Genomic DNA, 72,089 nt, shown 5'->3' with positions numbered 1-72,089 from the left:
CAATCACCACCTTCCGGAGACACCTGAAACCCCACCTCTTTAAGGAATACCTAGGATAGGTTAAGTAATCCCTCTCACCCCACCCCCCCTAAGTTTTAGATGCACTATTGTTAAGTGACTGTCCCACTGGATGTCATAAGGTGAATGCACCAATTTGTAAGTCGCTCTGGATAAGAGCGTCTGCTAAATGACTTAAATGTAATGTAAATGTAAATGTAACTACAAAGATACAGGCGTCCTGTCATGTATTGTCATAGATTGTCATGTATTGTCCCTGTGCTTTCTCTTCTATTCGTTTCCCCCTGCTGGTCTTATTAGGTTTCTTTCCCTCTCTCTTTCCCTCTCTCTCTCTATCGTTCCGTTCCTGCTCCCAGCTGTTCCTCATTCTCCTAACGACCTCGTTTACTCTTTCACACCTGTCCCCTATTTTGCCCTCTGATTAAGTCTCTATTTCTCTCTTCGTTTCTGCTTCTGTCCTTGTCGGATCCTTGTTTGCTGTGCTGTGTTCTTGTTCCGTCCTGTCGTGTTTTTGCCTTCATCAGATGCTGCGTGTGAGCAGGTGTCTCTGTCAGCTACGGCCTGCGCCTACCCGAAGCGACCTGCAGTCTGTGGCCGCTTATCCTGTTATTCCCCTCTACAGACTAGAGGATTTCTGTTATTCCCCGTTTGGACATTTCCTGTTCAGGATTCAGGATTTGTTATTTTCTGTTTGGACTTGAATAAACTCTATTTCTGTTAAGTCGCTTTTGGGTCCTCACTCACCTGCATAACACGTCCTTCCTAACTCAGTTTCCAGAAAGGAAGGAAACCACTCAGGGATTGCATGATGAGGCCAATGGTGACTTTAAAACAGTCGGAAAGTTTAATGGCTGTGATAGGAGAAAACTGAGGATGGATAACAACATTGTAATTACTCCACAATACTAACCTAAACGACAGAGTGAAAAGAAGGACGCCTATACAGAATACAAATATTCCACAACATGCATTTTGTTTGCAATAATGCTCTAAAGTAAAACTGCAAAAACTGTGGCAAAGAAATTAACTTTATTTCATGAAGACAAAGCCTTATGTTTGGGGAAAATCCAACACATCACTGAGCACCACTCTTCGTATTTTCAAGCATGGTGGTGGCTGCATCATGTTATCGGTATGTTTGTCATCAGCAAGGATGCATTCCAACAGACACTGGGAGAAGAAAATCCCCTTTCAGCACAAGGCCAAATGTACAGTGGAGTTGCTTACCACGATGACATTAAATGTTCCTGAGTGGCCTAGTTACATTTTTTTACTTAAATCAGCTTGAAGATCTATGGCTTAAAAGAGTTAGAGAATCGCCATAGAGCATGGATAACAACCAAGTTGACGGAGCTTGAATTTTAACAATCCAGGTGTGCAAAGCTCTTAGAGATTTACCCAGAAAGACTTGATTCCAACATGTACTGACTCAGAGGATTGATTTCTTATGTAATCGAGATATACTGTATTAGTGTTTTATTTTTCATAATGTCTATATATATTTTTTTCCAGTTTGACAGAGTATTCTGTGTAGACCGTTGACAAAAAAAAACCACAATTAAATCAATGTTAATCCTTCCTTGTAAACACAACGAAATGTGGAAAAAATGATGGTGTGAAGTGAGAGTGTTTGAAGTGTTTTCATTCTAAAGTGAGAGGATGTGTTTCCTTGGCAGGACACTAATGATGAGAGCCTTTGTAGAGGTAGACTCTGGAGGTCACCTGCCACCATTACTTACTCACAGCGCTTAATCTTCTAAGCCTTCTAAAGGCTGTTGACACACACTAACGGCTTTATAGAGAGGCAAGGATGCAGCAAGGATGCAGCCTCCAGTCGGCAGGCATTTGACCATTGTCTGTTGGTGGAGTGAAGTTCAGAGCTAGTTTAACCAAGTTGGAAACCTTTTAACCCCGCAACTACCCTGGCTGCTGGATGAATAATGGGCTCAGGAAACCACCACATTCCAACCAGACATGATTATATATACATTTTACCTTTATTTAACTCGGCAAGTCAGTTAAGAACAAATTATTATTTACAATGACTGTTCAGGGGCAGAATGACATATATTCTTTTTATACCTTGTCAGCTCCGGGATTCAATCCAGCATCCTTTTAGTTACTGGCCCAAAGCTCTACCACTAGGCTACCTACCGACAGACACACGAACACACCCTCCACCTTTATCCGGCACTTAGCCATCTATTGTGTTCCTTTTCTCATACGAACAAACACACACACAAACACACACAGCTTCAGTGCTCTGTGGCATAATTTATCCCCTCTCTGTTTACCCGCTAAATTACAAAAACGATCAGCCCTGGCAGGAAACCACAGGGCAATTTTGTGTGTGCATGTGTGCGTTTTGTTTGTTTGTTTGTATGTGTGTGTTTGTTTGTATGTGTAATAACAGGGCCTGACAAAGGGTTGACTAACTCTGCCTTTCTCACCAAAACTGATCCTCAGACAGCCAGTCAGTTAGTAGGCTACACTGGGATTTCAGCAGTGCCTTTGCATGACTAAGACATTTTCTGGTAACTCGTTCGAAAAACACATCGATGCAAGCATGCTGACAGGACTGGAATAGCACGATAATAAAGAGGGTGTTCAAAATCAGTGGTTTTAGTAACGTTTTTAAATGTTATCTTATGTTGCTGGCAAACATCTGTGGACTTCATTTAGCATATCGTTTAGAGCTGATAAGTATTTATGGATATTGGTTTCGATGTATTGACAGTAACTTGCACTATGTGACGGCGATTTTTGTTATCAAAATGTTAGAGTCAGCATTACCACATTATAATTTTTTTGTCTACTCAGGTGTCATGTTTGGAACTTAAAAACATGTCTAGTTCACTTCCATTCCATTTGCGATTTCTCCAGGCGAATTAAATCAAAATCAATAGTTGCCCTTACAAAACAATATGGCAGTTTTGAAACTGCAGTAAATGTGCACTAGCGGCAGTCGACTGTGGTACTGCAGTTGAACTGCAATTATACTGCACTTTAACTGCAGTTATACTGCAAAGTTACTTCAGTGAAAACATTGTTATTTGGATGCGGTATTTGCTGCATACTGCAGTTATACTGCACTCAAATGGCAGTTATAATGCAGTGTACTGCAGTTTTACTGCACTCTGACTGCAATATTTTTTTGTAAGGGTGATAGTGCTCTCTGACAGTGATGACATTGCAAAGTAAACGAAGATGCTTTGAAAGTTTGCAGTGGATCAAGTCAAAGGCTTGCATATTCCACACAATGTATGTGACATAAACAAAAATGTCACACGTAAATTCTGTGAAATGGACTCTGGAATCAATGGAACTCAATTGTTTCTTTGAACTCAGAGTTCCACTTTCTGAATTCCATTTTACTTCAGAGGTATATCCTGTGAACTCTACCTGGGAATTGGGCTGAATGCCATTGACTTATGAACACACATGCACACACACATTGACATTTTCAAAAATCTCTTCCCAATATGGCAATACAGACTCCATCATTCACATAATGTTTTCCTCATCATACTTTTTCATCTCTCATTTTGACTCTTTGTTTTCCAAATCAGATTTAGATTTGCTTGTATTGCTTCCTCTTTGTGAATCCTATGTGAGCGTATTAGAGCATAGCAGCATATGTTCATAGGGTCATACAGTGCATATCCCTCAAGGACCATGCTACCTAACCTCTCCTGTGTTGATGACCATGTGTTGGTGGATATACAGTATCATCAATATTTACCATATATCACAGCCTTTCAGGCCTTATTACTTTGCTAAACACCTATCACCAGTCTAAAACTGAACAGTAATTAGCTCTTTCTTACAACGACCTGGTTCTAAGATATTTGGCTGATTTGACTTCCAATTGGTTTAGTATTATAGACAGAGGCCTTGTTTACACACGTCTTCCGGCACTACGGGTGCCTGAGGATATAGTGTCTGATCGAGGTCCCCAGTTCACATCAAGGGTCTAGAAGGCGTTCATGGAACGTCTAGGGGTCTCGGTCAGCTTTACCTTAAGTTTTCACCCCGATAGTAACGGGCAGGTGGAGAGAGTAAACCAGGATGTGGGTAGGTTTCTGAGGTCCTATTGCCAGGACCGGCCGGGGGAGTGGGCAGTGTTCGTGCCCTGGGCAGAGATGGCCCAGAACTCGCTCTGCCCCTCCTCCACATAACCTCACCCCCTTCCAGTGTGTGTTCTGGCTCCTTGGCATCATAGTCAGACTGAGGCTCCTGCGGTGGATGACTGGTTCCAGCGCACGGAGGAAACATGGGGCACTGCCCATGTCCACCTTCAGAACGCTGTGCTGCGCCAGAAAGTGTGTGCAGACCGTCACCGCAGTGAGACCCTAGTGTTCGCACTGGGGGACCAGGTCTGGCTCTCATCCCGAAACCTGCCCCTCTGCCTGCCCTGCCGGAAGCTGGGTCTGCAGTTTGTGGGGCCATTTAAAGTCCTGAGGAGAGTGAACGGGATATGTTATAGGTTACGGCTTCCCCCCTGATTACCACATTAACCCCCCCATGTGTCTCTCCTCAGGCCGGTGGTGGCTGGCCCGCTCCAGGAGTCTGAGGTGTGGGAGGTTCCTCCGCCCCCTCTGGACATCGAGGGGGCCCCGGCGTACTCCGTTCGTTCCATACTCGATTCGAGACGTCAGGCGAGGGGCTTTTTTTTTTTTAAGAATCCTCATCAATATATACACAATACCCCACAACGAGAAAGCGAAAACAGTTTTTATACATTTTTGCACATTTACTAAAAATAAAAAACAGAAATAACTTATTTACATAATACTCAGACACTTTGCTGTTAGACTTGAAATTGAACACAGATGCATCCTGTTTCCATTGATCAGCCTTGAGATGTTTCTACATCTTGTTTTGTGTCCACATGTTGTAAATTAAATTGATTGGACATGATTTGGAAAGGCACACACCTGTCTATTTAAGGTCCCACAGTTGACAAGTGCAAGTCAGAGCAAAAACAAACCTATGAGGTCAAAGGAACTCTACATAGCTCCAGAGTTTCTCTGTGGAGATGGGAGAACCTTCCAAAATGACAACCATCTCTGCAGTGCTCCACCAATCAGGACTTTATGAAAGAGTGGCCAGACGGAGTTTGCCAAAAGGCACCTAAAGGACTCTCAGATTATGAGAAACAAGATTCTCTGGACTGATGAAACCAAGATTGAAATATTTTGGCCTGAATGCCAAGTGTCAAATCTGGAGGAAACTGGACCGTGGTGGTGGCAGCATCATGCTGTGGAAATGTTTTTACGCACCAGGGACTAGTCAGGATGTCGGGAAAGATGAACGGAGCAAAGTACAGAAAGATCCTTGATGAAAACCTGCTCCAGAGTGCTGAGGATATCAGACTGGGGTGAAGGTTCACCTTCCAACAGGACAATGACCTTTTATTTTTTTTATTTCACCTTTATTTAACCAGGTAGGCTAGTTGAGAACAGGTTCTCATTTGCAACTGCGACCTGGCCAAGATAAAGCATAGCAGTGTGAACAGACAACACAGAGTTACACATGGAGTAAACAATTAACAAGTCAATAACACAGAGAAAAAAGGGGAGTCTATATACAATGTGTGCAAAAGGCATGAGGAGGTAGGCGAATAATTACAATATTGCAGATTAACAATGGAGTGATAAATGATCATGTACAGGTAGAGATATTGGTGTGCAAAAGAGCAGAAAAGTAAATAAATAAAAACTGTGGGGATGAGGTAGGTGAAAATGGGTGTGCTATTTGCCAATAGATTATGTACAGCTGCAGCGATCGGTTAGCTGCTCAGCTAGCTGATGTTTGAAGTTGGTGAGGGAGATAAAAGTCTCCAACTTCAGCGATTTTTGCAAGTCGTTCCAGTCACAGGCAGCAGAGTACTGGAACGAAAGGCGGCCGAATGAGGTGTTGGCTTTAGGGATGATCAATGAAATACACCTGCTGGAGCGCGTGCTACGGATGGGTGTTGCCATCGTGACCAGTGAGCTGAGATAAGGCGGAGCTTTGCCTAGCATGGCCTTGTAGATGACCTGAAGCCAGTGGGTCTGGCGACGAATATGTAGCGAGGGCCAGCCGACTAGAGCATACAAGTCGCAGTGGTGGGTAGTATAAGGTGCTTTAGTGACAAAACGGATGGCACTGTGATAAACTGCATCCTTAAACACCCAGCCAAGACAATGAAGGAGTGGCTTCGGGACAAGTCTCTGAATGTCCTTGAGTGGCCCTGCCAGAGCCCGGACGAACCCGATCGAACATCTCTGGAGAGACCTGAACATAGCTTTGCAGCAATGCCCCCCATCCAACCTGACAGAGCTAGAGAGGATCTGCAGGGAAGAATGGGAGGTGTGCCAAGCTTGTGGCGTCTTACCCAAGAAGAGTCGAGGCTGTAATCGCTGCCAAAGATGCTACAAAAAGGACTGAGTAAAGGTTTTGAATACTTATGTAAATGTCATATTTTTGTTGTTTATTTTTAATAGATTTGCAAAAATTGCCCAAAATGTGTCTTTGCTTGTAAGTATGGGGTATTGTGTGTAGACTGATGATGGGAAAAAAATGATCAATTTTAGAATAAGGATGTAACCTAACAAAATGTGGAAAAAGTCAAGGGGTCAACAGAAAGAATTAACATGGTTCTTTTCTGCCAGGTTATGTATCATTACAGCTAGTCACAATTTGGCTAACGATAGCTATTATTTTGGCCTCAATCCCACACACCTGAATCAGCAATGAAACCAGCGATAAAACGATTGAATAGTGGTATTCATTGAATAGTGGTATTTTACAGCGCAATTTGAGTTTTTATTAGTCAGTATAGCAATGTAACGTTATTCATTTGTTCGTGTCCCTAGCTATTTCCATACTTTTCACACTGACACGGTATAAACAGCACTACAGGCTTCACTGTCATGGTGCACAGTCAGTACACAGGATCAGATGGTGACAGGTGTCCCAACAGGATCAGATGATGACAGGGGTCCCAGCAGGATCAGATGGTGACAGGTGTCCCAGCAGGATCAGACAGCCAGGGAAGACCAGTCTGTGACGGCGCTGGGAATAATGGCCATTTTAATTTTTGAACCATTGATTCTATTCTTGGATAATATAACGTATAGATGTACACCAAGGTAATTCTTTGTCATGCCTCATCTGAGCAGGATCAGATGGTGACAGGGGTCTCATCAGGGTCAGGTAACCAGGGAAGACCAGTCTATGACGGCGCTGAGGTGAACTTTTGCAGATGCAACACGTTATTCCCTCTGTGCAGCAAACACTGGACAAGCCAGATGCTTCAAAGATTGAAACTATTTTAAGTCAGTCTGACGAACCTCTAAAGTTGATTTCCAAACTGTAATCAAGGGTTGATAGAGGCTTTACCTGATGACACAAAACATGTACTACAAAAATTTGAGGAAAACCTGGGAGACACTTTAGATGATGATGATAAAGGATGGATACATATATATTAGAATGCCCATTCATGTTCATATAATATCAGGCATAAATTACTGCAGTTTAAGACCATCCGTAGAACCTACTATATGCCAGTGAAACTGAATATCATGCACTATGAATTGTAACACCTCTGCTGGAGGTGTAAAACACAAAAGAGGGCATATTTGCATGTTATGCTCTTGTGAAGGCTGGCCGAATTCTGACAAGAGTAGAATCATTTATCTCAGCATGTTTACAGATTTTCCCTTCTCCCTGTTTTTATTTGCTTGGAAAGGTTATCAGAAGAAACTGTGTAACCTAGCATTCATAGCAGCTAAGGAATGCATTGCCATTCATTGGAAGGTTGGTTATCCTCCCACAATGTTACACTGGATGGCAGAAATGTCAAGTTACAGAATGTATCACTAGATTTGATTTATTACAAGATGAAGGGTATACTGTGCAACTTTCATAAGGTCTGTATGCCTTATATGGAATACTGTTCGACAAAAAGGAATCTATAATGAAAACATGCCCATGTCAGGGGAGAGACCTATTTAGTAAATCCCTAGCTGCTGGGCTGCTCAGTCCTGGCCCTGGGGGTCTGTTGCACTAATGGATGTCACTCTGGCCTTGGTCTAACACACCCAGAACTAATAATGAATATTTCACTAAGATCCTAACGCTGAGTTGTGTGTGTTGGGTTGGTGCGCTGCAGGGCGGTGGACCCCTAGGGGCAGGGCGATCCAGTTGCAGTCGATTGTGTGCAAGTAAAAAGAGCTCTACAGTACTACTAGGCTTATAATATGAATTACAGTGCCCCCATAATTATTGGGACAGTGAAGAATGTTTCATTCTCTTGGCTCTATACTCCAAAAGTTTGGATTTAAAATCAAACAGTGACTATGAAGGTAAAGTGCAGACCATCAGCTTTTGTTTGAGAGTCACAAGAGGCAGTGATGTATTGGTGGATATACAGTATCACTAATATTTACCATATAGTTTAGCCTCTCAGGCCTTATTACTTTGCTAAACACCTATCACCATTCTATAACTTAAAATGAATGAGCTCTTCTCACAACGACCTGGTTCCAAGATATTGGGTTAATTTGAGTTTTATTTTGTTTGGTTTTATAAAGTATTTGCACTTTTCATTCCAGATTTGTATTCAACTTAGATCAATGTTATCTTATCATATGTAAGATACATTTGAATTTGTAGTGTGTGATTCCAAGGTCTAGTGTGAACAGCATGGCTTGTATAAGGAACACGTTACTGTGACCTTGTATTCACTGTACTTAGATATCATGAAATAACAGGCAGCGGTCTACCCTTTGAACTTCTATAAGCTGCTATTTTCAGACCTCCCCTGCCCTGCCTCCCCTGCCTTTCCCTGACACGGCCCTTCCTTTCCCATCTCTCTACCCCTCTCTCCCAAACCCTCCCTAATCTATTCCCCTCGCCCCCCCCCCTCTCTCTCTCTCCAGTACCACCACCCTCCCCTCTCTCTCTCTGCTCCTCTAACAGGCTGTTCATCAGTGAAATCGGTCACACCGCACCACCAGCAGCCTGCCTCAGCATACCAGGGACTGGTACTGGGGCCAAACACACACACTGGGGCCAGTGGTTACCCCATTGCCGATATGGTACAACACAGAGGCAAGGGCCTCAGGCAATCAATGAGCTAAAGAAGGAGTGAGAGAGTGAGTGAGGCGGGGGGAGAGGGAGAGAAGGAGGGAGAGAATCAGGGAGAGAGGGGGAGAGAAATAGAGAAAGGGAGAAAAAGAAAGCAAGAGGGAGGAATAGAGAACGAACCCCTGAAACAAGGAGACTGTGGAACAATGCAGCTCCACTGGATTGCTCTGAGAGCTGCTCTCAGCTTGGCACCAATCATAGTGGAGTCTCTCTGCTCCCGTAGTCTAGGCCTGTAGCTCTGGGGTCGTTCCAGTTCACTGTTTTAATGAGAAATATTCCACCAATATTCCTGGCCTGATCCCCTGTCTGATCCCTACGTGCTCCCTCCCTCACACACAGAAACACACACGAAAACCAGCAAAAAAGGGTTACTCACTTCATGAATATAATACATTAAACCACCTGCGTTAGACCAGCAGTATACAACAATATTTGCGCGCAACAGGAGCTGCTTTCGGATCTGTTACTGCTACCAGGTCAGAGGTGGGACATTTAAATTATTGATTTGAAGCTATGACCTTTCCTATTGCCAGCTAAATGTGCATAAATGGATGGGAAGACACACTAATTTGCTGAGTGGCTCTGTCTGGGTCCATCCAGGTGATTGCAGCAAGCTGTTTTAGGGAGGTGATTGTGGTGTCAAGAGGTCTGTTTAGTCTATTGTCTCTCATGGGCTTCCTTTGTGAGGAACACTGCAAAGGTTGTGATGGGGAATTTACTGAGGGTGGGCTTATAGAGAACGTCAAGACATTATTGAGTAGGGTCTTGCAGGATGTCTGGCTAGAATTGTTACTTTGTTATTTTAGGGTTGAATCCCAAGCCAAAGTCACAAGACTTTCCAGTAATCATGCGTTATGTAATGCATTCCAGATATGCACGTTTTATGTTGATGAATTTGTGTGACCTTATCTGACTAGATGAGTGAGATCTATGTGGCATCTCCCTCCGGTATTACCTCTCCCTTTCTCTCTCCTTCCCCCTCTCTTGCTCACTCTCTCTTTCTCTCACTCCGTGCCCCATATTACCATCAAGCACCATAATACAGACAGTCATCCATTTTTCAGACCCGGCAGAATAATACGACAGTGGCGTGTGCAGACAGAGAGAGAGAGAGAGAGAGAGAGAGAGAGAGAGAGAGAGAGAGAGAGAGAGAGAGAGAGAGAGAGAGAGAGAGAGAGAGAGAGAGAGAGAGAGAGAGAGAGAGAGAGAGAGAGAGAGAGAGAGAGAGAGAGAGAGAGAGAGAGAGAGAGAGAGAGAGAGAGAGAGAGAGAGAGAGAGAGAGAGAGAGAGAGAGAGAGAGAGAGAGAGAGAGAGAGAGAGAGAGAGAGAGAGAGAGAGAGAGAGAGAGAGAGAGAGTCGCCCATTTGTATTTATTCCCTCTCTTTACCCCCGCCGTTTGACATGGCCTGTCAAGGTGTGTATTTAGGTTGCTGCCCGCCAATAGAGAAAGACAAAGAAACCCAGCTCAGGCGCTAATTGACTCAGTGCTACTCATTAGATTACTTAATCCTAGGAAACAAATAGCTTGGAGCCTTATTTAAACACCTCCACAATCATCCATGTTGACTCTGGGAGGGCTGGAGATGCTTGGAGGGCTGTATAGGTACATCCGGGTTAGACCTGAATAAATACACACAGAGAAATGGGAGGAAGGGATTTGAATAAGGAAGGTTAATTTAATGTAATTCCAGTTGACCGTTACGATGATCTGTCTGTTTGCCCATTATCAGCCTCAAAATGTTATCCTGTCAAGTTTTTCAAAAAAGCTTTGAATCAAGCAATTGAAGCTTACAGTGTGTCAACTGGTCGTGCTCCCGGCAGGCTATGCGGTGCCAATGGTGAAAGACGACCATCAACCATTTGATGCTTATGTCAATATGTTACATTCAATGGGAAAATATGATCGTCACAGGGTTGATGCTTATGTCAATAGATTTGCAGTTAATGGGAAAGAGATGAGTGTCAACCTATGGAAGCTTATGTCAATACATCGTGTCACATGGTTGATGCTTTTGTCAGTTCATTGCATTGAATGGGAATAGATGAGGGTCACAATGTTGAGGCTTATGTCAATACATTGCAGTCAATTGGAAAAGAGAAACATCAACCAAATTATGCTTCTGTCATTACATTGCATTCAATGGGAAAAGATGAGGGTCAACCAATTGTTGCGTAGGTCAATGCATTATAATCAATGGGAAAATATTATTTCCCCTCTCCCCATCTCACTTCTCTCTCTCGCTCTCCCTTTCTCTCTGTCTCTCTCTATCCTTCCCTCCCTACTTCTCTCCTCTTTTTCCACCCTCCTCTTCTCTCTCCCTTCTTTCACCCCCACCAGCCCCTCCCTCCATCTCTCACATTCTTGCTCCCTGCTATCTCCCGCCTCCCTATCTCTCTCCACTCCCTCTTCTCTTTGCCCCTCCCTCCTTCACCCTCTCCCTCTCTTTTGGGGTAAGATGTAGGCGCTGAGGAGGGCGCACGTCTTCCCGATTCCTGCTCGACTTTGCTTTTTTACTGCTATTTCTGTGTTAAATATCACTTTGTTTACTCAGAATGTTTGTGCAATAATTTCCTACAACAGACAAGCACTTCTGGATCATGAAGCACAGGGTCCCCTCAGGGCCCCAGCCCCCAGGGGTGTGTCCTCAGCCCTCTGCTGTACTCCCTGTTCACACACGGCTACGTGACTTTGCATGACACTAACTCCATCATAAAGTTTGCTGACGACACCTCGTTTGTAGGCCTGATAACCAACAATGAGGGGAGAGGTAGGTGAACTGGCATTGTCGTGCAAGGACAACAACCTCTCCCTAAACATCGGCAAAACAAAGAAATTGATTGTTGACTTCAGGAACCAGAAGAGGGAACACGTCAATGAACCACATCAACGGGACTGCAGTAGAGAGAGTTGCAGTTTTACATTCCTCGGCATCTACATCACAGAGGATTTGTCATGGACCAACAACACCACCACTCTTGTCAAAAGGGCGCAACAGCACCTCTACTTCATAAGGTCACTGAAGAAATTCGGCAAATGCCACCCCGGGTCCCCTCCAGATACTACCGCTGAATCATCGATAGCGTCATGACCAGTTGTATCATGGCCTGCTAAAGAAATTGCTTTGTCCACGATCACAAGACCATCCAGCGGGTGGTGAAGAAGACCCAATACATCACTAGGGCCATGTTCCCACCCATCCATACTTGAAACGGTGCCTGAAAAAGTTCTGCAGTTTTACCAATGACCCCACACATCCCAGCAACGAGCTGTTTACTCACTTACCATCGGGCAGACAGTATCGGATTATGAGGTCTGATACAGTTTCTATCTACAAGCCATCAGACTGCTGAACACATGAACTGGACCGACCACCTGCACAAGCTCTCCGCACCTTAGCACACATCCACATCCACATCCACACATATACATTAATGCTACACACACATAACAACAGCTGTTACAGATGATTATTTACACAATTTAAACACTTGCCCCCCAACCCCTCCCCCTTCCCTGATACATGTGTAAATACTGTACTATAAATGGTGCCTCCCTGTATTATACTTACGCTAAAATGTTTATTCTATTCTTCTGAGCCATTTACTTTACATTCGTATTCTTATTTTCTATTCTTTCTTATTGTTGTTGCAGTGTCGAGAAGGAACTTGCAAGCAAGCATTTCTTTGGACAGTGTCCGCTCAGCAAGGAAGAAGCCACTGCTCCAAAAACGCCATAAAAAAATGGTTTTCAACTGCACATGGGGACAAAGATCGTACTTTTTGGAGAAATGTCCTCTGGTCTGATGAAACAAAAATAGAACTGTTTGGCCATCATTTTTTTTGTCTTGGTTGTTGTATGTGTCGAACTGCATCACTTTATTTTGGCCAGGTCGCACTTGCAAATGAGAACTTGTTCTCAACTAGCCTACCTGGTTAAATAAAAGGTATAATAAAAAAACTACCTGCCCTCCAAGATACCTACAGCACCCGATGTCACAGGAAGGCCAAAAAGATCATCAAGGACATCAACCTCCCGAGCCACTGCCTGCTCACACCCTTACCATCCAGAAGGTGAGGTCAGTACATGTGCATTAAAGCTGGGACCTTCTATCTCAAAGCCATTAGACTGTTAAACAGTAATCACTAACTCAGAGGCTGCTGCCTACATTGAGTCACAATCACTGGCCCCTTAAATAAATGGATCACTAGTCACTTTATACAATGCAATCGAAATAATGCCACTTTAATAATGTTTACATATCTTACATTACTCATATCACATCTGTTGCACCTTGCCTATGCCGCTCGGCCATCGCTCATTCGTATACTTACATGAACACATTCTCATTCACCCCTTTAGATTTGTGTGTATTAGGTAGTTGTTGGGGAATTGTTAGATTACTTGTTAGATATTACTGCACTGTCAGAACTAGAAGCATTCGCATTTTGCTACACTAGCGTTAACATCTGCAAGCGTTAACATATTTGTCACATACCATGTGTATGTGACAAATACAATTTGATTTGATATTTGTGACCGGGGGACCTGGGGTCATGACCGGACATATGAAATTTGAAGTCAATTGACCCAAAAGCATTTTTGTACTCCGTAGGACACAATGGTCTTGCAGTTTGGTAAGACTTAATTCACTGATTCAGGAGGATATTTGTCTCAATGTTTTTAGATGTTTTTAGACTTGAAACTGTCTGTTTGTCTTTGGTTCTGTCCTTCTGTCTGCCTTTGTGTCTGTTTGCCTGCATGTTTCTGCCTGCCCGCCCGTCTGTCTGCCTGCCTGCCTGCCTGCCTGCCTTTGTGTCAGTCTGTCTACCTGTCTGTCTGCCTGCATCAGTCTGTCTTTCGGCATCTCTCCGTCTGCCCGCCCACCTGCCTTTATGAGTGATAGTGAGAGTGAGATTGAGTGTGAGACAGAGAATATCAACATTGTTCCTAATCAGAATAAATCAGAAGTTGTATTGACATTTTGTAAAAATATGATAACCACTTCAGACAAAAGCTCCCTTTCATGAAGGCATGTATTCATTATTCATAATTTAGGTAATTCTGGCAATATTGACATTGTGATACACACAAGCACAAACATTCAGCCAACTCAGCAGAATAAAATCAAACTAATCACATTTAATGCTTCTTTAACTGCTAAGGTCAGGGAGACGGTGAATTAAGTATCACCTAAAAGGTCTACAACACTCCCCCACTGACTCTTCCAAACTAGTCCAGAGAACCTGACAGGCTTACACTGTAGAATAGGGGAGTAGATAACAAGGCCTTAATTAGCCATGGGGCCGTGGCTAATATACAACTACTCCATGGGTCTGTCCAACAGTAAAACACATTGTAATGGACTGGCCATGGCAATTGTGTTTCAACTACAGTAAAGTAGATATGACTGGACTGGGAATGCCCAGTGGGGGCCTGCGGGACATTACACCAATGCCCAGTGGGGGCTCTCTGGCCTTTAGACCAAAGCCTTGGCTTCCCACAATACAATAGGGCTCATTAGGGATGCTGCAAGGCAAGGTAATATAACATACCAGTCAAAAGTTTGGACACCAACAGTACTCATTCCAGGATTTTTCTTTATTTTTACTATTTTTTCATTGTACAATAATACAGAAGACATCAAAACTATGAAACAACACATATAGAATCATGGAGTAACCAACAAAAGTGTTAAATAAATCACAAGATATTTTATACTTGAGATTCTTCAAAAGTAGCCACCCTTTGCCTTGATGACAGCGTTGCACACTCTTGGCATTCTCTCAACCAGCTTCATAAGGTAGCCACCTGGAATGCATTTCAAGTAACAGGTATGTATGCCTTGCTAAAAGTACATTTGTGTAATTTCTTTCCTTCAGAATGCTTTTGAGCCAAGATAGGGGTAGAAGATAGCCCTATTTGGTAAAAGACCAATTCCACATTATGGCAACAACAGCTCAAATGAGCAAAGATAAATAACAGTCCATCATTACTTTAAGACAGGGGAGGGCAGTCCTCCAGGGCCTGATTGGTGTCACACTTTTTCTCCATCCCTAGCAAACACAGCTGATTAATCAAATTGCATTCTAAACTGAAGATCATGATTAGGTGGTTATTGGAGTCCGATGTGTTAGCTGGGGCTGGGGTAAAACTGTGACACCATATCAGGCCCTAGAGGACTGGAATTGCCCACCCCTGCTTTAAGACATGAAGGTCAGTCAATCCGGGAAAATTGCAGTTGCAAAAAGCGTTATGATAAAACTGGCTCTCAGACAGACGCAAGAAAGGAAGAATCAGAGTCACGTCTGCTGTAGAGGATAAGTTCATTAGAGTTACCAGCTTCAGAATTTGCATCCCAAAATAAATGCTTCACAGAGTTCAAGTAACAGAAACATCTCAACATAAACTGTTCAGAGGAGACAGCAGTGAATCAGGCATTCATGGTCAAATTGCTGCAAAGAAACCACCACTAAAAGACACCAATAATAAGAAGAGACTTGCTTGGGCCAAGAAACACAAGTAATGGAAATTAGACTGGTGGAAATCCGTCCAGGGGTCTGATTGAGATTTTTGGTTCCAACCGCCATGTCTTTGCGAGATGCCATTCCATCATGTTTGCGTGTAGTGGGACTATCATTTGTTTTTCAACAGGACAATGACCCAACACACCTCCAGTCAGTGTAAGGGCTATTTGACCAAGAAGGAGAGTGATGGAGTGCTGTATCAAATGACCTGGCCTCCACAATCACCCAACCTCAACCCAATTGAGATGGTTTAGGCTGAGTTGGACTGCAGAGTGATGGAAAAGCAGCCAACAAGTGCTCTGCATATGTGGGAACTCTTTCAATACTGTTGGAAAAGCTTTCCAGGTGAAGCTGGTTGAGAGAATGCCAAGAGCGTGCATAGCTGTTTCAAGGCAAATGGTGGCTGTTTTGAAGAGTCTAAAATCTAAAATATATTTTGATTTGTTTAAGACTTATTTGTTTACTACATGATTCCATATGTGTTATTTCATAGTTGATGTTTTCACTATTATTCTACACTGTAGAAAATAGCAAAACCCTAGAATGAGTAGGTGTGTCAACTTTTGACTGGTACTTTATAATTAGTCAATAAGGCCAATGGGGTGTGGTATATGTTCAATATACCACGGCTAAAGATTTTTAGTTTTTTCCACGACGCAACACAGAGTGCCTGGCTTCATCCCTTAGCCATGGTATATTGGCCATATAGTACAAACTCCCTAAGTGCCTTATTGCTATTATAAACTGGTTATGAAAGTAAATAGAGCAGTAGAAATATAGCTTTTGTCATGCCAATCAGCATTCAGGGCTCGAACCACCCAGTTTATAATATATAATAATACATGCCATTTAGCAGACGCTTAAAAGAAACTGTCACATGTGCATATATTTTATGCATTGGTGGTTCCGGGAATTCGAACCCACTAACCTGGCATAACAAGCAACATGCTCTACCAATTAACCTACAAAGGATCACCTCATGTCAAAGTCAGGCAAAGAGATCAATATTGCAACACTGAGGAGAATGGCAGTGACTCTGAAAAAGTAGATGTCTTCTGAGGTGATGAACTCAGGGGAGGGGGGGTCAACTCCTGGACACGGGGGAGGACTCTGTTCTTCTGTTTAGTCAATAATTGGTTCTATTTACTCATATTTCATGGTTCTACTTCAGCATTCTAATTCCGAAATATATTAACTACAATTTCTCCTTAACTTAAGGATCATGCGAATTTTCGCAGCTTTTTGTTAAAAATCGCGCAACATTTCAAAGTCCTGCTACTCATGCCAGTAATATAGTATATGCAAATGATAAGTATGTGTGTATAGAAAACACTCTGAAGTCTCTAAAACTGGTTAACCCGTGTCTGTGGCTATATAGGAGTAAAAATCCCTCGAAAAACTGTTCTCCAAAAACACAAAAAATCTATTAATCCGCCAGTCAATATTGTTTAAGGCGACTGCAAATACATGAAGCTGTTCTGTAAATGCCTACAGCTTCCACACGATGTCGCCAGTGCTGGCATTTCGAGCAGACTTAATCCTTGGTTGTATGACGTCTTGCCCTTTCCTGTTTCAGTCTCTCAACAGGATGTTATTAAAATGGAAAAGATGGCTGCTGATTTTAAGACTAGCTGCTATCGAATACAGATCGCCCCGTGATGAATTGTATAGATTATTAACGTTTATTAATACCTAAAGTTGGTTTAGAAAAGTAGTTTGAAGTGTTTTGTAAAAGTATATAGGCAACTTTTGTCATTTTAAAAAGTGACGTTGCGTCTTGTAAAAGGGAATATTCCTGGATCAGACCGGTCTTCAGAAAATGACATTTTGGCTATACAATGACGGATTTAATCGGGAAAAAGACCCAATTGTGATGTTTATGGGATATATAGGAGTGCCAAGAAAGAAGCTCGTCAAAGGTAATGAATGTTTTATATTTTATTTCTGCATTTTGGGTGGCGCCGGCTACCGCAAAATCTGTCGTTTTAGATGACGTTCCAGTACTTTGGGGGTGCATGCTATCAGATAATAGCTTCTCATGCTTTCGCCGAAAAGCATTTTACAAATCTGACTCGGTGGCTAGATTCACAACGAGTGTAGCTTTAATTCAGTACCTTGTATGTGTGTTTTAATGAAAGTTTGATTTTTATCAAAAACTATACGTGGCGCTCTTGAAATTTCCGCTGATTTGATCCCGACAGCGGAACCAACTCCCTAAAAAGTTGTTAAGGGTTTTCCTCTCATCAAGCAATCATGAAAAAAGTCTAAGGCTTATTTCTGTTCTGGTCATCTTACAGGTGGTGACAGCAAGAGAAAAGAAACATTTGACGAGAGAGAGAGGGGGATCGCCTGGAGTCTCTCCCACCAAGCTGAGACATTACAACAAAGGTATTTGATGTTGTTGTTCATGTTCCCTCTTCAGGGGTCGTACAGAGATGTGGCTGGGGATCGGAGTATGGAAATGTTGACATTCTACATTTTCTCTCCAAACGTTTATTGGTAAAACCAAAGGTCTACAGAGAGAGGGGGGGGCATGACTATTTGTCTTTCTTTAATTTCCTTTTCTTCTACCTCCCAGGACTCTGAGTAAAATGTTTAAAGCATTTGGTGTAGAGGAGCCTCTGTGGCAGCACAATGCCATCCTAGAGCGTTGGTCTGCCTGCCTTCCTGCCCGCCTGCCTGCTGTAACCTTTACCGGGGCACGCAGTCAGGGGAACCCCTCTGAAAGCTGAAGGCTAATTTGTCTACGTCACATAAATGATGGTTGTCTGGAGGGTCTGGATGAGCGATCAATGTTCAACAAAAAGGGCAGTCAATTAGATATTGAGTGAGTGAGCTTTTTGTGTTTTGTTTAGTTCTTTTCTGTTTCGGTCTTGTATTTTTATACCTGCTGGGTCTTTGGGTAGATGGAAATTTAAGCTGAAAGTACAAGCACGCACACACACAAATACCGACACACACACACACACACACACACACACACACACAGTCTGTATCGAGAGTTACACTTCCGTCCTTTTTTGTGACCAAAAAAAGTAAATTACAGTAAAAGATGTCTCTCCATGCTCAGGTTCGTCTTGTGGTATATGTGACAATGATCTATTGACGTTTCCCTCTCTGCCAGCTTCGCCTCAGGACAAACACATTAACCTGATTACTATGCCAACTGACAGAGGACAGGCATGAAATCTAAATGAGCCTGTGTGAGGAAAATAAGAGATTTCTGTCGGGAGAAATACATTTCAACACACAAACGCAGGCACGCACACTGGCACACACAGTTAGAGGCGGCAGGTAGTCTCGCAGTTAGAGCATTGGGGTATTAACTGAAAGGTTGCTAGTTTGAATTCCCAGGCCAACTAGGTGAAAAATCTATCAATCCGCCCTTGAGGCTCTTAACCCTATTTGCTCTAGGGTCGCCGTCAATAATGGCTGATCCCTGGCCGTGATCCAACTCTCCGAGGGTGTCTCAAGAGGAGTGGGACATACACATTTCTATTTCACACCACACAGGTTATACACTTGTGTGAAACAGGACAAATATAAGCACACCCTAATTGACCTTTGACACACAAGATCCAGCAGACATTGAGATGTGTCACCAATACTGTCGTCAAGAGAAGACTGAAACACAAACGGAGCTTCTCATATCCCCTCTCTCTCAGCTAGGCATCAGTTAGGTGGGACATTGTTCTCTCCTCTTCGCCTTGGGACATTTCTGCTTGTTATTTTAGCTCGATGACATTCTGTGGGCACAAACAGGGGGAAAAACAAGTTTAGGTTCCTGTAGTACCTCCTCTGTTTCAAATCAGTTTCTTTCTACACACCCTGCAGCGTAACTGTTTATAGCTGCAGTGTTTGTGGTTTGCTTCCTGTCTTTTCCAGCATGGTGCCAAGTCTCGTGTTGTGTGTTGAAGCTGCCAGCTTTAGGACGTGTGCTGTAGTAGCTTCATTTGTTGTGCATATTACGTTAATATGTGCAATGCTGCTTCCCTGTCTCCAGATCCTTGTTATATCTCTGGGCAGAATTCTGCACAGCGGGACTCACCAGCAGTTAATATGCATCATACTGTAACTGTGCACAAACACATACTCACTGTCCCATTATTGTCGCTACGGCTGCCCCAAAATGAGAGGCTACTAATTACCATCACTAATCAAACGCTTCTGGTCTGAAAGCACTTACCGGCATTCCCACCATTTTGCCATTTCCCCATAGTTAAGAGGGCCTTTATGGGTGATGAACTAAGCCATTCACAGTAATGAGAGCCCAAAGAACACAGGTCAAGCTCTTCATATTACAGCAGTGTATTGAGTCACGGGTATTAAGTCAATTGGAGGGTGAAATTTCTCCATGGCAGGCGATGTTAGAATGTTAAAATTGACTGCATGCTTTAGTTACCAGTTATCTTTAGGTTCTAAGTAGCATAGTTGTGTAAATCTATTGTATGTGCCATCTGCTCTGTGTTGAGTGTAAGGTTAAATAACATTGTATACATGTCATATGTAATGGGCTACATTGTGGTTGTAATCTGGTTACTTGATCTATTCAACCAGAATACCATTTGGATCAAAAAAAATATGTCATAATGATATCCCATGCCGAATTCTGCCCACTGGGCATGGGCAATACCGAGTTCAGGTGGGTTAAAGTTTAGCTTGGGTAACAACAAGGCGTGCTTTCCATCAATCACGTTTGGGTTGAGTTCAAGATCACAATGTTTGGCAATCTTTCAGAGCACGTCCGTCATCTAGTCACACGGCACAAAGAAAGTAGTCAGCACTTTTCCACACTGTCGAAACTTTCTTCCGTAACATTGTCACTGGACTAAATTGTTAGAGGCAAATGGACTGTAATTTCTTGGGGGAAATGTGGAGTTCTTTCCTTATAATATACAGTACCAGTCAGAAGTTTGAACAGCTACTAATTCAAGGGTTTTTCATATTGTTTTACTATTTTCTACATTTTAGAAAATAGTGAAGTTATCAAAACAATGAAATAACACATATGGAATAATGTAGTATTCAAAAAAGTATTAAATCAAATTATATTGTACATTTTAGATTCTTCAAAGTAGCCACCCTTTGCCTTGATGACAGCGTTGCACACTCTTGGCTTCTCTCAACCAGTTTCACCTGGAATGCTTTTCCAACAGTCTTGAAGGAGTTCACACATATTTAGAGCACTTGTTAACTGCTTTTCCATCACTCTGCAGTCCAACTCATCCCAAATGAAAATCATGCTGGTTAAGTGTGCCTTGAATTCTAAATAGATCATAGACAGTGTCACCAGAAAAGCACCTACACACCATCACACCTCCTCCTCTATGCTTCATGGTGGGAACCACACATGTGGAGATCTGTAAAACCTATTATGCATCTCACAAAGATTTCCCAACAGTTTTGAAGGAATTCCAACATATGCTGAGCGCTTGTTGGATGCTTTTCCTTCCAAGTGATCCCAAACCATCTCAATTGGATTGAAGTCAGGTGATTGTGGAGGCCAGGTCATCTGATGCAGCACTCCATCACTCTCCTTCTTGGTCAAATAGCCCTTACACAGCCTGGCAGTGTGTTGGGTAATTTTCCTGTTGAAAAACAAATAATAGTCCCACTAAGCGCAAACTAGATGGCATGGTGTATCGCTGCAGAATTCTGTGGCAGCTGTGCTGTTTAAGTGAGCCTTGAATTCTAAGTAAATCACAGACTGTGTCACCAGCAAAGCACCCCAAACCATTTACACCTCCTCCTCCAAGCTTCACAGTCGGAACCACACATGCGGATATCATCCGTTCAGCAATTCTGCGTGTAGCAAAGACACAGAGGTTGGAACCAAAAATGTAAAAAATTGGCTCATCAGACCAAAGGACAGATTTCCACAAGTCTAATGTCCATTGTTCGTGTTTCTTGGCACAAGCATAGCTCGTCTTATTTTTGGTGTCCTTTGGTAGAGGTTTCTTTGCAGCAATTCAACCATGAAGGCCTGATTCACTCAGTTTCCTCTGAACAGTTGATGTTGAGATGTGTCTGTTACTTGAACTCTGTGAAGCATTTATTTGGGCTGCAATTTCTGGGGCTCGTAACTATAATGAACTTATCCTCTATAGCAGAGGTAACTCTGGTTCTTCCTTTCCTGTGGCGGTCCTCATGAGATCCAGTTTCATCATAGCTCGATGGTTTTTGCGACTGCACTTGAAGAAACGTTCAAAGTTCTTGAAATGTTCTGCGTTGACTTACCTTCATTTTAAAAGTAATGAAGGACTGTCATTTGCCTTAGCTTATTTGAGCTGTTCTTGCCATAATATGGACTTGGCCTTTTACCAAATAGTGTTATTGTTATGGTAATGAGTGGAGGTGTGGAGTCAGGCGCAGAGAGCAAAAGATGTGGGAAAAACAACACGCTTTAATGTCCCGGAAATATAACATGTACAAAAGTGGAAACACAAATGAACAGAAATATAAACGGACATCGTGAAACCGAAATGCCAACAAAATACACTCAAACAACAAAACAGACGAACAAGCCCGCACGAAACAGAAGCGGGCTAAACAGACTATATATAACCCTATCCTAACAACCAAACTAGAAACAGGTGCTACCAATTAGACAAAACTAAACGAACACAGAACAACGGATCGGCGATAGCTAGTAGACCGGCGACGACGACCGCCGAGCGCCACCCGAACAAGAAGGGGGAGTCACCTTCGGTAATATTCGTGACAGTACCCCCCTCCTGATGCGCAGCTCCCGCAGCGCGCTGACGCCGGCCTCGGGGACGACCCGGAGGCCAAGGCGCTGGGCGATCCGGACGGAGGCGATGGAATTCACTCAACATGGATGGGTCTAGAATATCCCTCACCGGAACCCAGCACCTCTCCTCTGGACCGTACCCCTCCCAGTCGACGAGGTACTGCAAGCCTCTCACCCGGCGTCTCGAGTCCAGAATAGCTCGTATCTTGTACGACGGGGACCCATCGATGTCCAGATGGGGGGGGGGAGGAACCTCCGGTACCTCATTTTCCTGCATGGGACCAGCTACCACCGGCCTGAGAAGAGACCCATGAAATGAGGGGTTAATACGATAATACGAAGGAAGTAATAATCGATAACAAACCTCATTTATTCTACTCAGGACTTTAATTGGCCCTATACACTGCGGACCCAGCTTCCGGCAGGGCAAGCGGAGAGGCAGGTTTCGGGTCGAGAGCCAGACCCTGTCCCCAGGAGCAAACACGGGGGCCTCACTGCAGTGACGGTCAGCGCTCTTCTTCTGCCTTATACTCGCTTGGCGTAATGACTCTTGGACTGCCCTCCAGGTCTCCTTAGAGCGCTGTACCCACTCCTCCACAGCAGGAGCCTCAGTCTGGCTCTGATGCCACGATGCCAGGACCGGCTGGTACCCCAACACACACTCAAATGGTGACATGTTGGTAGAAGAGTGGCTCAGTGAATTCTGGGCTATTTCTGCCCAGGGAATATATCTCGCCCACTCGCCTGGCCGGTCCTGGCAATACGACCGCAGAAACCTACCCACCTCCTGGTTAACTCTCTCCACCTGACCATTACTCTCCGGGTGATACCCTGAGGTAAGGCTGACCGAGACCCCCAGACGTTCCATAAAAGCCCTCCAAACACGGGAGATAAATTGTGGGCCCCGATCAGAAAGTATATCCTCGGGCACCCCGTAGTGCCGGAAGACATGGGTGAAAAGAGCTTCCGCAGTCTGTAGGGCCGTAGGGAGACCGGGCAATGGGACAAGACGGCAGGACTTCGAGAACCGATCCACAATGACCAGGATAGTAGTGTTACCCTGAGAGGGGGGGAGGTCAGTAAGAAAATCCACCGAAAGATAGGTCCACGGCCGTTGTGGAACGGGAAGAGGTTGTAATTTACCTCTTGGCAGGTGTCTAGGAGCCTTACACTGGGCGCACACTGAACAGGAGGAAACATAGAATCGCACATCCCTCCTCAAAGTGGGCCACCAGTACTTCCTCTCAAGACCTCTCACTGTCCTATAAATACCTGGGTGACCCGACGAGGGTAGACAATGAGCCCATCGAATGAATTGATCACGAACAGCCAGCGGCACGTACCTACGACCCTCCGGACACTGTGGAGGCGTAGGTTCCCCCTTTAGCGCCCGCTCGATGTCCGCGTCCACATCCCATACTACCGGTGCCACCAGCTTAGCTGCCGAAATGATGGGAGTAGGATCGATGGACCTGTCCTCAGTGTCATAGAGTCTTGACAGCGCGTCAGCCTTAGTGTTGAGGGAACCTGGTCTATATGAGATAATGAAACGAAATCTGGTGAAAAACATGGCCCACCTTGCCTGATGAGGATTCAGTCTCCTAGCTGATCGGATATACTCCAGGTTACGATGGTCAGTCCAGATAAGGAAAGGGTGCTTAGCCCCCTCAAGCCAGTGTCTCCACACCTTCAGGGCCTTAACCATAGCCAACAACTCCCTATCCCCCACATCATAATTCCGCTCCGCTGGCCCGAGTTTCTTAGAAAAAAAGGCACAGGGGCGGAGCTTCGGTGGCACACCCGAACGCTGTGAGAGCACCGCTCCAACCCCAGCCTCGGATGCGTCCACCTCTACTATAAACGCCAAAGAAGGGTTCGGATGTGCCAACACCGGCGCCTTAGTAAACATCGCCTTCAACTTATGAAAAGCTCCGTTCGCCTCTGCTGACCACTGTAAACGCACCGGCCCCCCCTTCAGCAGTGAGGTAATAGGGGCAGCTACCTGACCAAAACCCCGGATAAACCTCCGGTAGTAATTGGCAAGTCCCAAGAACCGCTGCACCTCCTTCACCGTGGTCGGAGTCGGCCAATTACGCACGGCCTTAACGCGGTCACCCTCCATTACCAAACCAGAGCTGGAAATGCGATAACCCAGGAAGGAAACTGATTGTTTGGAAAACTCACATTTCTCCGCCTTCGCATACAGGTCATGCTCCAGCAGTCGTCTAAGAACCTTGCGCACAAGAGATACATGCGCAGAGCGTGTAGCGGAGTAGATCAAAATATCGTCAATATAAACCACTACACCCTGTCCGTGCAGGTCTCTGAGTATTTCATCCACGAAGGATTGAAATATAGCTGGAGCATTCTTTAAACCATATGGCATGACGAGGTACTCATAATGTCATGTATTGTCTTATATTGTCTTGTCATTTTGCTTTTCCCTCTGTTCGTTTTCCCCCTGCTGGTCTTTTTAGGTTCGTTCCCCTTTTTCTCTCTCCCTTCCTCTCTCTCTCTTCTCTCTATCGTTCCGTTCCTGCTCCCAGCTGTTCCTATTCCCCTAATCAATCATTTAGTCTTCCCACACCTGTTCCCTATCTTTTTCCCTGATTAGAGTCCCTATTTCTCCCCTTGTTTTCCGTTCCTGCCCTGTCGGATCCTTGTCTATTGTTCACCGTGCTGTGTCTGTGTATCGCCCTGTCGTGTCGTGTTTCCCTCAGATGCTGCGTGGTGAGCAGGTGTCTGAGTCTGCTACGTTCAAGTGTCTTCCCGAGGCAACCTGCAGTTCAAGATCGAGTCTCCAGTCTGTTCTCGTCATTACGAGTGGAAATTGTGCTTTATGATTGTATTTTTACTTTACTGGATTAAAGACTCTGTTTTCGCCAAGTCGCTTTTGGGTCCTCATTCACCTGCATAACAGAAGGATCCGACCAAGAATGGACCCAGCGACTATGGATTCTCTCTACTCTACTCTCGAGTTCCAGGGAGCGATGCTCGGCAGACACGAGCAGGAATTGTCTGCTGCTCGGCATGCCGTTGAGACCCTGGCCGCTCAGGTCTCCGACCTCTCAGGACAGTATCAGAGTCTTCGTCTCGTGCCACCAGCTACTTCCGGGTCTTCCGAGCCTCCGGAACCTAGGGTTAATAACCCACCATGTTATTCTGGGCAGCCCACTGAGTGCCGCTCCTTTCTCACCCAGTGTGATATAGTGTTCTCTCTCCAACCCAACACATACTCAAGAGAGAGAGCTCGGATTGCCTACGTCATATCACTCCTTACTGGTCGGGCTCGGCAGTGGGGCACAGCTATCTGGGAGGCAAGCGCTGAGTGTACTAACAATTATCTGAACTTTAAAGAGGAGATGATAAGGGTTTTGATCGCTCAGTTTTTGGGAAAGAAGCTTCCTGGTCCCTGTCTTCCCTATGTCAAGGTAATCGATCCATAACGGATTACTCTATAGAGTTTCGCACTCTTGCTGCCTCCAGTAACTGGAACGAGCAGGCGTTGCTCGCTCGTTTTCTGGAGGGACTCCACGCTAAGGTTAAGGATGAGATTCTCTCTCGGGAGGTTCCATCCAGCGTGGATTCTTTGATTGAACTCGCTATTCGCATTGAACGACGGGTAGATCTTCGTCACCGAGCTCATAGAAGAGAGCTCGCGTTAACTGTGTCTCCCCTCTCTCCGACACTACCATCTTTCCCCACTGACTCAGGTGTTGAGCCCATGCAGCTGGGGGTATTCGCATTCGACTAAGGAGAGGGAACGGAGAATCACCAACCGCCTCTGTCTCTATTGCGGTTCCGCTGGTCATTTTGTCATTTCATGTCCAGTTAAAGGCCAGAGCTCATCAGTAAGCGGAGGGCGACTGATAAGCGCTACTAGACGGTCCTCTCCGTCAAGTACCTGTACTACCTTACCGGTCCATCTACGCTGGACCGGATCGGCAGCTTCCTGCAGTGCATTAATAGACTCTGGGGCGGAGGGCTGTTTTATGGACGAAGCCTGGGCTCGGGAACATGACATTCCTCTCAGACAGTTAGGGAGCCCACGGTCATGTTTGCCTTGGATGGTAGTCCTCTCCCCAGTATATTATATGAAACACTACCTTTAACCCTCACTGTATCTGGTAACCATAGTGAGACCATTTCTTTTTGATTTTTTGTTCACCTTTTACACCTGTTGTTTTGGGTCATCCCTGGCTAGTGTGTCATAATCCTTCTTTTGATTGGTCTAGTAATTCTATCCTTTCCTGGAACGTTTCTTGTCATGTGAAGTGTTTAATGTCTGCTATTTCTCCTGTTTGTTCTGTCCCCTCTTCTCAGGAGGAACCTGGTGATTTGACAGGAGTGCCGGAGGAGTATCATGGTCTGCGCACGGTCTTCAGTCGGTCCAGAACCAACTCCCTTCCTCCTCACCGGTCGTATGATTGTTGTCCTGATCTCTTCAAGAAGCGTTTTGCATCCGCTCCTATCCTTGTTGCACCTGACGTCACTAAACCATTTATTGTTGAGGTTGACGCGTCGGGGGTGGGCGTGGGAGCCATTCTGTCCCAGCGCTCCGATACTGACGATGGGGTCCACCCTTGTGCGTATTTTTCTCATCGCCTGTCACCGTCGGAACGTAACTATGATGTGGCTAACCGCGAACTGCTCGCCATCCGTTTAGCCCTAGGCAAATGGCGACAGTGGTTGGAGGGCGACCGTTCCTTTTGTCGTTTGGACTGACCAAAAGAACCTTGAGTACATCCGTTCTGCCAAACGACTGAATGCGCGTCATGCTCGTTGGGCGTTGTTTTTCGCTCGTTTCGAATTCGTTATTTCTTATTGCCCGGGTACTAAGAACACCAAGCCTCATGCTTTATCCCGTCTCTTTAGTTCTTCTGTGGCTTCTACCGATCCCGAGGGGATCCTTCCTGTTGGGCGTGTTGTCGGGTTGACTGTCTGGGGAATTGAGAGACAGGTTAAGCAAGCACTCACGCACACTGCGTCGCCGCGCGCTTGCCCTAGTAACCTTCTTTTCGTTCCTGTTTCTACTCGTCTGGCTGTTCTTCAGTGGGCTCACTCTGCCAAGTTAGCTGGCCATCCCGGCGTTCGGGGTACGCTTGCTTCTATTCGCCAGCGGTTTTGGTGGCCTACTCAGGAGCGTGACACGCGCCGTTTCGTGGCTGCGTGTTCGGACTGCGCGCAGAAGAAGTCTGGTAATTTTTTTCTGCTTCTGCTCCTGGTCTTGCTGGGTCTCAGTCTGTTCCCTGCCATCGCATCTCTCCTGTTCTTGTTCCTGCCCTTGCTGTGTCTCAGTCTGTCCCTAGTTGTTACTCTCCTGGCCTGTTTGGTCCTGTTTGCTCTAAAGCTTTCAGTTCTCTACCCGTGTCTCATTTTTTTTTAGAGTAGTACCCTAGTTTCCCTTTTTTCGTTTTTCCGTTACGGTCCTGAGGAGAGGAGTTGGGTTCTTTCTCGGGACGTGCTGGACCGTTGTGATCTATGATTTCCTCCGTTGCCGCCAGTGTTCCTCCTCGAGAGCGCCAGGAGGCGCTCGGTGAGTGGGGGGTACTGTCATGTATTGTCTTATATTGTCTTGTCATTTTGCTTTTCCCTCTGTTCGTTTTCCCCCTGCTGGTCTTTTTAGGTTCGTTCCCCTTTTTCTCTCTCCCTTCCTCTCTCTCTCTTCTCTCTATCGTTCCGTTCCTGCTCCCAGCTGTTCCTATTCCCCTAATCAATCATTTAGTCTTCCCACACCTGTTCCCTATCTTTTTCCCTGATTAGAGTCCCTATTTCTCCCCTTGTTTTCCGTTCCTGCCCTGTCGGATCCTTGTCTATTGTTCAGCGTGCTGTGTCTGTGTATCGCCCTGTCGTGTCGTGTTTCCCTCAGATGCTGCGTGGTGAGCAGGTGTCTGAGTCTGCTACGTTCAAGTGTCTTCCCGAGGCAACCTGCAGTTCAAGATCGAGTCTCCAGTCTGTTCTCGTCATTACGAGTGGAAATTGTGCTTTATGATTGTATTTTTACTTTACTGGATTAAAGACTCTGTTTTCGCCAAGTCGCTTTTGGGTCCTCATTCACCTGCATAACACATAATGGCCCGACGTAGTGCTAAATGCAGTTTTCCACTCATCTCCCTCCCGAATACGCACCAAATTATAAGCACTCCTGAGATCCAGTTTAGTGAAGAACTGCGCTCCGTGAAATGATTCCACTACCGTAGCAATGAGAGGTAGTGGGTAACTAAAACCCACTGTGATGGAATTTAGACCTCTATAATCAATACACGGACGCAAACCACCATATTTTTTCTTCACAAAAAAGAAACTCGAAGAGACAGGTGACATGGAGGGCTGAATGTACCCCTGTCCCAGAGCCTCGGTGATATAATTTTCCATAGACACCTTCTCCTCCTGGGACAAAGTATACACATGACTCCTGGGGAGTGCAGCGTTAACCTGGAGATTTATCACGCAATCCCCCTGCCTATGGGGTGGTAATTGGGTCGCTTTCTTTTTACTGAAAATGATAGCCAAATCGTCATACTCAGCTGGAATGCGCACGGTGGAAACCTGGTCTGGACTCTCCACCGTTGTAGCACCGATGGAAACCCCTACACACCTGCCTGAACACTCATCAGACCACCCCTGTAGAGTTCCCTGTTTCCACGAAATCGTAGGATTATGAATAGCTAGCAGGGAATCCCCAGAACAACTGGAAACGCAGGTGAATCGATAAGGAACAAACTAATTCGCTCCTTGTGATTCCCCTGCGTAATCATCTCCAACGAAATTGTGGCTTTCTTCACCAGCACTGACCCTAATGGTCGACTATCTAAAGAGTGCACGGGAAAAGGGGGTTTACTTTTACTAACGGAATCCTCAACCTCTGAGCGAGTCCGCGATCTATAAAGTTTCCAGCTGCGCCTGAATCTACCAGTGCCTTATGCTGGAGAGAAGGAGAATAATTTAGGAAACCAATTAATAGGAACATGTGATCAACAGGAAACTCTGGGAGAGTGTGGTGCTTACTCACCTGGGGTGACCGATAAGTGTTCTGCCTGCCCTCATGATTCCCAGATGAATTCCTCCAGCACCGACCAGACGTGTGCCCTCTCCGGCCACAACTGGTACAGAAGGAGCTTCCTCCTCCGATTTCCCTTGACTCGGTACCTCCTAGCTCCATCGGGATAGGGGCAGGAGGATCAGGAGGTAGAACTGACAGAACCCTTTCAGAACGTCCACGAGCAGCTAGCAGATGGTCCAACCGGATCGACAGGTCTATCAGTCCATCCAGGCCAAGTGTAGTATCCCGACAGGCCAGCTCCCTACGGACGTCCTCTCTCAGGCTACACCTGTAATGGTCTATCAGGGCCCTGTCGTTCCACCCGGCTCCCGCAGCCAAGGTCCGGAACTCCAGCGCGAAGTCCTGCGCGCTCCTCGTCCCCTGTCTCAGATGGAACAATCTCTCACCCGCCGCACGACCCTCTGGAGGGTGATCGAACACGGCCCTGAAACGGCGGATGAACCCCGTTCTAGACCGCATTCGGGCCCGTTCCAGACCGCATTAGCCCACTCCAGGGCTCTACCGGTCAGGCAGGTGATGAGGACCCCTACTCTCTCCTCCTCCGAGGGGGCCGGTCGAACGGTGGCCAGGTAGAGGTCTAATTGTAGTTGTCTTTCGCCGAGTCGGGCCCGTTCCAGACCGCATTAGCCCACTCCAGGGCTCTACCGGTCAGGCAGGTGATGAGGACCCCTACTCTCTCCTCCTCCGAGGGGGCCGGTCGAACGGTGGCCAGGTAGAGGTCTAATTGCAGCAGGAATCCCTGGCACCCTGTCGCTGCTCCATCGTACTTCCTCGGAGGCGTCATGTGCAGAGCGCTGGAACCGGATCCAGATGGGGGAGATGGTAGAGTTGCTGGTGGGAGGGTCGGTGGGGTAGTAGGGAAACCATTCCTCTCCCAACGATCCATCCTCTCCATCATCTGATCCATCGCTGATCCTAGGCGATGGAGGATGGATGTGTGATGATGGACTCTCTCCTCCATAGTGGGAAGAGGAGTGGTCGCTGCTCCTGCTGACTCCATATCGTGGTGCGGGCTTCTGTTACGGTAATGAGTGAAGAGGTGTGGAGTCAGGCGCAGAGAGCAAAAGATGTGGGAAAAACAACACGCTTTAATGTCCCGGAAACATAACATGTACAAAAGTGGAAACACAAATGAACAGAAATATAAACGGACAGCGTGAAACCCAAATGCCAACAAAATACACTCAAACAACAAAACAGACGAACAAGCCCGCACGAACCAGAAGCGGGCTAAACAGACTATATATAACCCTATCCTAACAACCAAACTAGAAACAGGTGCTACCAATTAGACAAAACTAAACGAACACAGAACAACGGATCGGCGATAGCTAGTAGACCGGCGACGACGACCGCCGAGCGCCACCCGAACAAGAATTACCTTCGGTAATATTCGTGACAGTTATCTTCTGTATACCACCCTTACCTTGTCACAACACAATTGATTGGCTCAAATGCATTAAGAAGGAAAGAAATTCCACAAATTAACTTTTAACAAGGTACACCTGTTAATTGAATGTCACGTTCTGACCTTAGTTCTTTTGTTATGTCTTTGTTTTAGTATGGTCAGGGCGTGAGTTGCGTGGGTTGTCTATGTTAGTTTTTCTATGATTTGCTATTTCTGTGTTTTGCCTGGTATGGTTCTCAATCAGAGGCAGCTGTGAATCGTTGTCCCTGATTGAGAACCATATTTAGGTAGCCGGTTTTCTATTGTGTTTCGTGGGTGATTATTTTCTGTTTTCTGTTGTGTGTCTGCACCAGCCAGAACTGTTTACGGTCATTTCTCTTTGTTATATTGTTATTTCCGTGTTCATTCTAATTAATATGGACACATACCACGCTGCAGCTTGGTCCTCACCTTCTTCCACCATTGACGACCGTTACATTGAAATGCATTCCAGGTGACAACCTCATGAAGCTGGTTAAGAGAATGCTTAGAGTGCGCAAAGCTGTCATCAAGGCAGCTTTCTTCACTATTATTCTATAATGTGGAAAACAGTAAAAATAAAGAAAAACCCTGGAATGAGAAGGTGTGTCTAAACTTTTGACTGCTACTGTGTATTTTCGAAAGAGTCAAAATAGTTAAAAATACAGACGGACAACAACAACAACGTTACCTAACTTAATGGTTACCGTGATGATGTCTGTCTGCCATAATCACCTAATCTGCCTATCTATCACTCTCATGCATCAGGACCTTTTCTGAATCCCCTGATTGCTTCACAAATGGAAAGTACATTGTGTATGGTGCATTATTTACTAGCACAGAATCTGAAACTGAATAGCATTGATGTTGATGTGATGGATGAAGTGGGGAGAGACTGCCAGTGTCACTCCATCAGAGCTAATGGAGCTGAGAGAAAGAGAGTACACAGAGAGTACATAGAGACTGGGGAGACTTGGGTCCAAGGTTGCATACAACCTCATGTATTCCTAATTATTATAGAGAGAGTGTTCTTTGATGTGGTGGGCTCGAGTCATTGACTTTTCTTGTCTGTCTCTCACCTGCAATCAATGAGGCAATGTTTAATACTGTATGTGAAACATGGACAGACTTTAGGCCTACTGAAATTTAATTATGTGTTTTTTTGTAGATAGGAAAGATTATTTGTATGTTTGTATGTCTTACGGTGTCGGAATTATAATCACAGATGGACGCCGATTAAGGGTTTAGCCTCAATAACATGTCCTATTGACTCTTAAAGAGAATCCAGACCTTACGCAATGCAGCGATTCAGAGTGCAACGCAGTACGTGAATTTAGTTTTTCTTCAAATGGGCCAATTTACAGTGCCTTTTTTGTTCCACAAAAATGTTGTAACAGAGCAGATTATTCCTTGCTCTGACAGCTAGAGGTCAGTCATCCAGGTCAGAGTCTGTAAAGTACAGAACGGCAGGCAGGCTCAGGGTCAGGGCAGGCAGGGGTCAGTAATCCAGGGCAGTGTCAAAAGGTATAGAACAGCAGGCAGGCTTAGGGTCAGGGCTAGCAAAATGGTCAAAAACCAGGAGTATTAGAAAACAGATACTACGGGAAAAACCGCTAGTAGGCTTGACAAGACAAGACGAACTGGCAACAGAAACAGAACACACAGATATAGATGCACAGGGGAAAATGGGTGACACCTGGTGGGGGGTGGAGACAAACACAAGACAGGTGAAACAGATCTGGGTGTGACAGTTCCTCTTTCGATTTTGGCACAAAGTTGTTTCACCAGTTAATTAACTCTATGTCTATACATTTAAACTGCTCTAAAAATAAGCACCAATGTCGCTATAAATCTGTTAAGAACTACCCATCCTGGATCCGGGAGAATTGTCATCAACTACACTAATTAGCATAGCGCAACGGTAAAAAAATATTACTAGAAAATATTCATATTCATGAAATCACAAGTGAAATAGTGAAACACAGCTTAGCCCTTTGTTAATCACCCTGTCATCTCAGATTTTGAAATTATGCTTTACAGCCAAAGCAAGACAAGTGTTTGTGTAAGTTTATCGATAGCCTAGCATAGCATTATGTCCAGCTAGCAGCACGAAACTTGATCACGAAAATCAGACCTTAGGATGTTTTCACTGACGAGATTCCCAGTTAGACAGCAAATGTTCCTTTTGTTCCATAAAGATTATTTTTATACCCAAAATTCCTCCGTTTGTTTGACACATTGTGTTGAGAAATCCACCGGAAATAGCAGTCACGGCAACGCCGGGGAAAAAAAAATCTAATTATATCCATAATATCGACAGAAACATGGCAAATGTTTTTGTATAATCAATTCTCAAGATGTTTTTCAAATATCTATTCGATAATATATCAACTGGGACAATTGGCATTTCAGTAGGAGCGAGAGGAAAAATGACTACCTATGTCTTATATTTAAGAATCACTCTGAGATCCATCAGCTGGCCACTTACGCAATGTAGTCGTTTACGCTCATTCTTCAACATAAAGGCGTGAAACTACGTCACAATGCTGTAGACACCTTAGGGAAGCCACAGAAAAAAGAATATGGTTGATATCCCTTTCAGTGGCCAATAAGGGTGCATAGGAAGACAACGGTTTCAAAACATGAGTCAATTTCTGATTGGATTTTTCTTAGACTTTCGCCTGCAATATCAGTTCTGTTATAGTCACAGACAATATTTTGACAGTTCTGGAAACTTTGGAGTGTTTTCTATCCTAACCTGTCAATTATATGCATATTCTAGCATCTGGTCCTGAGAAATAGGCGGTTTACTTTGGGAATGTTATTTTTCCAAAAATGAAAATAGTGCCCCCTAGTTTCAAGAAGTTAACTCAAAAGAGGTCGTATAAATGCTGCTATTGGTCATGAAGCTACGCTTCAAATACTCAGCCTATTTTGCATTGATAACCAAATATAATCTCAACAACTGTTCAAACAATAAACCAAACAACATTGTAGCCTTAGAGTCCCCCTAAACATGTATTTTGTTTAGAAGTAATAACTATGTGATCTAGTCTATTTTGAAATGGTCAAAACAGCTGCTAGCCATGTGCTTTTTCTCCCTGAGCAAGCATTTTGACATTCTATTTTTAGTTGATATGGGAGCGAATAGAGTCAAGCAGCATATCAAACTGGGATAACTTTAGTCACACAAGTACTGTAAATGAATATTTGCCAGGGCATAACATTTCATTATACATCTGATTATTTCACCTGGGGGAGATGTGGGAAGCTAAAAGGCCAGCTAGCTTGCTGTTTTTAGCTATCTAGCGAGGGAGCTGCTAGCGCTGTCGCCTAGAGCCAACTGGCAGGCACAAAACGAGGGAATGTACAAGCAGCGATTATTCAAATATGTAGTTGGTATCTTTGAAATGAGCTAACAGCAGTGATAAGGTCTTCAACGTGATTATTGTTTGCTTTTACCACAAATGGGAAGAGAACCACAAGAAGAATCTCTGCTATCTCCCCCTTGTAAATGTTGCTATTCAAGAGTCTACAAAACATGGACCGGCGAGGGTATTATGTTACCAAAAGGTGCACCTTGCTCCAAAAAACTCCACCCAAGCACACACAGTAAATGACGGAGTTATCTGTGGATCAAACTTTATCTGTCAGTGCGTGTGCGGGCCCGTGCCTGTGTGTGTGTGTCAGCCTGTGGCTTGGTTCGGAGAGGCTCACAGGGGAGATTGACAGAGCTGTGAAAAGGAGGCCTGATGAATGACTACCCCTCTCTTTTTCTCTCCATCCCTATTTCTCCAGGAGGGAGGGAGAAAAGCAGGTCTTTCTGGCTGCCATCCACCTCCATTGTGGAGATGATTCTGCAGACCCTGTAGATGTGAATCTGTACAACAATAGTCAGGTTGATAGCAGTGTCTGGCAGGCAGAGAGAAGGCTTTAGACATTGCCTCAAGAGCATGCCACTCTTATGTACAGTCCAAGGACTGCAGGGAATAGGCCTGGTCATGTCAGACAGTCACAGTAAGTTAGAAAATAGCCTTTTAAAACAATTTCATATGGCTTAGTAGAACCCCCCCCAGCTTAGACATGGCTTTTACATTTTTAAATAGGGCTACCAATCTGTCTTGGAGGGGGTGTAGTCAGTAGCTATGGCAGGGCTTGGTGCTGTATGTAGTCTGTTGATACGTTGCCTTACAATATCTCACAAATAGCCTGTTCATGTGCTTGTTTACATGGCGTGCGGACTACGTAGGTGTATGACAGTCCTAGTAATACCATGACAGGCCTAGTATAAAGTAATTTATTGTGTGTGTATGAAAAGGTTATTTTGTCTGTGACTGCGTGAGCTCCAAGGGAGGGTATTCAACTCCTTTTTCAAAAGCTATTCCCAATTTGTTTCTGAGGATTAAGCAATCTGGACCACTGCTGATTGGAATGCTAATGTATGCGTGTGTGCATGTGTGTTGTGTGTGTGTGTGTGCGCGTACTGTTTACTGAGACGACAGGCGGGTGGCAGGGCAGCTGTCTCTCTCCCGTGTCTCATGTTGTGCCAGTCTCTATCATTACTGGTTTCTATAACAGGTTCAGATTTATGGTTGGTAAGTTGTTACCTAGATCTGTGCCTGGCCTAGGCAACTTCTACTCTACCTAGATCTGTACCTGGTCTAGGTAACTTCTACTCTACCTAGATCTGTGCCTTGTCTAGGCAACTTCTACTCTACCTAGATCTGTGCCTGGTCTAGGCTTCTATTCTACCTAGATCTGTGCCTGATCTAGACAACTTTTACTCTACCTAGATCTTGATTATGCTGTAGCATCCTGATTAGCAGTCGTGTCATGCTCTACACAGTGGGAGACAGAGACGTGGAGGGAGGGAGGGACGGAGAGGGATTGAGTGACAGGGAGGGAGAGACAGGCAGGGAGAGACAGGCAGGGAGATATGGCGAGGGAGGGAGAGAAAGGCCCTTTATACTGATGAAAGGTCCTGACTCCCGACAGAGTGTGAGTGGTTAAGCAAATGGATTGAAGATTGAACTGATTTCTCTATAGCAGCAGCCGAGTAACCCCCGTATCTCCCCCACTTCTCCTCAGCTCTCCAAAAGCTACCCACTTAGAGACGGACGGCGGACTGACTGGCTGGAGAGGAGGGAAGAGGAGGAGAAGACCCCCTGTGACCTGCTTACACACACACACACACACACACACACACACACACACACACACACACACACACACACACACACACACACACACACACACACACACACACACACACACACACACACACTGTAGTCAAACTGACAATATATGACACTTGGTCATACATTTTTTGATCAAGCTGACAGAGGGTTTCAAAATCATACTTCTCCCAACCTATGTTCCACTGTTTCTTCACACACTCTTCGTTAGCCAATGGGAGAGAGTATAATAGGAAGCACATCATACCCACAGGCATCTTAATCAGTGATGAACCAAGCCCTTTTTGTTACATTCTGTACAGGACTCTGTCTACACAGGCAGTATTGTCAGTTTGACAATTAACCACATCCTTTAATTCCACATTTAAAAAAAACTAATGTATACATGCTTTTCGGCTGTGGCATTTCTGAAATCTCTTGTAGGATTGTGTCTTTCCTTACCTTGATTCAAATATTCCCCTGCCTAGATGATATTTATCCTGTCTATAAAATTCTGACGCATACTGTTTTTCTATCGCCTATCTCTTTTGCTCTCTCATGACTGAATTAATTTCTGTCCTAATTTCTGTCCTATTTTCTAGGAGGAACAAGCTTGCCCTCTTGTGGTTCAACAAGTGATACTCATAACTCTAGTCTCTGAATGATGATTGGCCAGAGTCCACTCTCCAGAAGGTCCATCTTCAAGTTAAAAACTCCCAACTACATTGCAACCAATGGTTTTCTGCCACGCCATCAACTGGGCAGCAGTCAAGCAGATTGCTTTATCATATTATGGGGTTATAGCTGATATGTTAAAAACACCTATCCAGGCATTGTAAGATCTAGAAGGCGTCTGCAATTTAGTCCGGCACAACTCCACAATTAGTAATCGAGGTCTAGTTCCTGCCCATCTATGTTGCAGCAAATGTCAGATCTTACAATGTCTGAATAGGTAATAAAATATATTAGCCAACCACATCATAGTATATAGCAATCTGATGACAGAAAAATATTTGTAATTTGCTTTAGATTAGCAAAATTATTGAACCATTTTATTTGATTTACTTCTTAATGTCTTTTGTAATTTATATTTTATAATAATAATTTAATACATAATTTAGTTTAGAATAGATAGATTAAACAGGTAACACACTTAACCAAAATGGAGGTCTGGTGAAGTGACCAAACAATAATATCAAAATGTACTGAGAAATGGTACCAGTGAGGAAACAGAGTCAGCTTGTTCACAATGCTTCCTATATAAAGATGTGTACCATTATTTGTGTGTTTGTGTTCTTTACCGACTCAGCATCTCTCACTGTCCTCCACTAGATGGCGGACACAGCACATGTGAGGAGCTGCATTTCTGACCAGTATGACTGCATACATACACTGATATGCAGGTTTTTTTGTTTTTTTTGTGTGTGTGTGTGTGTGTGTGTGAGAGAGTGCGGGGGAATGTGTTTAACTATACTTCGATCAGAAGTCCCCACAAGAATAGTAAACAAACAAAAATTAGACCAACTGGCGACATTTTGTTAGTCCCCACAAGATAAAATGCTATTTCTAGGTGGTTTAGGGTTAAGGTTAGAAGTCCGTCTAGGGTTAGGGTTAGTTTTAGGGTTACAGTTAGGTTTTTGGGTTAAGGTTTAGGGTTAAGGTTTGGATAAGGGTTAGTGCAATGGTTAGGTTTAAGGATTAGGGAAAATAGCATTTTGAATGCTACTGAACCAAAGTATGTGTCCCCTCAAGGTTGGTTGTGTATGTGTATGTGTTTAATAATGAGGGAAAAACAAACTTAACAATGCAATTAATGACATGTGTGTCTTCTTTCTATGACATCTGTAGAGAGATGTTTCTTCAGTGATTAGAGTCATGGGAGCCTTCTCATTCTGTGGTTCTTCTTGGATGGAGAGGTTAGAATCAGTGAAGTAATCAGTGAAGTCTCCTCATACCTGTTTGTAATGGATCAAGCAAAGCTTTAAACGTGTTGGTTTTGGGGTGTGGTTTGATGTGGGCGTCTCTTGTGTGTGTTCGCAGTTGGGAATTATTTCGCCAATTAGCTTCAGCCGGCTGGTGTGCAACAGTTTCAAAGTTAGCCTCTCTCTGAGGCTATTTAGGGTCAGTCAATAAATTACACATGGTAAATGAGACAATATTTTAATGTTGCACACCTTTTAGTTCTCGTTAAATGCTTTTTAATATTTGTACATGAATTTATACAACGTATAGTTTTATCGAGGTGTTTAAGTCATTGAAATTGAGCTATTGGAATATTAAAATAGTGTAATTTACCAACGCTCCCTAACTAGCCAAATCAAAATCAAATCCCTAACTAGTCCCATAGGGATATCCTAAATCAAGCCAAATTTACCAAATGCATTACAATTGGGTCACAAATTGCTGATTACTTGTGTACTGCCAGTTGCGGACATGTGGGCAGGATTCATACAAACCCAAACTTCATTTACATTATGATGCGATCATGACCACGTCTCAAAAAAGTCTGTTTTGGATGAGGCTGACTTTATGACCAAAATTATTGTATTTAGAGTTAGTAGTCAATTCTGATAGTAGAATAACTGTTTTCTAAATAAGAAGGTTTTTTTTAGGGCTCCAGAGCGGCTCAGGGGTCTAAGGCACTGTATCATTTGGCAGTAGGCTGTCATTGTAAATAATTTGTTCTTAACTGACGTGCCTAGTAAAATAAAGGTGAAAAAAAGACAACTACTTTACTCCTCTTGAGGAAAGAATTCAATTGTTTAAAATAAAAACTAGGTTTTTATTAGCTAAACATGAGCTAAACAACCATTTCAATATCAGAAAGTCTGTCATGCCATTTTTCTTTCCATGCATTCATTCACTAATGTAGCTAAGCTAGGCTGGCTGGCTAACTAACTAGGATCACTTCTGCCAACTCAATCATCACGATTGCAGACGACACAACAGTAGTAGGCCTGATTACCAACCGTGACAGGGAGGAGATGAGACACCTGTCTGAGTGGTGCCAGGAAAATAACCTCTCCCTTAATGTCCACAAAATGAAGGAGCCGATTGTGAACTTCAGGAAACAGCGGAGGGAGTTGGTCCCTATCCACATCCACGGAACCACAGTGGAGAAGATGGAAAGCTTCAAGTTCCTCAGTGTTCATGTCACTCACAATCTGAAATGGTCCACCCACACAGACAGTCAAATTAAATGAAACTTTATTTGCCACTTGCGCCGAATACAACAAGTGTAGACTTTACTGTGAAATGCTTACTTACCCTTAACCAACAGTGCAGTTCAAGAAGAAGAAAATATTTACCAAGTAGGCTAAAATAAAAAGTCATAATAAAAAGTAACACAATAAGAATAACAATAACAAGGCTATATACAGGGGCCATCGGTACCAAGTCAGTGTGCAGGGGTACAGATTAGTTGAGGTAATCTGTACATGTTGGTGGTGGCGAAGTGACTATGCATAGGTAACAAACAAACAGTGAGTAGCAGCAGTGTACAAAGGGGGGGGGGATTTTTATGAAATGTTCAGCAGTCTAATGGCTTGGGGGTAGAAGCTGTTGAGGAGCCTTTTGGTCCTAGACTTGGCGCTCCGGTACCACTTGCCATGCGATAGCAGAGGAAACAGTCTATAACTTGGGTGGCTGGAGTCTCTGACAATTCTATGGAACATTTTATGTGGTGAAGAATGTGCCTATGTATGTTATGTTGTGAATATGAATGGTTTTACAGGCATGTTTAATACGTCTTATTTACACACTTTATTCGCATATTAATGAAATGCATATTATTATATTTGGTAGCACTTATTTGTTTTTCCTTTGCCTCCAACCCCTTTCGATGCGTGGAACGGATGTGGGTGATGCTAGGTCTACATAAGGGTGCAAATTTAAAAAATAACTCAAAAGCTCTGACGAAGGCCGTGAGGCCAGCCGAAACGTAAGCTTATTAAAGATCAGTGATACTATCAAGAGCAGTGTGCGGTTTCCTTTTTCCCTCATCTTGTCCAACTGTACACATCCGGCGCCGACAGAGATGGCCACCTCGCTTGGCGTTCCTAGGAAACTACACAGTATTTAGTTTTTATACGTGATATTTCTTACATTGGTACACCAGGTAATCTTAGGCTTTGTTACATACAGTCGGGAGGAGCTACTGGATATAACTCACCATCATTACGACCAGGAATACGACTTTCCCGAAGCAGATCCTGTGTTTTGCCCACCACGCAGGACAATGGATCGGATCCCAGCCGGCGAACCAAAACAACGACGCCATAAAAGGACCAGACGAAGCGGTCTTCTGGTCAGGCTCCGGAGATGGGCACATCGCGCACCGCTCCCGAGCATACTACTCGCCAATGTCCAGTCTCTTGAGAACAAGGTTGATGAAATCCGAGCAAGGGTAGCATTCCAGAGAGACACAAGAGACTAACGTTATTTGCTTCACGGAAACATGGCTCACTCGAGACACGCTTTCGGAGTCGGTACAGTCAGCTGGTTTCTTCACGCATCGCGCCGACAGAAACAAGCATCTTTCTGGTAAGAAGATGGGAGTGGGGGTATGCCTTATGGTTAACAAGACATGGTGTGATCATAACAACATACAGGAACTCAAGTCTTGACTTAGAATTCCTCACAATCAAATGTCGACCGCATTATCTACCAGGAGAATTCTCTTCGATTATAATCACAGCCGCCCCAAGCAGACACATCGACAGCCCTGAACGAACTTTATTTGACTATGTAAACTGGAAACCACATATTCTGAGGCTGCATTCATTGTACCTGGGGATTTTAACAAGGCTAATCTGAAAACACGACTCCATAAATTCTATCAGCAATTGGATACCACGAAATTGGGGAGAAAAAGAGGTACCAGGGCTAACTAGAGTATTTAACAAAGTATTCCTACGGGTAGTGTATGCCCATGGGCGACTTGTCTTGGTTACCCCTTTTCCCACCAGCAAACAAACACCATAACCAAAAACAATACTCACAGGTGAGGACAAAGTGCTATGGAGGTGCTCAAACAAAAGAGAGGTTAATACACAAAGCGAGTGTGAACCAGAGAGACCTACAGACATGGCATTTACAGAGAGATTGAGCCCTAGAACAAACAACTGACAGGGTTTTTAAACCAAGGGAAAGGAACTGTGATAGGGTAGGAAACAGGAGGAGGTATGTCTTCTGATTGATGATTGGATTGGTGACTGATTGGGGAGTGATGATTTTCACCTGTGAGGGGAGAAGGAGATAAAAGAACACAGGATACACACACACAGGATACACACACAGGATACTGGTATCCATAACAGACATATTCAATCAACCCTTATCCCAGTCTGCTTTTCCCACATGCTTCAAGAGGGCCACCATTGATCCTGTTCCCAAGAAAGATAAGGTAACTGAGCTAAATGACTACTGCCCTGTAGCACTCACTTCCGTCATCATGAAGTGCTTTGAGAGACTAGTCAAGGACCATATCACCTCCACCCTACCGGACACCCTAGACACACTCAAATAGGTCCATGGACGACGCAATCGCACCACACTGCCCTAACCCATCTGGACAAGAGGAATACCTATGTGAGAATGCTGTTCATTGGCCATGCACGCCTCCAACTCAATCATCAAGTTTGCAGACGACACTACATTGGTAGGCTTGATTACCAACAACGACGAGATGGCCTACAGGGAGGAGGTGAGGGCCCTTGGAGTGCCTCACACTTAACGTCAACAAAACAACGGAGATGATCGTGGACTTCAGGAAACAGCAGAGGGAGCACCCCCCTATTCATATCGACGGGACACTAGTGGAGAGGGTAGTAAGTTTTAAGTTCCTCTGCGTACACATCACGGACAAACTGAATTGGTCCACCAACGCAGCAGTGCCTCTTCAACCTCAGGAGGCTGAAGAAATTCGGCGTCACCAACATAACTCACGACAGGATGCACATTCGAGAGCATCCTGTCGGGCTGTATCACCGCCTGGTACGGCAACTGCTCCACCCACAACCGTAAGGCTCTCCAGAGGGTAGTGAGGTCTGCACAACGCATCACCTCCAGGACACCTACACCACCCGATGTCACAGGAAGGCCTTAAAGATCATCAAGGACAACAACCACTCGAGCCACTGCCTGTTCACCCCTTTATCATCCAGAAGGTGAGGTCAGTACAGGGGCATCAAAGCAGGGACCGAGAGACTGAAAAACAGCTTCTATCCCAAGGCAATCAGACTGTTAAACAGCCACCACTAACATTAAGTGGCTGCTGCCAACATACTGACTCAACTCCAGCCACTTTAATAATGGAAATTTATGGAAATGTATGGAAAAAATGTATCACAAGCCACTTTAAACAATGCCAATTAATATAATGTTTAAACTCCCTACATTAGTCATTTCATATGTATATGTACAGTGGGGAGAACAAGTATTTGACACACTGACGATTTTGCCGGTTTTCCTTCTTACAAAGCATGTAGAGGTCTGTAATTTTTTATCTTGAACTTGCTTGCCTATTGTCCTGTAGCCCATCCCAGCCTTGTGCAGGTTTACAATTTAACCCTGATGTCCTTACACAGCTCTCTGGTCTTGGCCATTGTGGAGAGGTTGGAGTCTGTTTGATTGAGTGTGTGGACAGGTGTCTTTTATATAGGTAACGAGTTCAAACAGGTCTAGTTAAAACAGGTAATGAGTGGAGAACAGGAAAAACTAACAGGTCTGTGAGAGACGGAATTCTTACTGGTTGGTGGTGATCAAATACTTATGTCATGCAATAAAATGCAAATTAATTACTTAAAAATCATGCAATGTGATTTCCTGGATTTTTGTTTTAGATTCCGTCTCTCACAGTTGAAGTGTACCTATGATAAAAAAATTACAGACCTCTACATGCTTTGTAAAGTAAGAAAACCTGCAAAATTGGCAGTGTATCAAATACTTGTTCTCCCCACTGTACTAAATAATATACTGTACATGTGAAATTAGTTTACAATCGACCATTTTCATACACCTGTCTCAGAACAGGGGCATGGGGCATGGGGGGAAAAATACATTAGCTATTTATGCACTTAAATAGCATATGGAGGATGCTTTTCCTGTGGTTCATTTTCATTCCAGCCAGATGGGTTACTCCTGTTGTAAAGCGAAGCAATCTGCTTAATAGGAAAGTTAATAAATAGTAGGCCCAGCTTATAGACAGCTGATGGTATCCTCCTCTTTTACATTTACATTTACATTTAAGTCATTTAGCAGACGCTCTTATCCAGAGCGACTTACAAATTAACAGAGTACATCAAAACTCTGCTTTCTCACGCAATTGCGTAGCCTATACAAATGTTGCACAACATGGGCTCTCATGAAGTGTTTGATTAGATTTTCCATCACATTTGCATTGATATCAGAGTGATTAGAGGGACAATAGCGTGCAGAGTACCAGGCAATTAGCAAGTCTGGTAGGCTACTAATGACCTCCAGCAGCATAGGAGCTTGGAGAAGCCTAATTACCGTGACTAAATGGTCACGTGGAATTTGACTGCCATCATGACTCGTGACCGCCTGTGTGGCGATAATACAGTATAGGTAACATCCATAGGTGCAACTGCAACAGCAGAAAGTCGGACACTAATGCGGTTTTCCAACATCAAAGGTCAGATCAATAGGGCAGTGTTGCCATTGTTAATATAAGTTTATTTCTCTCGGTCTCCAACATATTACACACTCACAAGCTGAAATTTGTAACATTGTACAATCATATATATAGAGAGAGACTTAAATATCGCATTAATTTGTATATATCCACTGTTGAGACAAAGTTGGTTCCTGTTTCAGTCATGTCTCGATCACTTTCGTGTGAGTCAAAAAAACAAACACTTAATGGTTGGTTGACAATAGAGCCTACCAAAATGGAGGCCTTGGCTGCAGGATGAAATTGGTGAAGAGCAACTGCAGTCATAACTTCTCACCAACTGCACCATGCAGCCAACGCTTGGCTAGTGAGACGCTCTATTTGACATCCAGTCATTAGGGTGTACTTGGTTGACCCACGCAAACGTGACCAAAGACGTGACTGAAAAAGGAACCAACTTTGCCACGAATCAAAAGCTAGAGTCACAACAAGGTATGGGGTGTCAGCGTAGCCTAGTGGTTAGAGCATTGGGCTAGTAACCGGAAGGTTGCAAGTTCAAATCCCCCGAGGTGACAAATCTGTCGTTCTGCCCCTGAACAGGCAGTTAACCCACTGTTCCTAGGCTGTCATTGAAAATAAGAATTTGTTCTTAACTGACTAGCCTAGTTAAATAAAGGTTAAAAAAATACAAATGAAAGTGATATTTGAGACCTCTAAACCACTGTTACTTACTATTTTGTACTTTGAGTTGAGACAATCATTCAGAGGGCCGCACAGATATTTAATTTGTTGTACCTTTTCATCAATTGAGAGCAAATTCAGAGCAGTACAGCACATCACAAATATATACATACACACATCAAATAGTCTACATCACATGTACAGTGGGGCAAAAAAAAGTATTTACTCAGCCACCAATTGTTCAACTATGACAGACAAAATGAGGAAAACAATCCAGAAAATCACATTGTAGTATTTTTTATGAATTTATTTGCAAATGATGGTGGAAAATAAGTATTTGGTCACCTACAAACAAGTAAGTTTTCTGGCTCTCACAGAGACCTGTAACTTCTTCTTTAAGAGGCTCCTCTGTCCTCCACTCGTTACCTGTATTAATGGCACCTGTTTGAACTTGTTATCAGTATAAAAGACACCTGTCCACAACCTCAAACAGTCACACTCCAAACTCCACTATGGCCAAGACCAAAGATCTGTCAAAGGACACCAGAAACAAAATTGTAGACCTGCACCAGGCTGGGAAGACTGAATCTGCAATAGGTAAGCAGCTTGGTTTGAAGAAATCAACTGTGGGAGCAATTATTAGGAAATGGAAGACATACAAAACCACTGATAATCTCCCTCGCTCTGGGGCGCCACGCAAGATCTCACCCCGTGGGGTCAAAATTATCACAAGAACGGTGAGCAAAAATCCCAGAACCACACAGGGGGACCTAGTGAATGACCTGCAGGGAGCTGGGACCAAAGTAACAAAGCCTACCATCAGTAACACACTACGCCGCCAGAGACTCAAATCCTGCAGTGCCAGACGTGTCCCCCTGCTTAAGCCAGTACATGTCCAGGCCCGTCTGAAGTTTGCTAGAGAGCATTTGGATGATCCAGAAGAAGATTGGGAGAATGTCATATGGTCAGATGAAACCAAAATATAATTTTTTGGTAAAAACTCAACTTGTCGAGTTTGGAGGACAAAGAATGCTGAGTTGCATCCAAAGAACACCATACCTACTGTGAAGCAGTAGTTATGTGATTTTCTGGATTTTTTTTCTCATTTTGTCTGTCATAGTTGAAGTGTACCTATGATGAAAATTACAGGCCTTTCTCATATTTTTAAGTGGGAGAACTTGCACAATTGGTGGCTGACTAAATACTTTTTTGCCCCACTGTATAAGACCCATATTAAGGGTTACATCTGTAGTTGGATGAGCGAAAATGTCCTTTCTGCTCCTTGACTGAATTAATTCTAAATGTATTGTCTGTTGTTGCTATCCTTGTGAGGTAATCCAGGTGCGTATTGGTCAGCCTGTTTCTCTGTTTTTGTTTCACAATCTTCATTGTTGTGTCCCTTCTCCTTCCCTTGCATGTTTGGGGCACTGTCAGTGCACACAGATGCCGGATTTGTCCAGTCAATAGTGTTATCAGCAAAAAATGTAGCAAGGACTTTCAGAATATCTTCTCCTAGTGTTTGTCCCTGAAGGGGCAGTAAAAAAAAGTTAATCTCTTCATGACTCGTTTTGAGGGAAGTGGACCACACACATAATTGGGCAATGTCACTTACATCCGTGCTTCCGTCAATCACAATACTAAATCACGGCGCCATGGATATGTCAGCAATTAGTTGTCTTCTATGCATCTTGTTATGGTAGAGTCTGAGAGTTGCAGTACCTTAATTTGCTTTAAAATAGCTTCCTTGATGGGGAAATCAGCAAAAGAAATCGGCTGAGGCCAAAAAAACATTCTTTGACAATCTACGCATTTGTGAAGGACTTCTTGTTTCTTGCGAGTATCCAAGAAATCTCAAATTTAAACATAAAAAATGTAACCTTCATTTAACTAGGCAAGTGAGTTAAGAAATAATCTTATTTATAATGACAGCTTAAACTGGCCAAACCGAGACAATGCTGGACCAATTGTGCACTGCTCTGTGGGACTACCAATCACGACTGGTTGTGATATAGCCTGGATTCGAACCAGGGTGTCTGTAGTGACGCCTCTAACTCTGAGACACAATGCCTTAGACCGCTGTGCCACTCAGGAGCCCATCTGGCCCCGTGGCCTTGTGAATGTTAACCTGTTTAAAGGTCTGACTCACATAGGCTACGGAGAGTGAGATCACAGTCCTCCAGAACAGCTCGTGCTCTCATGCATGGTTCAGTGTTGCTTGCCTCGAAGCGAGGATAGAAGGCATTTAGCTCGTGTGGTAGGCTTGCGTCTCTGGGCAGCTCACGGCTCAGTTTCCCTGTATAATCTGTCATAGTTGCAAGCCCTGCCACATCCAATGAGCTTCAGAGCCAGGATAGTAGGAGTCGATCTTAGTCCTGTATTGACGATTTGACTGTGTGATGGCTCGTCGGGAGTCATGTCGGGATTTCTTATAAGTGTCCGGATTAGAGTCCCACTCCTTGAAATCAGCCACTCTAGCCTTTAGCTCAGTGTGGATATTGTCCGTAATCCATGGCTTCTGGTTGGGATATGTGCGCATGGTCACTCTGGGGACGACATCTTCGATGCACTTATTAATGAAGCCGTTGACTGATGTGGAAAACTCCTCAATGGCATCCTAGGTTCACCAACTGATAACAGGTATTGTGTAAAGAGGGTCTGTCAGGGCGCTGCTACTGGGAGGCAGAGTGGGGGGGGGAAGATTCAGTTAATATTGGCATGGCCTATAAAGGGATGGAAAGGTAGGGAGCTGGTTTGGATGCTGGCATTGGCTACAATGCCTTGTCCTGGAAGGTGCACTGCATCTTGAACACAGTCACTGTCTGGCATAATAACAAGAGCACTGTAATTCCTGATAAATTCCCATCAAAGAAAGTAGGGGTGTATCTGGACTGGTGGGAAGGCACTCTGTCCTTTTATAATATAGACTCCTCTGACACACTCTTCTCAGTCTTCTCTTTGCGTTCCTTGTGTATCTCTGCACATCCCTGTGGTTATTCTCTGTTGTTTGTTCATGTTTTAATGGGGAAACTTTTCTCATTGGTTTATATTAGCTTTTTCTTTGTGATTGGGTTGGTGTCGAGTCGAGGCTGTGTACTTAAACTGTTATTAAAGGTAACACAAAACAGGCCAAATGATAACACCACAAGTCTGCCCCTCTATCTCCACCCCCATCCTATCTCTGTCTCTCTCTCTCTCTCTCTCTCTCTCTCTCTGTCTGTCTGTCTTTCTCTCCCTCCCGCCATCTCTCTCCCTCATTCCGTCCATCTCACTTTAATTACTTGTCTTGTTGTTTCTGCTCCAGGCTTCCTGAGATCTGGGATCCGTCTGTTAATCTCCACCAGCCTTATTACAGTCAGAGCTGCTTTAATATTTAATGGGATGAATTGAGGCCCATGGAATTAGACACAAGTATTTCAGACTGTTTGTGTGGCCAGGATTGGACCAGTTCAAACTGTAGCATCTGCACATACATCAGATACACATACACTTGCATGCACACACAGAGACACACACTCAAGAAAGCATGCAAATTAACACACACACACCCTGCTTTGACTGAGCTGTGAATATTCACCTAGCCACAGAAAGTGTGTAATGAACTCTACCCCAGACTTCCTCTCGGCACAAGAAGTTGGAAGGTTTGGGCTCTGAGATATTACATTTAATAATGTGTGGGACATTTTGCATCACTGACTCCAATCTGAGAACTCAAATGTGAGAATGAATGAATTATTCCACTTTGCAAATGAATCCATTAAAAGTTAATGCACTTGTTGCCTACAACAGATACAACACAATGTAATTACATTGTTATTTTATTGAGCTGCATTTCTCATGACATTTTTAATTACAGAATGGAGTAGACTAAGATGAGATAGAACAGCTGTTACACAGCGACAGTACCAGCTTTACATAGTCAACTACTGGGTCCATACACGCAAGCACACACAAGCATGCACATACACACACACACACACACACACACACACACACACACACACACACACACACACACACACACACACACACGCACACGCACACATGCACACATGCACACGCACACATGCACACATGCAAACACACACAGGGGGGAGGTCTCAGTGTTTGAGACTAATTGTATTGATGGATTGCTCCAAAGGGGATGGCTCCTTTTCTCCATGTCGCTACCAAATATACCATCTGACACACACACACACCTTGACTCACACACAGATAGACAGTGTAGTCCTGACTGACGTCAGCTGTAATGCCGCTGTCACTGGTGAACAACGTGCTGCACTACGGATGACACTTTATGTCAATGGCCACAGAGGCTTAGAAATGCCAATTCATGTTTCTGTCAATGGGGTTGTGAGATGTAACAAGGGGCCTACAGCACAGTACTGTATCAGTAGTAATACCTCTCACTTCTACAGGTTGTTTTTGTTGTCTGTGTTTTTGGACTGTTGACACAATATTCTCAGCCCAAACTCCAGTGGATTATGTGCTGTGCAGCCGCATGGCGTGGCATTTCATTTCCACACCATTTCCAAACATTCACTATGGGCAACATAATACCTGCTCCCACCTACTGTAACAGGGCATTGGGGATGGGGTTGAGGATGGGATTATTAAACCTCCAGCTATGGTTTTGGTTTCACTTTTGCACAATATGACTGAAACACGCCGTAATTAAAACAGCAACACACTCCATAATCTACAGACAGCACCACACTCCATAACTAAAAAAGGCAAGACACTGTTGCCTGCAGTTATGGCAAATGCCTACATTTGCTTTGGAAGTTGCATTGTATTTTATATGTAAAGCACCCAGATTTAGAGCATGTAGTTGGGGCGGCAGGGTAGCCTAGTGGTTAGAGTGTTGGACTAGTAACCGAAAGGTTGCAAGTTCGAATCCCCGAGCTGACAAGGTACAAATCTGTCATTCTACCCCTGAACAGGCAGTTAACCCACTGTTCCTAGGCCGTCATTGAAAATAAGAATTTGTTCTTAATTAACTGACTTGCCTGGTAAATTAAATTAAATAAACCGCAGAAGTGGGATTGTGGCTTTGACGCCACCTGTGGTTTCTCCTCCAACATGGGCCTATCAGGAATAGATATATACTACCGGTCAAAAATTTTAGAACACCTACTCATTTAAGGGTTTTTCTTTATATTTGCTATTTTCAAAATTGTAGATTGATAGTGAAGACATCAAAACTATGAAGTAACACATATGGAATGATGTAGTAACCAAAAAAGTGTTAAATGAATCAAAATGGATTGTATATTTGAGAATCTTCAAATAGCCATCTTTTGCCTTGATGACAGCGTTGCAAACTCTTGGCATTCTGTCAACCAGCATTCTGTCAATTAAAACAGGTGTGCCTTCTTAAAATGTTATTTGTGGAATTTCTTTCCTTCTTAATGCGTTTGAAACAATCAGTTGTGTTGTGACAAGGAAGGGGAGGTACACAGAAGATAGCCCTATTTGGTAAAAGACCAAGTCCATATTATGGCAAGAACAGCTCAAATAAGCAAAGACAAATGACAGTCCATCATTACTTTAAGACAAAGACAGTCACAGAAACCATCAAGCGCTATGATGAAACTGGCTCTCATGAGGACCGCCACAGGAATAGTAGACCCAGAGTTACCTCTGCTGCAGAGGATAAGTTCATTAAAGCCTCAGAAATTGCAGCCCAAATAAATTCTTCACGGAGTTCAAGTAAGACACATCTCAACATCAACTATTCAGAGGAGACTGTGTGAATCAGGCCTTCGTGGTCGAATTGCTGCAAAGAAACCACTACTAAAGGATACCAATAAGAAGAAGAGACTTGCTTGGGACAAGAAACACGAGCAATGGACATTAGACCGGTGGGAATTTCTGGAGTCCAAATTGGAGATTTTTGGTTCCAACCGCCATGTCTTTGTGAGACGCAGTTTGGGTGAACGGATGGCCTCCGCATGTGTATTTCCCCCACAGTAAACAATGTTTATGGTGTAGGGTGCTTTGCTGGTGAAACTGTCTGTGATTTATTTAGAATTAAAGGCACACTTAACCAGCATGGCTACCACAGCAATACGCCATCCCATCTGGTTTGGGCTTATTGGGACTATCATTTGATTTTCAACGGGACAATGACCCAACACACCTCCAGGCTATGTACGGGCTATTTTACCAAGAAGGAGAGTGATGGAATGCTGCATCAGATGACCTGGCCTCTACAATCCCCGACCTCAACCAAATTGAGATGGTTTGGGATGAGTTGGACTGCAGAGTGAAGGAAAAGCAACCAACAAGTGCTCATTATGTGTGGGAACTCCTTCAAGACTGTTGGAAAGCATTCCAGGTGAAGCTGGTTGAGAGAATGCCAAGAGTGTTTAAAGCTGTCATCAAGGCAAAGGACGGCTATTTGAATAATCTGAAATATAAAATATATTTTGATTTGTTTAGCACTTTTTTGGTTACACAATCATTCCATATGTGTTATTTCATAGTGTCACTGTTATAATGATAAAGAAAAACCCTTGAATGAGTAGGTGTTCTAAAACTTTTGACCGTTAGTGTAAGACAAACGTTAACCAGACAGGAAGACGAGTTTATTTATATCCACAGGTGTCACTGAGCTTAATAATGTTGCTTTCATATCTGACTTGTTCCTTTGTAGCATAACCAAACAGCTACCGTCTTCTTCTGCTCTCATCTACAGGATTACACATACGCGCGTATCAATTTCCTCACACAAATATATACACACACACACACACACACACACACACACACACACACACACACACACACACACACACACACACACACACACACACACACACACACACACACACACACACACACACACACACACACACACACACACACACACTTCAGCTTCCCAGCAGAAACAGTTCGGAACAGTTTGTGCATATACTATGATGATATTTTGTGACGTTTTTGATTGTTTGGGTCTTAAAGGTTTTTTTGGGGCTGTTCGTGCACACAATTTATTTTGTTGTTGAGGCAAGCTGAAGTCACCCCTTCGTCAGTAATTGGTCAACAGTAGGGATTCTTCAACAAAGTTGTTGTTGTCATTCAATGAGCGATGTGAAGGTCTTCTAAGGGAGCATGCGAGCACACTCATTCGGTTCGCCTAGCCGAGTTCAGCTAGGCACCAGCCAAACTGTTCAGCTAGGCACCAGCCAAACTGAAGCATGCTGACGCCTTTAGCTGTGACCATCTGTCCCAACCTATTTCACCGTCTCAGAAGAGCTATGACACCTTTCCTTTCTCTGGGTCACAATGACCCCGGCTGGGCTGGAGGATAGATGGACACAAACACACCGAACGCACACCCTATCTGTTTCAAGCGGACAGTGTTCTGTTAAATGGGTGTTTCGTCTCGGAAGATGACAATGTTTTCTTAAATTTATGTTTTGGGGGATATTAAGTATTGAAAAGTTGTCAGGGAAAGTAGTGGGGGAGAGAGGGAAGGAGGGAAGGAAGAAGGGAAGGACTGAAGGAGGGATGTGGGAAGGTATGGAAGAGTAAGGGTGGCACCGGATGATGACATGGTAGATGGCTGACCGGAGATTATCTCAGCGTGAGGAAACACCATGCGGCCACTTAGAGGAGGGGACATAGACATGTATGGACAAAGACAACCAATCAGAGAGCCCCAAACTCACTCCAGAGGGCCACACCCTCTGTTCTATATTTTCCCCTGTCTGGGTCCCTACTCTTTAGAGATGATATCTCTAGGAACCTGCCTTTAGCTGTTGTATATACTCATGATTCAACAGGAGCCTACAGCTCAGCCCAGGGAAGTAAGAAGCCCACATCAGCTCCATCTAATTTACACTGCAGGATGTGATATACGAATGGTGTTCACAGAATACTGAACCAGAGAGCCGAGGGCTGACTGACTGCAAGGAAACCTGAAATCACACAGAACGGACATTAGTAAGGGGAAAATAGATTGTGGTTCTGGTCCATTATACACAATAGCTTACCACTTAAAATGAAGAAATGTATTGGACGTGCATTCTAAGTAGTATCCTAATATGGATATTGGAATATAGCGTATGAGAGAGCGATTGGGAACTTTAGATGGCTAAAGGACAGATGATATAAAGCATGTCCAGTGTTTGTGTGTGTATGTGTGTGTGTATGTGTGTGTATGTGTGTATGCATGCATGCATGTGTGTCACTGAGTGTGTGAGTGTGTGTTTGGGTGTGTCACTCTGTTAAAATATATTTCCTGCCCTGAATGCCCCAGACTGGAGGACACACTATAGACAGACAACAGACACTGTCCTCTGAGACACAGCCGACCAACGGCTAGAAACACACGCACACCACATACACACACTGGAGACAGACAACAGACACTGTCCTCTGAGACACAGCCGACCAACGGCTAGAAACACACGCACACCACATACACACACTAGAGACAGACAACAGACACTGTCCTCTGAGACACAGCCGACCAACGGCTAGAAACACACGCACACCACATACACACACTGGAGACAGACGGCAGTTGTGAGAAACAATTGACTCACTGACCGCTAGACACACGCACAACCTTCCCAACTGTCACTTACAGTTGGAGTCGGAAGCTTACACAAATCTTGACATTTAATCCTAATAAAAATTCCCTGTCTTAGGTCAGTTAGGATCACCATTTAATTTTAAGAATGAGAAATGTCAGAATAATAGTAGATTATTTATTTCAGCTTTTATTTCTTTCATCACATTCCCAGTGGGTCAGAAGTTTGCATACACTCAATTGGTATTTGGTAGCATTACCTTTAAATTGTTAAACTTGGGTGAAACGGTTCGGGTAGCCGTCCACAAGCTTCCCACAATAAGTTGGGTGAATTCTGGCCCATTCCTCCTGACAGAGCTGGTGTAACTGAGTCAGGTTTGTGGGCCTCCTTGCTCGCACATGCTTTTTCAGTTCTGCACAAACATTTAATGGATTGAGGTCAGGGCTTTGTGGTGGCCACTCCAATACCTTTACTTTGTTGTCCTTAAGCCATTTTGCCACAACATTGTAAGTATGCTTGGGGTCATTGTCCATTTGGAAGACCCATTTGTGACCGAGCTTTAACTTCCTGACTGATGTCTTGAGTTGTTGCTTCAATATATCCACATAATTTTCCTCCCTCATGAAGCCATCTATTTTGTGAAGTGCACCAGTCCCTCCTGCAGCAAAGCATCCCCACAACATGATGCTGCCACCCCGTGTTTCACGGTTGGGATGGTGTTCTTCGGATTGATTTGCACTTTTCGCACATAACGGCTGCGTGGTCCCATGGTGTTTATACTTGCATACTATTGTTTGTACTGGTGAACGTGGTACCTTCAGTCATTTGGAAATTGCTCCCAAGGATGAACCAGACATGTGGAGGTCTACAATGTTTTTTCTGAGGTCTTGGCTGATTTCTTTTGATTTTCCAATGATGTCAAGCAAAGAGGCACCGAGTTTGAAGGTAGGCCTTGAAATACATCCACAGGTACACCTCCACAGAAGCTTTTGAAGCCATTACGTAATTTTCTGAAATGTTCCAAGCTTTTTAAAGGCACAGTCAACTTAGGTTATGTAAACTGCTGACCCACTGGAATTGTGATACAGTGAATTATAAGTGAAATAATCTGTCTGTAAACTATTGTTACTTGTGTCATGCACAAAGTAAATGTCCTAACCGACTTGCCAAAACTATAGGTTTGTTATGAACAAGAAATTTGTGGAATAGTTGAAAAACGACTTCAACTGTAGTAACCAGCCATTAGTTTGAGTGACAACTTTGCCATAAACACAACTTCATTTGATTAGATTCTGTACTAAAGATAAAGCTGACGTTGATAACAACATCGTTAGGGGATCTGAGGTCTGAGGTTTCTCTGATCTGGGCTATTTCCTGTACTCTAATTAATACGCTTGTTTAATTACAGGAAGTTGATTATTAATGTATGATAATGTATTCTGATTGATAAGGGAAGCTCAATGTAAAGTCTCGCACTGATTGAAGCATTCAGACCATTTTGCTTTCTCAAACACCTCATTCATCAGAGACATCCGTCTTTGTGTTTCTTGATCTCCCCAACGTCTCCTCTACTCTTTCTACCTCACTCCCCTTCTTGCTCTGTTTCTCTCTAACATCTCTCTCTTTCTCTGTGTGTGTCTGTCTATCTCACCGTCTGTCTCTCTCCCCTTTCTTTCTCTCCTCTCACTCTATTTACTCTTTGGCAGTCTACCCTCTGTGCTTCCTCCCTTTCCCGTCTCAATTTGCTCTCCTGTCCTCTCTTCGTCTAGCCTCATCTCTCTGAGTGCCTATGGTTGTGTCTACACTTACGTCCGACTTCTGCTATAAGAGTGTGAAGATTGCATTGGAAAGACGGGTCGCTTTGTTGTCTGATTCTATTCAGATCTGGCTGACCACTTCTGGATGCCATCAGGCTGCCAAAAGTGCATATAGTGGGCAATGTTATCAGCACTCCTCCCACAAGTTTCCAGAAAACGTGTGTTTTGGGACCAAGAGGCACCGTTTCATTATAATGTTGAAGGAAATACATTCCTAGCGTGTGAGGACAGTGTTTGCTGGACTCATAAGTGCTAGCCAGCTCGCTAATATTTATTAGATATGATAGATTTATGCTAACCCATTTGCAATCCCTTTGGCATTGGTTGCTATCTTGCTGGCTAGATAAAGAGGTAAGTTAGCTAGTTTGCTACAATAGTTAGCTACTGCCATCAGATGTTGATGTGTTATTATCATATTTAGCCTATTCCACAGTTTGTAGAATGCATACTGGCATTTAAATATAGTGCATGACAAGGGAATCCGGACACACTGTGGACACTGTAGACTCATTTAAATGTAGGTGTAGATGCATGACGCATTTGGAATTCAATGATCAGAACACTAAAGCTGCATGAACTGTCAAGTCTAGACACGTCCTATAACCCTCACCAGGGGCACAACTTTCAAAGGACATGCCACCCCCCAAATTCTGAAATTGCATTTTTGTCCCCCTCAGTTTCAGCAATGTTGTGCTTTAAGAACATGAGAACGCCTCTGAGCAGCCAGGTAGGATGTTTGGACTGTTTATGCGACTAGATTTAGGACCATGTGGACACCACAGAGGGGGCTGACAGGCTGTGTGAAAGTAAAGCTTCTGGAAGGCTGACCGGACCAGCACGGGAGAGTTGAGCATGGTTCAGTGTTTATGTTTTGCACTCTTTCACCGAGTTGTAAAAGGTAGCAGAACAGAAACTGGCTACTCTTTAGTTGACTGATGTAGCTGGCAAGGTAACTGCTGTTTACCTTAACAGAAAAAAAAATGGAAGACCAGTTTACGGAGCTCAAGTGAATTTTGCAGTATATTCAGTGAATTATACAAAATTCCATCTTGAATTGGTTGGTAGACTTAAATTAGCTACATGACAGCAGCTAAAGCTTAAAGCTACAGTCTGGCATGTGAGAATAATGATAATTTCAGTTATTGAACCATTTATTATATTCTTGGATAATATCATGTGTAAATGTACACCAAGTTAATCTTTGCCTCATTTTTAGGAGGATCAGATGGTGACAGGGGTCTCAGCAGGGTCAGGCAACCAGGGAAGACCAGTCTGTGGCAGAGGTGAGTTGTGATGAATTTTTGCAGATACAACATTTCCAAACTGTATCAAGGGTTGATAGAGGCTTTTCCCGATGACATAAAACATGCAAAACAATAATGTGAGGAGTACCTGTGAGACGCTATTGATGACGATGAATGGATACACAGATATGTTAAAATGCCCAGTCATGTTCATATAATCTCAGAAATAAATGAGTGCAGTTTAAGACCAGCCATAGAACAGATTATTTCCAGGGAAACTGAATATCATGACTCAGAAATTGTATTATTGTGCTGGAAGTGTAAAGCACGTTTGCATATCTTGTGGTCTTTTGAAGGATGGCTGAATTCTGGCAAAGAGTATGTTATTTTATCTCAGCATGTCTACAGATTTCCCTTCTCCCTGCTTTTGTTTCCTTTTAAATGTTGATACTGGAGACTGTTTTTAGAATAAACTGTGTAACCTAGCATTTATAGTGGCTAATAAATGCATTGCAATTAATTGGAAGGTTGGTTATCCTCCCACAATGTACGGAATAAATGACAAGTTATGTACAATATCTCTATATTTGTTTTAAGATTAAGGGTATACTGTGCAACTCAGGAAGTCAGGCGCAGGAGAGTCAAATGGAGTGTAAAATGTCTTTTAATAAAGTCCACGGAGTATGCTCCATAACACTAAATGTACATAAACAAACAAACATGGGTACGAGGATCCGACGCGCACCTATACAACAATCACACTACACTGACAATAGAACAATCTCTGACAAAGACATGAGGGAAAACAGAGAGTTAAATACACAACAGGTAATGAATGGGATAGAAAACAGGTGTGTGGGAAGACAAGACAAAACCAATGGAAAATGTAAAAAGGATCAATGATGGTTAGAAGACTGGTGACGTCGAACGCCGAGCACCGCCCGAACAAGGAGAGGCAACGACTTCGGCAGAAGTCGTGACACTAAGATCCTAAAGCTAAGTGGGTTGGGTTGGAGCGCTACAGGCCGTGGACCCCTAGGGGTGACCCAGCTAGATTGTGGGCAAGTAAAAAGTACAGTACTATTAGGCCTATGATATGAATTACACGGAGGGTGTACTGTTTCTGTGTGTTAATGTGTAGGTGTATGTGTGTTTTCATTCATCTTTTGTTTTCCAAACCTGGGAAGGAAGTTGTGTCGGGGAGAGTGTTGAGTTATTGACTAGACTGGTGGGGGTCAGGTGTGCAGGCGGCTCGAGTTGGCTGGGCAGTTTGGCAGAAATTTGATTTAGAAGGTCCATGGGTCATATTCGATTTTTTTTTGTAGAAATGCAGGAAATGTGCTTTAGATCAGCGGTCCCCGACCTTTTTTTGCACCACGGACCGGTCTCATTTAGACAATATCTTTCTCTAATGAGAATATAATAAAAACACTGCAACTCACCATGTCGCTGAAACAGTGGGAGCTCTGAGCTTGCTTCCCGGCAACAAGACGGTCCCATCTAGCTGTGATGGGATACAGTTCCTTATGTCCAGTCTACTCCGTCATTTAGTCTTTGCTGACGTCATTGCGGAAAACCCTACTTCGATAGAGATAGGATGTTGGAAATGGATGCAACGTTTTCAGTGCTTTTGTCGCTAACCCAGGATATTTGGCCTTGATTTTAATACATAACGTTTGCAGAGATGAACTTCTCAAACATATTTTTCAGGTCACTGTCATTTGCTCAAGGAGTTGATCTTCTTCCTGCAAGGACATGGATGATTCACCTGGGACATTCACAAATGGGTTGAGGATCCATTCCTTCACGCTTCGTGGGTCTTTGGCGGTTGGGATGTGACGCTCGAACTCCATTGACAGCGAAGCTAGGTGATCGCGCACCAGCTGGGAGAAAGACGGCCCAGTCTCAATCCCATCTAAATTTTGGAACATGTCACATATGTCCCTGTCCTCTCGCCGTCCCTACAGTTCCAGTTTGGCTTTGAATGCAGCCACTTTATCTGCCAATTTAAAGACAGTTGTAATACTCCCCTGAAGTGACAGATTGAGTTCGTTGAGCAGGTTGAATGTCGCACAGGTAAGCGAGTTTTGCGAACCATTCCTCGTCATTGAAATGTGCTTCCAGTGGTAACCTTTTTTTGGAAAGAAATCTCTGCAGTGGCTCTCGTAACTCAACCACTCTGGCAAGCGATCTCCCACTGGATAGCCTCGTCAGATAGCCTATGTCACGATCATTATAAGGAGTGGACAAAGATACAGCGTGGTATGTTTCATCCTTTATTTTGGAATAGAAAACTTTAAAGAACAAAATGAACAAACGAACCGTGCCGCTACTATAATGCTCACAGGCAACTATTCATAGACAAGATCCCACAAAGCACAATGGGAAAATGGCTACCTAAATATGATCCCCAATCAGAGACAACGATAAACAGCTGCCTCTGATTGGGAACCATACTAGGCCAACATCACATGGATAACCCACCCTTAAATCACACCCGACCTAACCAACATAGAGAATAAAAGCTCTCTATGGTCAGGGCGTGTCAGTGTATCTCCACATACTACGCACAGGGGGCTTGGAGCATGTGAGTCACCTGTCACAATAAAGCCATATTTTAGGTAGGACTCATCATATTTTCTGTTTAATGAAGCTTTCTTTTTTCCAGTCTCGGGTTCTGCTGTCTCTGCATTATCGACATCATTGCTAGGCCTTTTATCTCCCTTACCCCTTCTGAAGAAGGTCTCCAGCGATGTTTGTTTGTTTGTTTTTATTCATGTCAGCTAATGTAGCTAGCTAGTATAAGTTGGCGGGAAACATAGCTCACGCAGACCGTGATGAACTCGCGGCGCGCGCATTACTCAAGTTAAAAATCTGTAAACTGTTGTGGGCGTGACATATATTAGAGTGGTGAGAAAAGGGAGCCAACAGACTGTACCAAGTTCAATGTAATTACTGCACTAATAGCCTATAATTGTATATAATAATTATTTTATATTACCAATATAAAAAATATTTATCCTTTCTGTGCGGCCCTGTAGCGGTCCGCGGCCCGGTGGTTGGGGTCCCCTGCTTTAGATGCCCTCACACACAAAAAATGACCGCCTGCCAAGTTTTGTCCCCCTCTGCAAATAGCACTACTGGGTGATTTAAAAAGTAATGGTCAATCTATCAATAATATTATAATAATCTTAGCAAAAACATTTTTGCAATATGTAGAATCTATGGGAATGGAAAGGTTCAGAACTATTGTGAAACATCAAAGCACAATTGAAAACAATATGGCAAATATAGATCAAAACTGGATGGTGTTCAGAGATAGAGGGGAGGGGTTGAGTGGAGCTGAAGGGTGGGACTAAAAATAACCAGATAACTAATGTAAAATATACTGTGTCCGTAAAATGTTTATAGTATGTATAATTTAAGCTGATAGTAGATGCCTAAGTGTTTTTGTCAATTAGTTTACTCCAATTAGGGGAGGGATTGTTAGATTATTACTGCACTGTCAGAACTAGAAGCACAAGCGTTTCGCTTCACTTGCATTAACATCTGCTAACCATGTGTATGTGACCAATACAATTTGATTTGATTTGGATGGTAGGGTAAGGGGGAAATAACAAAGGAAAGTATATAAAAAATATGTATATTTACAAAAAATATATATGGGGGTTTGGAAATTATGCAGACAATTACATTGATGGAAGGCACAATATTAAAGCTGATTTACCCCCTAAAAAATAAATACAAAATAAATAATATCATGTCACACCACTTCTAAAACCAAAGTTGCTCACCTGACCATCACTCTCTCTGACTGGGGGAGTCTCTCTCTCTCTCTCTCTCTCTCTCTCTCTCTCTCTCTCTCTCTCTCTCTCTCTCTCTCTCTCTCTCTCTCTCTCTCTCTCTCTCTCTCTCTCTCTCTCTCTCTCTCTCTCTCTCTCTCTCTCTCTCTCTCTCTCTCTCTCCCATTCAAAATGTATTTATTGGCATGGGACCCATGCTTACAATGCCAAAGCAAGTGAAATAAACAATAAGCAAAAGTGAGAAGAAAACGACATCAACAAAAAGTGATGATAACTGTAACATTGCACTCACAAAGGTTTCAAAATACATTTAAAATGTTTTCAGCAATTTACAGTGTTTTAGCAATGTTTAAACAGTCCTAGTACAAATAGTAGGGTAAGATAAATAAACCGATAAATATTGGTGGTATTTACAATGTTGTTTGTGCTCCACTGGTTCCCCTTTACTCATGGCAACGGGCCACAAATCTTGCTGCTGTGATTGCACACCTAACAAATATGGGAGTTTATCAATGTTTGATTTGTTTTCAAATTCTTTGTGGGTCTGTGTGATCTGTGGCAAATAATCTCTCTCTCTCCCTCTCTCACACTCACCCTCACACACCGCATGGGAGAACCCAGAGCTTCATATTCACAGCAAGTAAGAGTCCATTTATAGAAATTCCTTTGGTACACTGAGTGTACAAAACATTAAGGACAACTTCCTATTATTTAGTTCTACCCAACTATTGAGCGTGAAAAACCCAGCAGCATTGCAGTTCTTGACACAAACCGGTGTGTCTGGCACCTACTCCCATACCCGGTTCAAAGGCACTTAAATATTTTGTCCATTCACTCTCTAAATGGCACACATACACAATCCATGTCTCAATTGTCTCAAGACTTAAAAATCCTTTTTAACCTGTCTCATCCCCTTCATCTGCTCTGATTAAATTGGATTTAGCAAGTGACGTCAATACAGGAATGTAAAGTAAATCTGTGTGTGTGTGTGTGTGTGTTTAAGCAGGGTACAGATACACAGTTAATAAGGTGTCAACGATGACTGATGGTCAATCCCTTTAACATCCAGTGAAATGGCATCGCGCCAAATTCAAACTACAGAAATATCAATATTCAACATTCACGAAAATATATGTGTAATACATCAAAAGAAAGCTTAACTTCTTGTTAATCCAGTGTCAGATTTCAAGAAGGCTTTACGGCGAAAGCACACCATGTGATTATCTGAGGACAGCGCCCCGCATACAAACATATGAAAATCAGATTTCAACCAGGCAGATGCGTGACAAAAGTCAGAAATAGCGATATAATTAATGTCTTCAATTTGAAGATCTTCTTCTGTGGGCACTCCAAAATGTCCCAGAAACATCACAATTTTTCACGCCTTGGCCATAGAGAGGCTTTTATTCTCTATTTTGGTTAGGCCAGGGTGTGACTAGGGTGGGCATTCTAGTTTCTGTATTTCTATGTTTTCTATTTCTTTGTGTTTGGCCGGGTGTGGTTCTCAATCAGAGGCAGCTGTCTATCGTTGTCTCTGATTGGGAATCATACTTAGGCAGCCTTTTCCCACCTGTGTTTGTGGGTAGTTGTTTTCTGTATAGTTTTAGTTACCTTACAGAACTGTTTGTTTTTCTCTTTGTTATTTTTGTTCTAGTGTTCTGATTTAATAAAATATCATGAACACGTATCACGCTGCACCTTGGTCCTCTTCTTCAGACGAGCGTTACACAAATGGTCCTTTTGTTCGATAATGTTCTTCTTTATGTCCCAAAAATGTCCATTTATTTGACGTGTTTGATTCAGAAATACACCGGTTCCAACATGACTACAAAGTATCTAATAAGTTACCTGTAAACTTGGTCCAAACATTTCAAACAACGTTCCTAGTCCAACCTCAGGTATCCTAAAACGTAAATAATCGATAAAATTTAAGACGGAATAAACTGTTTCTAATACCAGATAAAAACTATGTGAAGCGCATTTTAGTTCACACGCACCAAAACAGTGGAGTCCAGCTGGAGTGACACTTACAAAGAACAACAATACTTCTTCATTTCTCAAAAGAAAAGCATCAACCAATTTCTAAAGACTGTTGACATCTAGTGGAAGCCATAGAAACTGCAACCAGGTTACTCATAAATAGGGCTTTCAATAGAAAACTATTGGGAAACACAATGACCTCAACAACAAAAAATTCCCGGGATGGAATGTGCTCGGGGTTTTGCCTGCCAAATCAGTTCTGTTATACTAATAATAATAATAATAATAATAATAATAATAATAATAATAATAATAATACTCACAGACATTATTCTAGTTTTAGAATATTCAGAGTGTTTTTTATCCAGATAGCAGATGTTCTGAAAGAGCTGCAAAACCTGGTCCCGTATTAATCAGCTGGGCTTGACAATCTGGACCCTCTATTTCTGAAACTATCCGCCACCATTGTCGCAACCCCTATCACCAGCCTGTTCAACCTCTCTTTCATATCGTTTGAGATCCCCAAGGATTGGAAAGCTGCCGCAGTCATCCCCCTCTTCAAAGGGGGAGACACCCTGGACCCAAACTGTTACAGACCTATATCCATTCTGCCCTGCCTATCTAAGGTCTTCGAAAGCCAAGTCAACAAACAGGTCACTGACCATCTCGAATCCCACCATACCTTCTCCGCTGTGCAATCTGGTTTCCGAGCCGGTCACGGGTGCACCTCAGCCACACTCAAGGTACTAAACGATATCATAACCGCCATCGATAAAAGACAGTACTGTGCAGCCGTCTTCATCGACCTTGCCAAGGCTTTCGACTTTGTCAATCACCATATTCTTATCGGCAGACTCAGTAGCCTCGGTTATTCGGATGACTGCCTTGCCTGGTTCACCAATTACTTTGCAGACAGAGTTCAGTGTGTCAAATTGGGTGGCATGCTGTCCGGTCCTCTGGCAGTCTCTATGGGGGTGCCACAGGGTTCAATTCTCGGGCCGACTCTTTTCTCTGTATATATCAATGATGTTGCTCTTGCTGCGGGCGATTCCCTGATCCACCTCTACGCAGACGACACCATTCTATATACTTTCGGCCCGTCATTGGACACTGTGCTATCTAACCTCCAAACGAGCTTCAATGCCATACAACACTCCTTCCGTGGCCTCCAACTGCTCTTAAACGCTAGTAAAACCAAATGCATGCTTTTCAACCGATCGCTGCCTGCACCCGCATGCCCGACTAGCATCACCACCATGGATGGTTCCGACCTTGAATATGTGGACATCTATAAGTACCTAGGTGTCTGGCTAGACTGCAAACTCTCCTTCCAGACTCATATCAAACATCTCCAATCGAAAATCAAATCAAGAGTCTCTTTCTATTCCGCAACAAAGCCTCCTTCACTCACGCTGCCAAGCTTACCCTAGTAAAAGTGACTATCCTACCGATCCTCGACTTCGGCGATGTCATCTACAAAATTGCTTCCAACACTCTACTCAGCAAACTGGATGCAGTTTATCACAGTGCCATCCATTTTGTCACTAAAGCACCTTATACCACCGACCACTGCGACTTGTATGCTCTGTTCGGCTGGCCCTCGCTACATATTCGTCTCCAGACCCACTGGCTCCAGGTCATCTACAAGGCCATGCTAGGTAAAGCTCCGCCTTATCTCAGTTCACTGGTCACGATGGCAACACTCATCCGTACCGACGCGCTCCAGCAGGTGTATCTCACTGATCATCCCTAAAGCCAACACCTCATTCGGCCGCCTTTCGTTCCAGTACTCTGCTGCCTGTGACTGGAACGAATTGCAAAAATCACTGAAGTTGGAGACTTTTATCTCCCTCACCAACTTCAAACATCAGATATCTGAGCAGCTAACCGATCGCTGCAGCTGTACATAGTCTATTGCTAAGTAGCCCACCCATTTTCACCTACCTCATCCCCACAGTTTTTATTTATTTACTTTTCTGCTCTTTTGCACACCAATATCTCTACCTCTACATGACCATCTGATCATTTATCACTCCAGTGTTAATCTGCAAAATTGTAATTATTTGCCTACCTCCTCATGCCCTTTGCGCACATTGTATATAGACTCCCCTTTTTTTCTACTGTGTTATTGACTTGTTAATTGTTTACTCCATGTGTAACTCTGTGTTGTCTGTTCACACTGCTATGCTTTATTTTGGCCAGGTCGCAGTTGCAAATGAGAACTTGTTCTCAACTAGCCTACCTGGTTAAATAAAGGTGAAAAAAAAAAAAAAAAAAATCTAGATCTACTAATTATATGCATATTCTAGCTTCTGGGCCTGAGTAGCAGGCAGTTTACTTTGGGCACGCTTTTCATACGAACGTGAAAATACTGCCCCCTAGGCCAAAGAGGTTTTAAAGGGATGGGATAGGTTTGTGCACATACGTGCATGTGTGCGTGTGTGCCTGCATGTCAGTGTGTTTGCATTCTTTATGCCCCACTTCCATTTCAGTAATTTCACTCAACCATCCCACATTGTTTGATGTTGTTGTGCAGTATTGCTGTTTACAGTAATGACATTTGGATGTTAGACATAATCTACGCTGATGATCAGATTACTGCATTGACCATATCCATTTTCATTTATCATTTCCATGTCTATAATGCTGCGTTTTTATGATATGTATATGTGAATACCCCGCTCCAGGCTGTGTATATTTTGATTTGATGAACACTTTCTTGGTTACTACATGATTCCGTATGTGTTATTTCATAGTTTTGATGTCTTCACTACTATTCTACAATGTAGAAAATAGTAAAAAATAAAGAAAAACTCTAATGAGATGGTGTGTCCAAACTTTTGACTGCTACTGTATATACTGTATACACACACACACACGTACACTCACACACACACACATACATGCATGCACACAAACACGCACACAAACATTCACAGACACACACACACAAAAACACAAACACGATGGAAAAATAAGAAAGCTGCATGTTATTTTGTGTTAGCTGAACAGGAATTTAGGACTTTTGAGAAATGGGGGTGGAATAAGAATGTAGTTTTGCTTACCACTCTATTTCTTTGTGTTCTCTGTGTGCACAGCAACATGCTGTGTGAGGGATTAGAGATAGATTTAGAACCCGGTAGCTACAGAGGATGATACTGAACTCCAGGCATGATAAACTGGCTGTGGTTGGAGTTTGTTTCACTGGGCACAAGCATGGCCTCATGCTGGTTCAAGCCCAACATGGTCAACACTGCTGCACACACAGATACACTCTGTCACCTTGGGCGTGTGTGTGTGTGTGTGTGTGTGTGTGTGTGTGTGTGTGTGTGTGTGTGTGTGTGTGTGTGTGTGTGTGTGTGTGTGTGTGTGTGTGTGTGTGTGTGTGTGTGTGTGTGTGTACCCACAGATGACGGCGTTCTCTGTGTTTGCATGCATTTGTGTCTGTGTGTGTTTACACTGCTATTCTGTCACTCAGGGGCAGAGAGAGACAGAGCAGCTGAAGGTTAAAGAGATGAGAGATGATGGGACAGTGTTTTTGTCATTGGGAGTAAAGTTAAGAAATTGCTTTATTTAACTAGGTAAGTCAGTTAAGAACATATTCAGATTTTACAATGACGGCCTACCCCGGCCAAACCCTCCGCAAACCCGGACAACGCTGGGCCAATTGTACACCACCCTATGGGACTTGTGATACAGCCTGGGATCGAACCAGGGTCTGTAGTTATACCTCTAGCACTGACATGCAGTGCCTTAGACCGCTGTGCCACTTGGGAGCTGAAATTAGGTTCCTCAACGGTTTTTGGGGGAAGGAGATGGTTCTATGCGGAAACATATTGATCCAAAGAACCCTTTGAGCCCTTCAATGGTTCTTTCTAGCACAAACAAGGGTTATTTTAAAGCATAGGGGCGGCAGCTCATTATAATATTACGGGGCGTGGATTGTCTATAGCGCTTTTTGTGCATCCGTGAGTGAGAATGTCTTTCCAGTTTATCTAATCTGTTGTGCTATGCTATTAATTTATAGCTGACTATGGCCAGTCGCAGTATTTTGTAACACACTCATATATGGTTTTGTGGCACGTGAGAATGATCACCTTAGTTGGTAATTCTCTTCTCAGGGACTGCCAGCAGTTCCAGAGCTAGCACACCTGATTCATTTAGTTAAACCTACAGAATTCAATATAGTATGGCTGTTAATCCAGAATAAAACAACTTGATTGTTCTACAAAGTACCTTTGAAATTGAGAAAGGATCTATGTAGAACAATAAATGTGTTTTATATACCCCCAAAAAGGTTTCCGTTATCAAATAATCCTTATTTGGGCCAAAATAGAACAATTTGTTTTTAGTGTCTATACATTTTATATAAAAAGGAAAAGTAGCATATTTCTTAAATGTGTGCATCATTTTTTCCTCTGGGGAAACAGAAGCTGTTTCAAAGGGGATGTGGCAGATTTCAAAACTGTTCCACATTAGCATACACCGGAGCTTCCTCTGCCGCAATGGGCAATCAAGGAGAGGAGCAAAATCTTACCAAGCACGCATAAAAAATGAGCCAGAAACAACAATACCATGCACCCGCTAGTGGTTGAAAGGTTGTCGGCGTTCCAAAGATATAGTATGGTACTGTATTCTGTGGGGTGGAATTAAAGTATCATTTGAAAAACAGATTCTTTCCCCAACCACATCATTTTCCCACAAAACATCATATTTGACAGTATGTTGCAGTAAAATGAGTATTTTGATTGTTGATAATACCCCAAATTACTGTATAAATGACAGTTTTCCATTACAGTGTAGATTGAGTGTATTTGGGTGAACATAAACTTTGGTGATGTAAACCCAAACAAGGGCACTGCGTTCATCCACCTCTGGCCTGCTCGCCTCCCTACCACTGAGGAAGTACAGCTCCCGCTCAGCCCAGTCAAAACTGTTCGCTGCTCTGGCCCCCCAATGGTGGAACAAACTCCCTCACGACGCCAGGACAGCGGAGTCAATCACCACCTTCCGGAGACACCTGAAACCCCACCTCTTTAAGGAATACCTAGGATAGGATAAGTATTCCCTCCCCCCCTCCCCTTTAAGATTTAGATGCACTATTGTAAAGTGACTGTTCCACTGGATGTCATAAGGTGATTGCACCAATTTGTAAGTCGCTCTGGATAAGAGCGTCTGCTAAATGACTTAAATGTAATGTATTCAGGTGTTACGTGTGTGTGTGTGTGTGTGTGTGTGTGTGTGTGTGTGTGTGTGTGTGTGTGTGTGTGTGTGTGTGTGTGTGTGTGTGTGTGTGTGTGTGTGTGTGTGTGTGTGTGTGTGTGTGTGTGTGTGTGTGTGTGTTCACGCATTCTTAGGCCTTACAGGTAATACGTACTCATTACTTCCTAATGGCTCTTTAATTGTTGTTCTAAAGCAGGTTTTAATTGGTTTGTTAAATGTCACTTAGCGGCGTAGCCAGCAGTCCCTCCAACCTGGCGGCTGGCTTCGGGTCCTCCAGGTCTCAGGTGTTCAGGCTGATTGCCTGATTGTTTTGTCGGTCTGCCTGCTCTCAATATATCAGCGCTGCAGCCAGTCTGTGTGTGTTGGCCTGTGCGCGTGCGTGTTGTGCGTGTGTCTCCGGGAAAAAGGTCCCCCAGAATTGAATCCATATTTGACTCCCCTGAATTATCCTGCTTTTATTTGATCTCTGTGTTATATCTCTAATTACCTTGCTCTGTCTTACTTCTCTCTCTCTCTCTCTCTCTCTCTCTCTCTCTCTCTCTCTCCTCGCCCACTTTCTCCATCTCTCTTAAACAGGTGGGTGTTTTATATGAGCTGTTTTATTGGTCCAACTTTTAATATAAGAGAGGGCGGTTTTAATTTCGCAACTGTGAACTGTATAGGTGGGCGACGTGTAATACCAGCAATATAATAAACTGTACAGTCTTAAAATGTCTATATACCACGGGTAGTGAGGGGTGGTTCAGTGAAAACAAACTTGTGCGATGAGCAACTCTACCTGAATGCATCCAGAGGGAAAGCGTAACCAAACCAGTGACACTGGAGATCAAAGGTCTTTGGAACTTTGAGGATTGTGAGGATTCTCATTTTCAACAAGAGATTCCATCTATAAATGTATGTTCATGTGACAGTCAGTACATGCCTGACCATATGTTTCTTAGGAGCCATTGGGGTCATTGGTCATTGGTCTTCAGGTCTGAAGAGCCATTGAAAAAAAGTAAGAGCCATTGAGGTAAAGTAGAGACATATCCTGCTGTCTGACAGGAAGCATAGAAGAACACCTACAGAACTGGTCAAATGTAATGTCAAAATTTCCACCTAAATAGACTAAATTAATCACTTGTCATGAGAGGGCCAGAAACAATACTGGCAGAAATATTAAAATCTCACCTTTTTGTTAAATGTAGTTATAAATTGCTGAGGTGTAGTCACTTTTGAGGACACAAGCTCAGTACAGTACAAATATGATGAAAATATGAAATATATTTTCTGTGATGTATATTCTACTTAAAAAAAAAACTGTAAAAGGCTTGAAATTACATATGCTTTCTAACGATAGTACAATCATATAATAACGTGATTTACTATATGATTTCACCTTCTTTATAACTGTAAAGTACACATCTGTATGTTTAGTGTTAGAGAAAATGCACATATTTTCTAAAGGTCTCTCTTGATCAAAACTTCTTCCCCCACCCTGGAGAAGTCAGAGCTCAGGGATAGATGAGTTTCTCACTAGTAATTACCAGTGGAAGGGGCATTCAAGTGGTAAATACCACCTTCCCAATTGGTTATGAATGCAGCATACGGATTCCAGGCATGTGCCTTGTCAGTGGCAGTGATGGAGGGTGCATTCCTATGCTCAGCTGTTCTTGACCCATGCAAGATCTTATTCCTGGATAGGTATTTTAAGTATCAGCTAGCTACATCATATGTTATAGCAATCTGGTTGCCCATGGCAGAGTCGTCGACGTGACACGCCACCATTGGTTGATGCATGCAACGCCTGAGCAGGGGAGCGTGACCATAGCGTTCAGTCAGAAGTTGATGGACAGTCGGAAGAGCAAAGGAAATAGTAGATGGGACATCCCAGCTTCAAGTGGTGCAAGGTTTCACAGCCTGAGACACAGAGGCGGAAGATATATACTCCCAAGTCCATGAGAACTATGGCTATCGCTGAATGCAAGCCATTCAGATCTACAGTGTCCACAGATCGATTTGTAAGTGAAAATGTTGGTCGGAACCGGTACCAGAACCACGCGAGTCCCCTCTTTAATAACATTCATTATCTCCATCATCATTATTATGTTTCTTTCTATCCACCCATCCTACTCTTTATCTCTCTTCCACCATATCTGCCTCTCTCTCTCTTTCTTCCTCCCTCCCTGTTTCTTCCTCTCTCCTTCCCTTCCTTCCTCTCCCTCCCTCCTCCCTCCCAGTAGAGGTGTAATCATGAGCGTGATCAGTCATGCTGTTTGTCTCAGGGCTGAGTGAGGTATTACCTGAATGACAGTGCTGATTCATATCAACTCATTATAAAAACACGAAACAGAACCAGGAGCCAGAAACGGTTCTTCACTCACTCAAAGTACATTTTCAGAAAGTTAAGCGCATATGCGTGGCTTTTCCATATAATATGTTGTGTGGCTTGATGCTTAGATCAAGATTTAGTGTATCCCTGGACTAAAAGTTACTTCAATGGATATTGGTTATTCTCCCTTGAGCATGCTGTTCAGACCAGCAGTTGGCTTAACCAGCTATGATATATAAATACTCAGTATGCCTATCCCATTATCTCATCTCACTATGACACCATATAGTCCATTCTCACCACTTTGACCTTGAGTGGCTGGCTGTCCAATGAGAGTGCTCCATGATGGATGGAATTGTGATGGCGATGGTAAAAGTCCAGGTTAGCGGTTTTTGTCATGAACCTTGTGGTCACTAGCTGGCACTGTAACAGTCTAAAAATATGTTTTGAACCTTAACCCTAACCTTAATAACACTGCTAACCCTAGTGCCTAAACCTAACCTTAAATTAAAGCACATTTTTACAATATAGCCAATTGTGACTTTGCAGCTGGCCCATCTAGCGGAATTAGTTCTGCTTAATAAGGACAAGACTCATCCCAATCCATGTCGACCTGAGTTTACATAGCTGGCCATAAATCGATGTTCATTTTACTTTATGGGTTGGTTATGTATGCTTTTACTACAGATAATAATATGATTAGGCTATATCTTCAAGCATAACAGAAAACCGAGTAGGTCAGATTTCTAGTCATTCTGTTTAATACACCTTGATCTTCAAGAATAGGACTTGGAAATATTGAATATAGATTAGCCAAACCTTTTCACCTGAGTTTAACCCAACAACTGAGGACTTGTTAGCTGACTCTGTTGTTTATGAGTTTGTTGTCATGTAGGATTGACCTCATTTCTCGGATTTGGAATGGCATGCTTTGAGCGCTACCAAAAAGTGATATTTACATTTGAAAAATGTGCTGCATTTGCTATAGACCTATCGTTTACGTTTTTGTTGGTGACTCTTTGATATCTTGATCATTTGTAGCTGTTTAAGTCTATAAAATGTGCGGCGAGTTTGAGTATGTGTCTGGTACGCTTTTTTTTAATCGGCACATACTCGTGGTCTTCTTAAATGAAACTCTCTTTCTCTCGCTCTCATTCTTCCTCTCTGTATATCTCTCTGTCTCTAACACTCATTATGTGCTCCCCACCCCCACCCCCCTCTCCATCTCAATTCTATTCAATTCAAAAGGTGCTTAATTGGCATGGGAAACGTAGGTTAACATTGCCAAAGCAAGTGAATTAAACCATCACAAATTAACAGTTAACATTAAACACACAAAAATGTCAAAAGAGAAAGACTATTGAAATGTTGAACTATGACCTATGTACAAAAACAAGCACAAATAAATGAGTGTATTGTTCCGGACCTGTACAGGCCTTCGATCGATACACTAAATAATATATAAAATAGCCTATAAATTCAGATAAAATAGCTCACAAACAAATTCAACTACTTGCACCTTACACAACTTCCTGGATCCACCAGCAAGCTGGCAAGTGTGCAAGAGCATGTGCTGTGTGTGCAAAAAGTAGATGTACAGTGAAATTGTAAATGTAAAATTGCAAGGGGAAATAAATAAACAGATACATTTAGGCCTAGGATATACAGTATATCCGTTGGTGTTTGTTCTCTGCTGGTCACAAATATTGCTGTGATGACTGCACACATTTTGCTGCAATGATTTCACCTAACAGATACGGCGCTTAATATTTGATTTGCTTTAAGATACTTAAGGTCCCCCAGTTGAGCAGTGAGTTTCACACAGATTCAACCACAATTGCCTTGCAAAGAAGGGCACCTATTTGTAAAAGAAAATACTGTTATTGAATATCCATTTGAGAATGGTGAAGTTATTAATGACACTTTGGGTGGTATCAACCCACCCAGTCACTAAAATTGTCATGTTTTGTCATAGATTGTCTTGTCCTTGTGCTTTCCCTTCTGTTCGTTTCCCCCTGCTGGTCTTATTAGGTTCGTTCCCTTTTTCTATCCCTCTCTCTCCCCCTCCCTCTCTCTCTTCTCTCTATCGTTCCGTTCCGTTCCTGCTCCCAGCTGTTCCTCATTCTCCTAACTCACTCATTTACTCTTTTCACACCTGTCCCCTATTTTGCCCTCTGATTAGAGCCCTATTTCTCCCCTTGTTTTCCGCTTCTGTCCTTGTCGGATCCTTGTATGATGTTGGCTGTTCTGTGTCCTTGTCTCGCCCTGTCGTGTTTTGTCTCCTTCAGATGCTGCGTGTGAGCAGGTGTCTAAGTCTGCTACGGTCGGTGCCTTCCCGAAGCAACCTGCAGTCAATGGTCGAGTCTCCAGTCTGTCCTCGTTACTACGAGTGGATTTAAGTTTTTTCCTGTTTTGTTTTCTTCTTGATTTTTCCAGGATTATTCCTTTTGTCATTTACTGGAATAAAGACTCTGTTTTCGTTAAGTCGCTTTTGGGTCCTCATTCACCAGCACAACAAAAATATGCCGACGTCCTTCCTAACTCCTTCCATAGAGGAAGGAAACAATTCGGGGATTTCACCATTAAGCCAATGGTGACTTTAAAACAGTTACAGAGTTTAATGGCTGTGATAGGAGGAAACTGTGGATGGATCAACATTGTAGTTACAGTACTCCACATTACTAACCTAACTGACAGAGTGAAAAGGAATCATGTACAGAATAAAAATATTCCAAAACGATAATCCTGTTTGCAACAAGGCACTA

The sequence above is a fragment of the Oncorhynchus gorbuscha genome, linkage group LG07, assembly GCF_021184085.1.
Source record: "Oncorhynchus gorbuscha isolate QuinsamMale2020 ecotype Even-year linkage group LG07, OgorEven_v1.0, whole genome shotgun sequence".
NCBI lineage: Eukaryota > Metazoa > Chordata > Actinopteri > Salmoniformes > Salmonidae > Oncorhynchus > Oncorhynchus gorbuscha.
The sequence above is the reverse complement of the archived record's forward strand: the minus strand, read 5'-3'. Positions refer to the sequence as shown.